The sequence below is a fragment of the Grampus griseus genome (assembly GCF_964374135.1).
Source record: "Grampus griseus genome assembly, chromosome: 1".
Taxonomy (NCBI): Eukaryota; Metazoa; Chordata; class Mammalia; order Artiodactyla; family Delphinidae; genus Grampus; species Grampus griseus.
This window is the reverse complement of record NC_139017.1, coordinates 171,036,599-171,098,390: the sequence shown is the minus strand read 5'-3', so window position 1 is coordinate 171,098,390 and position 61,792 is coordinate 171,036,599. Positions and strand designations below refer to the sequence as shown.

Below are 61,792 nucleotides of genomic sequence, written 5' to 3'. Positions count from 1 at the left end.
GCTGGATCGTGCCCCGAAGGGGGCCCCTTGGCTCCCGTTCCCACCAGCTGAGAGCTGTGTCCCTTGGAAGGAGGGGTGCAGCTCCAAGGTTTCCAGAACGAGGAAGAAAACAAGTCTCCACAGAGCACTAAGACCCGATGCCCTGCGCTTTACAGACACTCTCTGCCTTGTTTGTCCCTGTCTCCCCAGTGGCAGCCACACAGCAAGAGAGCAGGGTTTACTTGCGGAGTGAATGAATGAATGAGGTTCAGAGAAGGCAAGCGATCTGGGCAAGGTCACATAGTCAGAAGGTCGTTCAACTGAGAATTGACCCTGGCTAGTTTGAGCCCTAAACCCAGGCTGTTTCTGACACCCACCTACCATGGTGGGAGCATCACACAGGCACACATGCAGGTGCCCCTCCCCTGCTGTCAAAGTCCTGCCCACACACATCCACACACCTACACACACAACCCTCAGCTAAGAGACATCCCCTGCCATACCACTTAAGCCCATGTAAGGGGCCCTCCCCATGCCATCTCCGGCAGGTACATCAACCTCCTTCTGTGTGGGCCTCACACCCTCCTCTGTCGCCACCCACTCCTCCACGCCTGGAGAAGGCAGGACGGTGCATGCCCTCTTCTACCTCCACAGTCCTGGCACCCTCTCTGCCTCTCCGGACCCCACTAACCACATCAGCACCACAGAACATCGATGCTGGGAGGGCACCCCATAGTGTATAGATGGTCAGACCTGAGCCAAAGAGTGGGCAACATCCAGGACATGGTGCTGGAGCTGGTACCTGGGCAGAGTTGGGGGTTCGGCTGCCTTCGGGGCAATTCCAAGATTTGGGGGCCACCTCCCCTCTGTGTCACATGGTTCAGCCCCAGGAAGCAGCTGAACATGCAGACCGGAGGGGCCAGGACCTCCTCCTGCTTTGTACAGCCCCAGAACCGCTTGGTGACCAGCTGGCATCTCGGGTCCCTAGGACTCACCCTCCAAAGCAGGCTGAACCTGGAATGGGCCCCTTGTCCTGCTTCCCCACTAATACAGGGCCCACAAGGCAGGGGTGGTCAGGGAGAGTCAGGGACCCCCGGGAAGAACAGATGGCACGTGCCACACTGTGCTAGAGATGCTCCACACGAGTTTCCATTGAACTTCACAGCAACCCTGGGAGACAGACAGGGACCAGTCTCATTCCCATTTTCTAGATGGGTAAACTGAGTCCCAGAGTGTTAAGGATCTTGCCCAAGTTCCCCCATCCCTGGCATACAGTAGGCACTTGCTAAGTATTTGTTGAGTGGATGCAGTTGCAAGGGAGGGGAAGGAGACTTGTCTAAGAGCCTGAACAGAGGCAGAATTTGAACCCAGGTCTGACTCCAAAGGCTCTTGGCTTCCCTGTCTCAACTGAGCTTCCTCGGCAGCCTTGGGACCCACACACAAGGCATAGCTGACATTTACCCATTATGGGTCTCCTGTGTGACGTGGCCAGCTTTCCAAGCCTCCGTGCTCTTTCCTTTCACACTGAGAAAAAGAAAAGCAGCCCCTGACATCCAGGAGCTGGCTCGGTGCTCCGGGCTAGGCCACCGTGCAGTCCTGTTAAGCATAAGCAATTTCATAGATCACCAGCGTCAGACAAGGCCCCTCGAGGACCATGTTGGATCAAGACAGAAAACAAGACCACTCCGTAATCATGTCTGAACACAGACAAAAAGTGAATGTGGTCCAAACCACAAAAATGACCAAACACCCCAGATGAATGAGTGACGACTGCTTCTTTGCCAGTCACAGCCTGAGCTTCAATTCATCCCCCTTCCCTTCCAGATTAAAGCCATGAAGATACCCAATCACAGAATCACCCCCACTTCCTGATGCATCCAACCCAGAGCAAAGCTCTATTCCCTCAAGCCCTCCCCAAAGCTCCTAACACCAGCCCAGATCCCTTCCCAAGTCCTGCCTAACTCCCGCACACGGAGCTGTCCCTCAGTTTGGTCCCTCAGTTTCCTCCCTCGTTGCAACGAGCAGTAAAGCCAGCTTTGTTCGGGTGTGTTTCTGGTGATCTCTGGCTGGGAGGCATTGACAAAGTCTTAGAAAAACTGCACAAGACATGTTTTGCTCAGCCCGTTGTGTTGATGGCCCTAGAGCCACAGGCCAGGGACGTGTCAGCCTCTGATGAAGCATGACAGGGTGGGAGAGGAGCCCGTAATCTCCCTCTGTTCCCAGGAGGCCGACTTTCAGGCTCTGGGGCTGGAGAACAGTTAACTCCTTGGTTAATTCCCGCCATCCCAAATGTGAGCCTTGAAACCTCCCCTCCCCACGCCCCACCCTGGCAGGTGTCAGACATTTGTGCTGGGGAGGACCGGAGAAGGGAGTGAGTGCTGGGCCAGGGGCAGGAGACCTGGGTTCAGCTCTTGCCTCTGCCTCTCATTGGCCGTGTGACCTGAGCCTCCGTTTATCCATCTGGACGATAGGGTGGGGCTGGGTCTGAGTGGGATAGAGGAACCCCTCCAGGTATGATCAGTTACACAACTCCCTGCTATAACCCTTCAGTGGTCGGGACAGAGATCTCCTAGTCTCCCCTCTCAGCGCCTGGTTCCCTGAGGGTTAACCAAACTTCCCTTCCAGGCTTGAGGTCTGGGTGACCTGGGGGCAGGTGAGGGACTGGGGGTCCTATATGTCCCCAGTCACTAGAATTCTGGCTGGATAGAGAAGAGCGTTACTCATGACCGTTTCTGAGGGCTCAGGGCTTGGCCTCTGCGCCCCGTCACACCCATCCCTCCAGGTTCCCTAGATCAGGGACCACATCCAAGCCAAACAGGACGGGAGGACGGAGCCGGAGGTGCCGCAGGAAGGGCCTCGGGGCCTGTACGGAGGACTCTCTGGCAGAGGCCGTGGAGGAAGACAGTCTGTGTAGCTTCATTCAGCTCTATATCCTGCTTCTCTTGCGACAAGGGGATGTGGCCATTCCCCATTCTGCCCCAGGCAGGAGGGGAGGAAGGAGGCCGAAGCTGAGGGACTGGGGCGAGCCAAGGATGGTGACCTTTCCTGAAAGGGATCGTTTGGTGCGGAAGGTCAAGGGAGTTTGCCTTCCCGCAAGTGTGGGGCCCTCTAATCTTTGCAGCCCCGTCTTTGGGAGAGGAAGAGGGAAAAGGAGAAACCATAAAGCAGTCAGGGGTGCTGGACCTACCTCCCAGCTTCACCCTGTCTCCTCCTCCCTCGCACCTCATTCTTTTTTTTTTTTTTTTTTTTTTGCGGTACGCGGGCCTCTCACTGTTGTGGTCTGTCCCGTCGCGGAGCACAGACTCCGGACGCGCAGGCTCAGCGGCCATGGCTCACGGGCCCAGCCACTCCGCGGTATGTGGGATCTTCCCGGACCGGGGCACGAACCCGTGTCCCCTGCATCGGCAGGCGGACTCTCAACCACTGCACCACCAGGGAAGCCCTCGCACCCCATTCTGATTCACCAACTCCACTCTGCACCTTCACAGATGATCACTCTGCCTACAATGCCCTTCCCTGCCCCACTTGTATTTGCTGGGTAATTGCTACACAACCCTCAAGCTTCAGCTTAAATATTACTTCCTCTTGGAAGCCTCCCCTGGTTGAGTCTCCTTGCAATGTACTCCGTGGCTCCCTCTGCTTCTTCCTCCCAACCCTGATCCCACTGGGTTGCGAACAGCTGTTTATTACCCTCCTCGAGGGTAAAGGGCAGCCTCTGTGCTGTTCCCCGTTGAATCCCCAGGGCCTAGGATGGGCCTGGCAAACTGTGGGTACCACATAAATGTTTGATGGTAAATAAATACAGTGATGGAGATATGGACTCTGGGTACCAGGGCGGAGAGCAAGGTACCTTGATTTGGGAGAGCCTCTGGTGGCAAAATTCTGGGTAGGGCTTTGAGAGTAAGAGTGCCTGAGATGAGTAGGGAGGGGGTACATCCTGAGCACAGCCTGGGCAAAGGTAAGGAAATGCCCATGGGAAATTATGGATTTGCAGAGACTTCTGCCTCCAGTGATGGTGGGATATGTAATTTGGACCAACCCTCCTGCTGAAGACACGAGTCCCTAGATCCAATTCAGAAACATCATGTTCTTAAGACCATCGAACAATTAACAAGAATTCCCTAGTAAGAATCTAGGAGAAGGCAAAAATCCGGAGAGGAAAGCCCAGTGTGGAGATCACATTTGCCAATCTGGAAGAAAAAGCTTTGAAACTGAGCTGTGGCCTCAAGGGGGGCAGGGAAGGAGGAAGAATAAAAGGTAAGCCTAGCATTTTGTCCAAGATGGGGAGCCTGATATCCCACACCTTCTTTAACCAGAGACATCTTCAGAATAAGGGTGAACCAGAAGAAAACCAAGCCTTGAGCCCAGTCACCCGGGTGACCCATGAAACTCAAGACTTGAACTTGAATTACAGTGGCCTTAGATTAGCAGTGTCTCCAGGTGCTTGGTAGAAGCAAACAAGACACTTGTCTGGAGGGAGGTGTCATCATCTTAGGCCTCATGTTATTTTCACAAATAATTTTCAAATACAGTGAGCTGAACACAGTCAAAGATAATTAGGTACATAAGGAACAAGACACCACGAGCAAGAATCAGCACAAACAGAAGACAACAGAAATAATAATTATGTATCATGATAGAGGTGGTAACTAACACTATGGTGGTAATCGTATTGCAATATATAAATGTATCAAACCAACATCCTGTACACCTTAAACTTACACAATGTTATATGTCAAATATATTTCAATAAGTTTGAAAAAATATGACAGAAATAGACCACAATGACTTCATATATTGGAATTATCAAAAATTATGGCCTTAGAATCACAGGTTCAAGGACTTCTCTGGTGGCACAATGGTTAAGAATCCACCTGCCAGGCTTCCCTGGTGGCGCAGTGGTTGAGAGTCCACCTGCCGTTGCAGGGGACGCGGGTTCGTGCCCCGGTCCGGGAAGATCACACATGCCGCGGAGCGGCTGGGCCCATGAGCCATGGCCGGTGAGCCTGCGCGTCCAGAGCCTGTGCTCCGCAACGGGAGAGGCCACAACAGTGAGAGGCCCGCAGAGCAACTAAGCCCGTGCGCCACAACTACTGAGCCTGTTCTCTAGAGCCCGCGAGCCACAACTACTGAGGCTGCATACTGCAACTACTGAAGCCTGAGCACCTAGAGCCCGTATTCCGCAACAAGAGAAGCCACCGCAGTGAGAAGCCCGTGCACCGCAACGAAGAGGAGCCCCTGCTCACCACAACTAGAGAAAGCTTGTGCGCAGCAACGGAGACCCAATGCAGCCAAAGCTAGGGGGGAAAAAAAAAAAAGACCAAGTGTTCTGAAGCCAGACACCCCCAAAAAAAGATTTCTTACAACTCAACAGTAAAAACGACAAACAACCCAATTTAAAAATGAGCAAGGGATTTGAACAAATATTTCTCTAAAAAAGATATATGAATGGCCAATAAGTACATGAAAAGGTGTTCAATATCATTAGTCACAGGAAAATGTAAATCAAACCCACAAGTAGACACCATTCACACCCACTAAGATGGTTACAATAAAAAAGACATTAACAAGTGTTGGCAAGCGTACAGAGAAACTGGAATCCTCATACATTGCTGGTAGGAATATAAACTGGTGCAACCACTTTGGAAAAGAGTTTGGCAAATCCTCAGAAAGCTAAATGTGATCCAGCAATTCCATTCCAACAGAGATATCCAAGAGAATGAAAAACATATGTTTACATAAAACTTCGACTTGAATGTTTATAACAGCATTATTCATAATAGCCAAAAAGTGGAAACAATCCAAATGTCCATCAACAGATATGGTGTATTCATACAATGGAATATTTTTCAGCCATGTAAAGGAATGTAGTACTGAAACATTGTAAATGAACCTTGAAAACATTATGTTAAGTGAAAGAAGCCAGATACAAAACTGTGTATTCCGTTTATATGAAATGTCCAGGATAGGCTAAGTCATAGAGATAGAAAGTAGATTAGCGGTACGTAAACCGTAGCAATATGTCTTTGGATCTGTTTCCTAAAGCAAAGGGAATAAAAGCAAAAATAAACAAATGGGGCCTAATTAAACATAACAGCTTTTGCACAGCAAAGGAAACCATTGACAAAATGAAAAATTCAACCTACTGAATGGGAGAAAATATTTGCAAATGATATGACTGATAAGGGGTTAATATCCAAAATATATAAACAGCTTATACAACTCAACATCAAAAAAAGAAAAGCCTGATTTAACAAATGGGTAGAAGACCTAAATAGACATTTTTCCAAAGAGGAAATGCAGATGGCCAATAGGCACATGAAAAGATGCTCAACATTGCTAATCATCAGGGAAATGCAAATTGAAACCACAGTGAGCTATCACCTCACACCTGTCAGAATGGAGATCATCAAAAGGAGAACAGATAACAAATGTTGGCCAGGATGTGGAGAAAAGGGAACCCTTGTACACTGTTGGTTGGAATGTCGATTGGTGCAGCCACTGTGGAAAATGGTATGGAGGTTTCTCAAAAAACTAAAAATAGAACTATCAGATGATCCAGTGATTCCAATCCTAGGTAGATATCTGAAAAAAAACTAAACCACTAATTTGAAAAGATACATGCACCCCAATGTTCATAGCAGCATTATTTATAATTGCCAAGATATGGAAGCAACCTAAATGTCCATCAACAGATGAATGGATAAAGAAGATGTGGTATATATATATATATATATATATATATATATATATATATGATGGAATACTACTCAGCCATAAAAAAAGAATGAAATTTTGCCATTTGCAACAACATAGATGGACTTGGAGGGTATTATGTTAAGTGAAATAAGTCAGACAAGAAAGACAAACACTGTATGATATCACTTATATGTGGAATCTAAAAAATACAACAAACTAGTGAATATAACAAAAAAGAAACAGACCCACAGATATGGAGAACAAACTAGTGGTTACTAGTGGGGAGAGAGAAGGGAAGAGGGGCCAGATAGGAGTAGGAGATTAAGAGGTACAAACTATTATGTATAAAATAAACTACCAGGGTATATTGTACAACATAGGGAATGTAGCCAATATTGTATAATAACTGTAAATGGAGTATAACATTTAAAAAGCGTGAACCACTATATTGTACACCTATAACATATAGTGTTGTAATATAAACTATACTTCAATAAGAAAATTTTTTAAATAAGAAAAAGAAGGTAGATTAGTGGTTGCCAGGGGTGGGGGATGGGAGAGAATGGGGAAAAACTGACAGGTACAGGGTTTCATTTTGGGGTGATGAACATGTCTCGGAATTAGACAGTGTTGATGATTGCACAATCTTGTGAATATAGTAAAAGTGACTAAATTGTGTATTTTAAAAGGGTGAATTTTATAGTATGTAACTTATATCTCAATTTTTAAAAAGATCCTCAGAGATAATGTTAGCTAATAATAAGGGCTAACATCTGTGAAGCACTATGTATCAGACCTGTTCTAAGCACTTTACATGTGTTAATTCACTTATTCCTCTCAGCATTCCTGTAGGTAGGTACTGTTACTGTTCCATTTTACAGACAAAAACTCAGATGGAGAGAGGTCACTTGCCTAAGTTCATCCAAGTCAACCGGTCATTGTTCAAACAGGGAACCTGAGGCCCAGAGAGGGGCGATGACTCACCCAGGTCACACAGCAATGTAATGGCAAACTCAGAACCAGAACCCAGGGCTCCTGCATGGTTTCCTTCAGGAGGCCTTCAGAATCAGGTCTTGTTTGGGCTGGGGGTTGCCATTAGGGGTCTGTGTGCCCCTAGAGGCCCCAGGAAAGTTTTTGCAAAGGATTAAAAAAAAGAACAGCTCCTGAGGCTGGAACGCTTACCATAAGCCAGGCACTATGCTCAACGCTCTATGCCTCATCCCAGTGAAACCTCCAAAACCCCTGTTTATCTTCCCCCACATTTTTTTTTTTTTTTTTTTTTTTTGGCTGTGTTGGGTCTTCATTGCTGCGCGCGGGCTTTCTCTAGTTGCGGTGAGTGGGCTACTCTTCGTTGCAGTGCGCGGGCTTCTCATTGTGGTGGCTTCTCTTGTTGCAGAGCACAGGCTCTAGGTGCACGGGCTTCAGTAGTTGTGGCTCACGGGCTCTAGAGCGCAGGCTCTGTAGTTGTGGCGTAGGGGCTTTTTTGCTCTGCAGCATGTGGGATCTTCCCGGACAAGGGCTCGTACCCGTGTCCCCTGCATTGGCAGGAGATTCTTAACTACTGCGCCACCAGGGAAGTCCCTCTTTCCCCTTTTCACTGTTGCAAACTGGGGCCTCAGAGAGATGATGGGACTTCCCCAGGATCACACAGCTAGTAAGTGGTGAAGCCAAATATTAACTCAGCCCTTGGGATTAGCATCCATGCTCTAACCACCACACGATGAAAGGATGCATGAATGAACGAATGAATGAATGAGAATTAAGGAGTTCCCTGGCAGATCCCAGGCCCAGAGTGTCACTCGATTGTCATCACAGATGTTGGGGGAGGGGACAGGACCAGGGAAAGAAGTTTTGGGGACATGGGACGGGACCATGCAGCTGCTGGTTGAGTCAAGAGTTACCAGGGCCTGGCAGAGAGGGCCCAGCAATACGAAAAGTGGGGCGGTCAGTGGGCTCTGGACTGGGAGGGGCCTCCTGCTAGGAATCTGGGCAGCAAAAAGCTCTGGGCAGCCTTCCAAGTTCCTCTCCCCGTCCCCGACAGACCAGGGCACCCACAGCTTGCTGGTGAGAGCTTCTTCCTCTCCCTGCCGTGATGGCCCCTCTAGGTTGTAGTTCTTCATTAGGGGCTGCCAGCTGGGGCAGGGAGGGCCCCAGCGTGGAGCTGAGCACAGCCCTCAGACTCAGCCCGGGCTCAGCCCAACCTGCCCTGCCAGGGAGGCACGAGGAAGGGGGACACCTCCTGTCCAGCGCCCAGGAGTGCCTGGCTGAGTCCACAGTGACTCAGGGTAGTGGATGTGGTCCCCATGTGGTGACTACGGGGGGGGGATCCCCACGGTGTGGAGCCCGCCTGTCTGGGTCCCCAAGTCTCCTCATTGTAGGAATCTGCAAAGATGAACCTTATCTCCCTGCTGACTTGGGGTGGAAAGAGCGCCATGACCTCCTGCTTTTCAGAAGCCTCAGCTCCACTGACGGCAGCTCACTGAGTGAGCTGATTTGCTGGGGTTCAAATCCCAGCTTGGGCGTTGGCTAGCTGTGTCACTTTGGGCAAGTCACTTGATATCCCTGAGCCTTGGTTTCCCCTTCTGTGAAATGGGCATCACAATGGTGCCTACCTCATAGGACTGAGCTAAGCAAAGTTCTTAAAACGGCCCCTGGCTGTTCTAAGTGAGCTTCAATCCTTTCACCCAGTGCTCAGCAACTGGGTCCCGCTGGGAGCCAAAGTCCCCAGCCTTCAGGGAGCGCACAGCCAAGTAGAGGGTAGACAAACTATAAATAAGGATTCGAATAAATAAACAAGATCTTCAGGAATTGGGGAAAAGTGCTGGGAGGGAAATACTCAGAGGTTTATGATGGAGAGTGCAGGAGGGAACGGGGGTGTCAGGGAAAACCACTCTAAGGAGGGAATATTTAAGCAGATTCTGGAAGGATGAGAAGGCAAGCAGCTATGTGATGATCTGGGGAGAGTGAATTCCAAGCAGGGCCAACAGCACGTGCAAAGGCCCTGAGGCAGGAACTTTGGCACGCCTGGGAACAGAAGGGTGATGGGTATGCTGGACAATTCTTGGTTGTACAGGATGTCCTATAGGATGTTTAGCAGCATGCCTGGCCTCTACCACTAGACACCAGTAGCACACGCACACACACACACACACCCCAATTCTGACAAACAAAAATGTCTTCAGACATTGTCAGATGTCCTGCTGGGGCAAAATCACCACGCTTGAGAACCACTGGGTTAAGGTAAGCACAGTGAGAAGTCAGCCAGGTTGCCGGGCCCATGGTGCCTCATAAGCCACTTAAGGGGTGTTGGATGGTGGGAGAGCCAAAAAGGGATGGGGATGTGGCTGGTGAGAAGCAGACGCCTGGTCCCTGCCCCAGCCCTGCCAGGGTGTGGCCCAGACCCAGCTTTGCACAGCCTCCTGGATGACCCCCACGCTATTCCTCCATCTGAATTGCCCCTCCTGTCTCTGCCAGTCTCCCCTCTTTGCCCCCCCATCCTCTCGGGGCACACTCTGGGACCGCTCCCTGGCCTCCTCAGCCTCTAAGCTTTTGCTCCTTTAGGTAGACCACACCCTGGCATGCACAGATAAGAGGTCCTCAGAATATCGCCTTAGGCAGAAACAGAGACACAGATGTAGAGAACAAACGCATGGACACAAAGGAGGGAAGGTGGGCGCGGGGTGGTGGTGGGATGAATTGGGAGATTGGGATTGACATGTATACACTAATATGTATAAAATGGATAACTAATAAGAACATGCTGTATAAAAAATAAATAAAATAAAGTTCAAAATAAAATAAAATAAAAATCATGGTTCTTATAATCTCCCCCAAAAAAGTATTGCCTTAGGGACGGGTGATCTTAGACCCACTGACCAGAACAAAAGCAGACATAAGGGGTCCTCCCTTGGTCCCCCACTCAGGGGAGGCATGGGTGGGAAGCTGCCTAGACTACAGCCCCGTTCCCTCCAGGGGAGCCCCACCCCTCCCCCATCTCTGCTCTCTGCCTCCCTTTCTCCAATTCGCCCTCTTCCTGGGCATCTCTTGTCTCCCCTCCACCAAACCGACATCCGCCATCATCCTGTCTGTCTGTCTGCCTCCCACCCCACCTCATCCCTCTGGCTCTGTCTCTGTCCTTCCCTGTTTCTCTCCTCGCTGCCTTGGTCTCGTTCCCTCCCTCAGCACCCCCTACTCCCTGCCTCCCCCCACCCCGAGTCTGTCTCTCTCTCCCCTAGTGGCTCCAGTGGTTTGGACAAGCTCAGCTCCCTTCTGCCCAGATGACCTCACTTCCCCACCACACGCAGGCACGCACACACTCACTGTCACACACAAATACAAGCTACACACACACATGCACACACTCTGGTCCCTGGCTGGGTTTCCCTCAGAATCAGAAGGGCCCCAGCCCCAGCGCTGGTCTACCTGGCCAGGTCCGAGGGTGGTGGAGAACCATTCACGTGCCCCGCACCTGGCCTGCACCCTTCCTGGTCGCTGAACAGCAGTCCCTCAACCCCCGCCCAGCAACCTCCCTCCCATCTCCCCCTGGGGCTGCAGGGGCAGGCTCATGTTTCAGGGTCCCCCCTCCACTCCCCAGGAAGGACTAGCCAACTCCACTGTCCCCCACCCTCCCCTCTGCCTTCTACGAAGGGACCAGCCCTGGCCTGGGAGCTGGAAACCTGGGTCCAGCTGGCTTAGCCTCCAACACCTTGGGGGACCGTGAGCTCGTGCCTCAGTTTCTTCCTCTGTTGAATGGACCTTGACGTCCATCTTGCAGTACTTCTGGAAGGATCAAATGTGCTAATTCAGCCCCGTGCCTGGCGCACAGCAGGCACTCGCAGACACAGACACGAGGATTCTGGGGACAGCCGCCCGCCTGCCTGGCTCCTACCCCAGTCTAAGCCCTGGGCACCTCTGTAGTTAGCCCCCCACCAGCGGTCTGTCTCTAGGAGAACTTCCCGGCAGACTTGAGGGGTCGGAGGGAAGGGGGAGCCAGCCTCCTGCCTTCTAATTTAGATTCCTGGGTTTATGGCAGGAAGCACAGTGAGGCTGACGCTGTAATTAAGGCAATTCCTGAGGCTGCGGCAGGAGGCAGGGAGAGGAGCCCACCGCAGGGCTGGCCCCCTCTTCTCTCTACCCCTCTGCCAGAGGCCCCGGCCTCAGACCTTCAGCAGGCTCCTCGGCCTGCAGTCCCCTGCTCCTGCACTCCATTTTGCAGCCCGGGAAACCAGAGACGGGTAGCTGCATTCCAAGGGTCACACAGCACTCAGAGACACATGCCTGAGCCACCCTCGGGGGTTCCCCTCTGCCAGCTATGGTCCAGCCCAGGGTGCAGGGAGAGTCCAGACACGTGGCTTCTTTGTTCTGTCCACCCCTGGACCCCAGACCCCATCTTCCCTGAGTCCCCCTCCCCCCACATTCCTGAGGTGTCTGGGCAGAATCTGGCCAGGGCTGTGGCAGGAGGGCAGAGCCCGCCCAGGGGTCAAGACCAGGGCAGCAGCCTGGGCCTGAACACCCGCCTCCCTCCTCCCAGCTGGGCCTGCCCTAGTTGAGGCCTGGGACTGTACTGGGGTCTGCGGTGGCCTGGGAGGGGACCTGGGGACTCAGCATCTCTGACAATCCATCCCAACCGTAGGGCCCCAGGGCTGCAGCTCAAATCCTCACTCTGCTCCTCGCTGGGTAACCTTGGGCCACTCCCCTCCAAACCTCAGTGTTCTCATCTGTACAAAGGGTGCAGCCATTACCAGGGAGGCCAGTGCTCCCCCCTGCCCCTGGCTAGGCTCAGAATGAGATCCCACCAGAGTGTGTATGGCCTTCACCGGTCCCTACGCTCCCTCTAGGCCCAGCCCTCAAGGCTCTGTGGCCCTGGGCAAACCTCTTGCCCACCCTGGTCCTCTGCATCCTCCTTGGGAAAAATAAGGGGCTTGAACAGAATCAGGGGCTCAGACCCTGGGATTTCACATGTCAATACCAATTCAAAACATAAGGGCAGGCGTGGGTGGGGCTGTGACTTTTTGCTTTGCCAAGTTTGGATATTCTTAACAACATCATCAAGGGCAAAGACACAGGAAGAGCAAGGTGAGGCAGGGCGCTCACACTCCGCGGGCCCTTCTTCCTTCGTAGCCTGCTGCAGACGTCTTTGCCCCAGACTGCCTCGGATTCTGGACTGGGCTCAGGGCTCCGACCCAAGGGCTGGGCTGTTTGGTGCTCATGCACATGTATGTGTGTGTGTGTGTGTGTGTGTGTGTGTGTGTGTGTGTGTGTGCTCGTGCGAGTGTGTGTGTGTGTGTGTGTGATGGTGGGCAGGGGAGGCTGCTGCTGAGGGGCGGGAGTGCCACTCTCACACTGTAAGGGGCCAGCGCTGCCCAGAGGCTCAGGGCAGAGCCAGTGCCCAGCCTGGGCCCCATGGAGTGAACGCTAGGCCTCGGTAGTAGATATTGATGGGGCGGGGGCAGGAGGGGGTGCCGGGCATTCTTCAGGCTGGGGAGAAACAGGACTTTGTTGTCCGAAACCAAGCTACCCCTGGCCTCTTTGCACGCCCAGGCACTCTGCCAAGGATGGAGAAACCCACTTGGGAGGCGGTAGGGGTGCTGCTGAGGCCTCTCCTGGAGCTGTACCTACCCCCACCTAGGTGTCCCCGCCCCAGCCGGCAGTCGAGACCCCAGACAGGTTCCAGATGCCAGCCTGGAAGAGCTTGGCAGAGGGTTGAAACCCAAGGAGAGATGGAGGTGGGGCAGGGGTGCCAGGCCTAGGGACTCCCTGCCCCCACCTCCAGCTGAGGGTGCGGAGAGGGTGGGTTAATGATTTGGAGGAGAGTTCTCGTCCAGCCCTCAGGACAACCCCTGAGAGGGGTACAGTTTGTTCCATTCTGTGGATGTGTAAACGGAGGCTCAGTGAGGGAGAGTAAGCAAGTTAGTGGCCAACGAGGAGCTGCAAACCTGGTCCTCTGACCCCAGACCTTGAGCCTCAGGAGTCCTGCCCCCTCCTCCCTCAGGGACCCCTGAGTCCCTGTCCAAAGTGGCCAGGCCTGGGGTTGGTGCTGACCACCGCCATCCAGGGTTTCAAGGATCAGACGACCCAGCCACAGCACCAACCAGTATGGCTCTCAGTAGGCGCTAAATAAATGTTCACAGATGCTGCTGGGTGACAAGCTCTGTCCCTCTCTAGGCCTCGGTCCCCCGTCTGTGCGCAGAGGCTGCTTCCCCCAGGTCTGTCTTTCAGGGACTTCCGCCATCTGACTCCAGCTGACTCTGCTCCTTCGCCCCGCCCGGGGCCCCCTGGAGCCCCCAGGGCCTCCCGTCCTCATCTCAGGGTGACTGTCATGTCAGGCGTCCAGGAGGGGTTTCTGCCTCTAGCCTCCTCCTCACAGGTTCTGGCCCCAGAGCTGAGGGCGACCTGGGGCGGGAGGTGCAGGCCCTGGACTCTCTTTATCTCTGCTGTCCTACTTGCTGGGAGCCCAGCGAGGAGCCCTGGGGACATGGGGCCAGCGACTGGTGGTGGCAGCAGGGCCTCCAGCCCGACCTGGAGACACAGCTAGGGGAGGTAGCAGGCTCTGGCATGCACAGTCTCTTGCTGTCCCCTCCCTCTGCAGCCAGTGACTCACTTCAGACAGGGTTAAAGTACAAAGCGCCTTCCTTTGTCCCCAGCCCGTGCTTAATAGGATTGGGCAGGGGGTGGGGAGCGGGCCTCTGGTGGGGGGCACCTCCCTCTCCATGGCCACAATGAGGCCCTGTGACATCATGCTGCCCCCCGCCGTGATGTCAGAGGCCACCACAATGGACCTTCCCACACAGATGGCTGGGGATGTGGTGGGAAGGCTGTGGGACCGGGACACCTGCATCCTCCGGGACTCAGTCCTGTTCTGGAGAGTAGGCCCTGCAGGGCCAGGCAGGCAGTGGCTCTGGTCTTACAAACGGCAGGCAAAAAATTTTACAAGGGGACAACACAATCCTGAAAAAAAAAAAAGTTGAGATTTTTCTTGCCCAACCCCCTCCCCCCATGTTAAGAACCTGCTCCTTGGTGCCACCCTCGGGATCGAAATTAAATCCCTAGCAGGCCAACGAGACCATCTCAGAAGGCCAGCCACACTGGCTGTCCTTTGGCTTCTGAGATGAACCTACCACCTCATCCTTCAAGTCAGCTTAGAGGCTGCCTCTTCCAGGAAGCCTTCCCTGACCCACCACAGACTGACCAAGTTGCTCTTTCTCTGGGTCATAGCACACAGTACTGAACTTTTGAGTATTCTTGTTTCCATGAGTGTCTCTCCCCAGGCAGACTGGGGGGTGGGGGGTTCTGTGAGGGGACCACTTGGATTCTCCCACTACCCACCCTTTCCCTAGTACCAAGAACCATTCACTGATTCCTACATTAAATACGTGAGGGCAGCCCACAGGAGTCAGGTCTGGGGATCCAGGAGCCACAAAACAGGCCTGCCCTTGCCCTCATGGAACTGGCTGGCGGGCAGGAGGTGGCGTCTATGACAGACGATTATCACATCATGTGAGTCTGTAGCTGCAAAGAGTCAAAAGTGCATGAAGGGGGCTTCCCTGGTAGCGCAGTGGTTGAGAATCTGCCTGCCAATGTAGGGGACACAGGTTCGAGCCCTGGTCTGGGAAGATCCCACGTGCCGCGGAGCAGCTAGGCCCGTGAGCCACAACTAATGAGCCTGCGCGTCTGGAGCCTGTGCTCCGCGACAAGAGAGGCTGCGATAATGAGAGGCCCGCACACTGCGATGAAGAGTGGCCCCCGCTCGCCGCAACTAGAGAAAGCCCTCACACAGAAACGAAGACCCAACACAGCCAAAAATAAATAAATAAATAAATTAGTTTAAAAAAAAAAGTGCATGAAGGAGATATGGTGGGGGTCGGGGGTACCTTTAAGTTGGGTGATAGGGGATCCTCTCTGAGGCTGTGATGCATGCGTTGAAAGGTCAGAGGAAGCTGGTGGGTCATGCCAAGGGTGTGTGGGAAAGAGGTCCAGGCAGTGGGTGGCACAGAGTAGGCCCTGGAGAAAGCCTAGTCTCGTTCACTCAGAAACCCATCAGTGAATATGGGGAGGGGGAAGGGTAAGCTGGGACAAAGTGAGAGAGAGGTGTGGACATACATACACTACCAAACGTAAAATAGATAGCTAGTGGGAAGCAGCCTCATAGCACAGGGAGATCAGCTCGGTGCTCTGTGACCACCTAGAGGGGTGGGATAGGGAGGGTGGGAGGGAGGGAGACGCAAGAGGGAAGAGATATGGGAACATATGTATATGTAAAACTGATTCACTTTGTTATAAAGCAGAAACTAACTCACCATTGTAAAGCAATTATACTCCAATAAAGATGTAAAAAAAAAAAAAAAAGATTCAAAAAGAAAGAAAAGAAACCCATCAGCGGGGAGCAGGGCTCTGGGCCAACGTACCAGGTTCTGATCCTGACTCTGCCACTTGCCAGCTGCGGGGGTTTGGGCAAGCCTTTCCCTTCTGTATACCCCACGGTAGGGTGACCAAGTAAGTTATCATGGGCAAATGGGGTACACAGTCCCCCTGCCCATGGGGTAGATGATAACAGTTCCAGTTCATGGAGTTCTTGAAGAAAGGGATACGGAGGAAACTTCTGTCCCTCACTTGCTCAGAGGAGCTAGTGAGGGACAGACGGACTCACCTTGAATGTCATTCCAGCCCCGTTGTGGTCCATGAGCTGAAGCCACATGGGAGAATGGGGCTGGTTTTTCCCAAATCAGTTGGTAGCAGGAATGGTTCTGGAGGTCTCCTGGAGGATGGAGAACTTGAGTTGGGCCTGGAAGAGTGAGTGCAGTTTCCTCAAGCATAAGTAAAGGAGGGGAGTCTGTGCAGAGATGGGGGAGGACTCAGATGGGCAATTGCGAACAGGTTGGGGTGTCTGGAAGGAGCAATGGGAGAGGTGTGGAGTTTGGGGGAAGAGGTGTGTGGAGACGTCCTGGGGCTTTGGAGTGTAACTGTCTGGGCCCAGACGCTGGGACTGGTTTGCCTGGCCCCGAGGCTTGGTCCCTGGGGGAAGGACCCCTCCGCCCAGCAGGAGACCTGGTCACGCAGCTGCCTGGCTGCCAGACCAGAGTGGAAACTGCATCCGTCCATCCAGGCTGCCGAGGCTGCTGGGGAATGTGATGAGGCTGCTGAAATGGGGCCCCTGGCAGGGGGGATGCAGCCGCGGCTTCCCAGAAACCCCCGTCTGGTTCTGCCAACAGAGAATAGCTGATAAGGTTTGCATTAGAAAGCCAGACCCTGAGGGGCTGGAGTGGGGCCTGCTGCCTGGAGCTGCCTGGGGAGAGGGTGCCAGGAGTTGGGGGGGGGCAATCTGTGGTTGGGGGCAGGAGCCCCTCAGCCCAGCCTGGATGGACTTCCTCGTACCCTCCATATGACAAATGGAAAAACTGAGATGCAGCGCCCCAAGGGACACGACCAGGGTCCCACAGCAAGGTCATCAGGAGGTGACAGAGCCCCCTTCTTCTTCTAGTCAAGGGACTTCCTGCTGCCCTGCTTCCTAAGAATCCCACAAACTCCCAGATGTCACTCAGCAGCAGGCAGTGGGATGAGATAGCCCTTGTCTCATATTCTGCTCTGTCACCTCCTGGCTGTGGGGTCTTGGTCTGCTACCATAACCTCGCTGAGCCTCAGTGTCCCCATCTGTATAATGGGGACAATCCATGCCTTGCAGAGTCATTGTGGTCTTTCAATAAGACAATGTGGGTCTCGGGCTTAGCACACTGACTGGCACATAGTGGGTGCTCAGAAATGCTCAATCCCTTCTCCTTTACTGCTTGCATGCGTGGTCCTGGCCAGCCAGCGAGAGCTGAGGCCGTCTGCATAGCATGCCTCCCGGACACAACCCACACGTGGGGATATTGAATAATCTGGCTCCATATGGCTCCACTGAGCCCCCAGATCCCCAAAGCGTGGCCCCTCTCTCCTTCATTATTCGTTTATTGAGCAAATATTTATTGAGGGCCTAGTGGGTGCCAAACACTGTTCTGGGGAGGGGGCCACGAAGGCATGGCAATCACGCGCAAAGGCACAGAAGACCAGACGTGAGAATGCAAGCACTTTACACACCGCATGCATCCAACCCCTGTTCTAGCGGCATCTGTCGTGTACCAGGCCCTACCCTCAGCCCTGGGCCACAGCTAGAGGTGGGGAATGGGGCGAGGAGGAGGGGTAGAGAGCTTGCCCACTCCTCTATGATTTACTAATTAACTAGAAGACCCAAGGCCGGTGCCTGGTGATAGTTTTGACTTGCCACCCAGACTGGGAGCAGAAGAGAAAGAGGGCAACTCCCCAGCCAGCGTCCTTGCAATTGCTGCCTTTGCCTCCTTTAGGGCTTTGTTGGGCCCATCAGAGGGCTGCCAAGGCCCCTGCAGCTCAGAGCCCAGGGAGGGCAGTGGGCTGCAGGCCCACTTCCCAGCTGAGATGACTGAGGCCAGAGATGAAGGTTCTGCTTGGGGTGGGAATGAGAGCAGGGCTGGCGACATAGGGCTGCTCGTGGCGCAACAGCCAGGGGCCAGGGTGGCCTTGGAACCAGCGCAGGGCTTGTCCTGGTCAAATGAGGGAGGCTCAGGCCCCACTCACAAAGGTCTGGAGTATGGAGGGCAGGGACAAGCTCTTCTGGGGACCCTTCTCTCCCCCTCACCTGATGGACTCCCTCTTGACCTTGGCCTCAACTTGGATGGCTTCTCTTCTTGCAAGAAGCCTGCCTGAACCTTCCAGGCTCAGTCAGGTGCCCCCCTCTGGCTCCTATGATACCCAGCTCCTCTCCTTCTTGGCCTGAGTCCTGCTGTGTTGCCACTGCTGGCCCTGCCTGGCTAAGAGCTCCTTGAGGGCAGAGAAGGACCTTATTCATCCCTACCACCCCAATGCCCAGCATGGCCCAGAGCAGGAGGAAGCAGCAAACAGTCTCCATCCTCTCCCCTCCCCACTCCAATCTGGGTGCCCGGGGTGTTGGGCCCCTGTGGTATTTGGAGACCTTGGGCAGGTTATGTGGCCTCAGTTTCCGGAGGTGCCCATTATAGCAGAGAGAGGAGAAGGTCCTGTCTTGGCAGTTGAAGGTGGCAAACGGAAAACCATTTTGTCAAGACCCCAGACTGCCTGGGCTCAACTCCTGCTCCTTCTGTGCCAGAGCCAGTGGCTCTGGCGAGTTACTTAACCTCCCTGTGCCTCACTGTTCAAATCTATAAAATGGGATAATGATGGTACCTACCTCGAAGGGTTGTTGGAAAGATTAAATGAGTAAATATGGGCAAAGCACTTGGAGCAGTGGGTGGCACCTGGTAACTCCTGTGTGTTTGCTGACATCCAATCAAATTCAAGCAACATATTCCTGGGTTTGTTTGTTTGTTTTTTCACTGATGATTTTAACCTAGTTATGGTGGTGTTTGCCAGGTTTCTCTACTGTAAACATTTTTTTCTTTTTCTTTCTTTTTTTTTTTAAACCCTTTTTATACTTCCTTTCTTTGGAGGGTTTCACTAGGTCCAGTCCACACTCAGAGAAGTGGGGGACTAAGCTCCACCTCCTGGAGGGGGAAAACCTACATGAATTATTTGAAATTCTTCTGTAAGGGAGATGTGTCTAGTCTCCCCCATTTATTTATTTCTTCTATCATTATATCAGTACGGACTCATGGATATTTATTTTATACTTTGGATGATAATCTAATTCTGTTATTTGCTCCGTTGCTCATCCTGGTTTAGGTTTGGCCATTGGGATCTCTTTCGGATTGGCTCCTGTTCTGATATCCCACCATCTGTTTATTTTTTGAGCATTTCCCAGACCATTTCTCCAGACTCATCTTGCATTTTTCCCTGCCTCAGCCCTGGAATCAGTCATTTCTCTAAGGAGCTCTGATTCCTTTTATTAGAGAGTGGTGTTTAGGAACCAAGATCTGGGGGCTGGACGTGCTTATTGCTACCAGGATGTCACAGCTTCTAGACCCTTTAGAGGGGAGAACTGGGTCTGCCTTCACTTAAAAAATTAAGTTTCCCCTCTTGCCAATCGTGGGGTCTGTTGGAGGCTCCAGACGGCTGCCCACTGGCCTTTGACCCAGTCTGTAGGCCACAGGCCTGTGCAATGGCATAGGCCCTTAGTAGGCCTTACGTCCACTGTGAGAGAGTGAGCGAGGGAACACAGGCCGCCACCTCCGCAGCACGCAGAGCCACCTCTCGTGTCCACTGGTGCTCACCAGTGAGGCCATCGGGTGGCTGAGTCGCTTTGGGAATGGGACTGAGCCTGTTCTCAGGTGCCCTCACAGCCCAGACCACTGGGGGATCATGACTTGCTCCTTGCTGGACCAACAGCTTTGTCAACAGTGGTGGCAGTTGCCACAGCCCAGCAACAGAGCCACGGTGGCCACCTGGGGCACGACAGGCAAGGGTCAGGTCCCAGGAAGGCCTCACTCAGCCACCATGCCCAGCACACCCAGGTGGACCAGTGCTAACGGGAGAAAGGTCTGGTGAGCTGGTCCCTGTCCTCTCTTACCTTTCCCAACCCCAGCCCTGCCCAACACTTCAGGAAACACTGATGCTCAGTGGCCCAGGACCCAGAGCTCCCCATGGAGGCAGCTCTCCGCAGCTGTAGGGAGTCAGGGCAGAGTAGGCATCTTGAGGCCCCAAGGCAAGCTGAGCGCCCTCCCGACTTTGCCAGGATGTCTCCTGTCTCCCCATAGCTCTAGGCTGGGAGTCAAGAGGCCCGAGTTCTGGGCCTGCCTCTACCAGTGACTTCTGTTTGGGGCACTGTAATCACATCTCTTCCTATTTAAAATCTTGAGTGTCTCCCCATCGGCCTCAACTTAAAATCCGCACTCCTGGAACTGCCTTACAAGGCCCTGGAGGTCTCTTCAGCACACTACATCACGCCCTAATAACACCAAATTGCTTGTGGTTCCTCCTTACAACATCACTCGGTTTCCTACCTCCACAGTTTACTCTGCCTGCATCACCCTCTCCCAATGCTTCACTGGTTAATTCCTACTTGTCCCTGAGCTCTTAGCTCTGGATCACCTCCTCCAGGAAGGCTTCCTCCTGTGCCCCAGACCACTTCTGCTCATCTGGTCCTGTCTCTGGTCACCTGTGTGTGACACCTTCCTAAGGCCCACTGTGAACAACCTCTGGCATACCGGGCAGCAACCTGGTACAGTGGAGAAGGTTTGGGGTGTAATATCCGGGCTTTGGCTTCCCTCAAAGCCTCTGTTCCTTCCTGCTGTGTGACTTCGGGCAAGTCACTGCACATCTCTGAGTCTCAGTCGCCCCTCTGTGAGAAAAGCATCTAACTGGGATTCAAGGCCCTGCTTTCAAGTCTGGCCTCTGCCTCTAACTCACTGTGTAGCCTTGGGCAAGCCCTGTCACTGGGCCCGGCCTCAGTTTTCTTCTTCTGTAAAATGGGGCTACCCACAAAACTCGGAGTGCTGAGGCTCCAACAAGCCCAAACTTGTGAAAAGTTCTGTAAACCTCAGAGCCCTACATGGATGAAGAATCTATGTCAACAACTCCGTGGAGATGTGTGGGAGGGAGGCTGATGGGTGTTCTCACCGTTCTCCCACCGCCCCATCCCCACCCCCTAAGCCCTCCAGAAGCCTTGAGATCAAAGGTGACAGAGGCCTGTTGGCACGGAAGCCAGACTCGGCAGGGCCCGCTCCCTGGCCCTCCGCCCACCTTCCACCCACCCCATTCCCAGGGTTACATGACATGCGTGCCTTGCGTAAGAAGCTGTGTTTAAACACTCTGGGTGGGGTGAGCCCTCCCCCACGCACTGCTGACACAAAGCCACTCCGACCCCACTGTTTGAACAATCTGCAACTTTATTTCAGAGCAGAAATAAGTCATTTCCTAACAATAAATATAAAAAAAATAATAATAAATTAAGGTTCGAAGAAAAATACGCAACAGAACAAAATCATTAATACTGACAGAGTAGAAAATGTTGTCTAAAGGGGTGAGAGGCCGGATGGGCCAGCCCCCAGCCTGGGAATGTCTGACACAGGCCATTGTCTGCCCCCAGTCCTAGCCGGGCCCCTGTCACACACACATTCTCTCCACAAAGTACAAAATATATATTTAAAAAAAAAAAAACCCTCCACACAACCAAGCATCCTGTGAGGGCCCCGAGGAAGCAAGTGTTTGGCCCGTGGGGGCTGAGGATGGGGCCTGGGGGGCTGAGGAAGGCACTAGAGGGACGGGAGAACCGCTGTGGGTCTTGCCCAGCTGACTTTGCCGTTTGTCCTCTTCTCGTGAGGTACCCTGCTCCTGTGACTGCTGCAGGCTGACCGCCCCACCTCCTGAGACGGCGAAGGGGAGGTCAGTTTAGCAATGTCCCACGTGTGTGTCCAAAGGCCTTGGCGGGGCTCCTGCCCCAGGGGATGCTGGGAACACGATGGTGACCGCTAAGTGCTTGGCTGTCTGTCCTTTGTAGGTGAAGAGGCCCCCCTGCCCAAGGTCCCTGAGCATCTCCTCAGCTCAGGCCAAGGTATCGTCCAAGACCCCCCAGCAGAGCCCTCAGGGTGGCATCAGTAAAGAAGGACTAGAAATAAATAAGGTCCCTGGTGGCCCAGCATGGAGCTGGCAGGAAAGCCAGTCTGTTTCTTCAAGTATTCTTAGCTGAGGGGGTCACGAGGTCTGTCAGGGCTCAGATGGGGATCCCCACTGTGTTCACCTGGTCCTTGAGGCCCAGCAGGCTGTAGGCAATGCGCTTCTGGTGGCCGGGCAGCCGCACCCCAATCCTCTTGATGTCGCTGTGCGGGGGAAGGAGAGAGGGAGAGTGAGCGGCCTGCTCTGGAGAGGTGGGCAGCCATGGCAGGGAGGTGATGGGAGAGAGGAGGGACTGGGGAGGGGGCCCTCGGTGCCTGGGGGGCAGAGCTCGTAAGGCAGAGGTCTGATGAGTGGATGCATATCCGGAAAGCCTGCCGACAAAATTCACAAAACGATTGAAGCGCTGAACGCGAGCAGCTTTGTTTTTTTTTAAATCAAATCTGCACAAAATCTATGGTAGGTGCTGTTTTTGCCCCCATTTTGCAGACTAGAAAACTGAGGCTCAAAGAGGTGAAGTGACTTGCCCAAAGTGACCCAGGCTAAGAGGTGGAGGAGCTGAATCAAGCCAGCTGTGAACAAAGGCTTCCCTCCCCCACCCTGGGGTCTGTCCCCAGGTAAGGCTCCTCCCCAGGCAGCACTGATGCCATCACCAGATGCCAGGGACCCTCTGGGGGTGTCGCGCAAAGCTCTCTGCCCGAGGTCTCGTCACAGCCATCGCCTTATTTCACCTCCACTCCCTCCAAGTTCTCATAACGGAGGAAGGACTCAGGAGATCCTTGCTGAGGGGCCATCAGAGGTTAAAGTCCTGCTGGTCTCTAATGGGAGGGGCTTTCAGGTGACCAGATCCAGTGACTAGGTTACCCTGAGGTAGGGGTTTTCCCTTTAGGGACCTCAATTTCCTCACCTGTAAAATGGGATAACAGTGCCTAACTGGAGAGTGGGAGATCCCGGATACTGGTGGCAGAGGGGTAAGGCGGCATTAGTACCAGATAGAAAGACGCGCCCAGGAGCCCATAGCCCTTCCCTGCCCCTCCTTTCCATGCCCCTCCATCCCCTTGTAAAACCACTTACACTCCAAGAGCCCTGGAGCAGACCTTACTGCTTACTCTGGGAGTTTCCTCCTTCACCATCCTCGTCCACCAGCCCAAACCCATGAAAACACCAGGTTTTTACGGGCCCTCTCCTGGCTGTAAAGGGAGCTAACTATACGGTGCAAGCTCCTATTTGCAGTTCCAGAGACATGACTTTCAGGTGTGTGGGAGGGCGGCTCAGGGACTGAAGCAGGAAGGCCAGGAGTCAGACATCTGGGAGAACTTCCTAACCTAACACTACAGCGCCATTTCTAACCTATGCAGTTGAGGGTGTTGGAAAAGAAGCACTGTTTTCCCCATACCTGCAGGTCTAAGTGTGGCTCCCAGGTAAGTATTCGGACCAGCAGGGAAGGAGGCACTTACTGAAAAGGCAGGATCCTGGGCCCAACTCCAGACTCACTGACTTTGAAGTTCTGAAGGCAGGGCAGGGAGTCTGCATTTGATCAGATCCCAAAGACCCTGATGTATGGTTTAAGGACCAGTGGGTTATGTTAGCTATAGCAGAGCAACGGTAGGGCCTAGTGCCCCAGGCTCATCCCCTCACTCCCAGCCCCTCCCAAGGTCCAGGATAGGCCTGGTAAACAGTAGGCCCTCAAGGAGTGTCTGCCGAATGAATGAATGAATGAATGCTTTAGTGGCGACTGAGCCATTGCCCAGGCTGCCTGGGGCCCCTCTCCCAGGTTGGTGAAGTTAACCTGACAGGGCGGGAGCTGAGGGTGCTTCTGAGGTCCATCTAGGAGGAGGAGTCCTGGGCTGGGAGGCAGGAGGCCGAATTCTAGTCCTGGATTCCACCAGAGTCTCGGGTGGGTCCTGTCCTGTCTTTGGGCCACAGTTTCTTTATACGTAAAATAGGAGCTCTGATTAGATGCTTCTAAGCCACCTGCCCCAGCCCCAGTCTCTTCCAACACAAAGCCCCCCAAACCTTCCCTGCCTCGTTTCCTAACTATAAACAGGGACACACACAGGATGAGGCTCCCAGACCGGCCAATGCCTGCGGCCTCTTGCAAGTCTGTTCCTGCCCCAGCCTCAGTTCCCCACTCGGAGATCCAAGGCAGTCCCTTCCTTGGATCAACTCCCATCACAGGGGTGGGGAAGCACGTGACTGAGGCCGCCTTCTTCCTGAGCACTCGCAAGGCCAGCCCCGGCCTCAGGGAATTCAAAGGCCACAGTCTCCCCGGTGAGCACCGACTGTGCTCTGGCCCTTGGTGCAAGGAGAGTGGAGGGAGAGGTGGCCTGATCATTCATCCTCTCAGCAAACATCCCATCAGCGCCACGCCTGGCACTCGGAGACCAGAAGACCCATCCGCCAGTGTCCCCACGCCCTCTCAGGACGCCGTATGCCACAGCCTCGCACACCGGATGGGCCTTTTGCTGGACTGGGTATTTTTCTGGGGTGTGACATCCACTGCTTTCATTAGCTCCTCGAAACACATTTAGAACCACTCACTACTCCAGCTAGAAACTCAAGTGAGTCCAAAATAACACGATGCATGCTCAAGATGAGAAAAGGTGGCCACTGTGGGACCACAGGGAACCGGGCGGCCAGCCCCCTGGGAGGGGCCAAAGGAAGCAGGGAGGCAAAGGCGGGGGTAAGGGCATTGAAGCCGAAATCCAGACCCCATCCCAGAAGGGCTGAATTCTGAGAGCGGCTCAGAGCCTCGCACTGGGATCCACAGCATGTGCAGACAGAGCTTTCGGGGTGCAAAAGCACTTTGAGACCCCCCTTTCTTTCATTTAATTGAAGTAATGAAGGAGGCAGTGGTGTGAGTCACACAGGCCCCAGATCTGAGCACCAGTGGAGCTGATGGGAGGAGAAGCAGCGTGGAATGACTTCCTGCCTTTATGCAGGCCTTTTCAAAACACAGCACACACACCCTCCACCGATCCAAGACAGCCCCGTCCCTGCTCCTTCCTGCTCGTGGGAAAGGAATTGGCCGAGGAGCACCCCGGGCTATTTCGGGAAGCTTCTACGAACATGTGTTTCCTGTATGCACTTCTCCGTGCCCTCAGCTCTGCTCACCCAGGAGAGAAGCTGTACTGTCCTCAGTGGGAGCTCCTGGAGGGGCAAAGGGGGCCGTTCCAGGTTCCCAGGTTAGAGGAGGGAGCCGAGGAACCCTGGTATTTGCCCGCAGGCTATGGGTGGAAAGCAAGGGCATGGAGGAAAAGGGAAGAGCGACATGGGTTAAGCCCTCACTGCGTACCAGGCATATCATCTGTATTGCACCCATGCAATCCCCACAATGGGGAAACAGAAACCAAGGTTCAAAGATGGAACCTAATTTGACCAAAACCACCGGCTAGGGAGTGGCCAGTGTGGGCTCGAACCCAGGTGTGACTGCAGAGCCCAAGCTTTGGACCCTGCAGTTGGCTGGAAACAAAAGATATCCTGGGGCCCGTCTCTTCTCTCCACATTTCCGTGCCGCCCTCTGGTCAGCTCTGTCCCTGCCTGACTTTCATCCCAGCCTTCCCCTGGGACAGGCTGGGGCCTAGTCTGAGAGGCCTTGAGCAACAGGTCAGAAGCCCAGTTGAGCAGTTTTCAGAGGCCTTGGAGAATGTTCAGACACAGGCCCAAATCCCAGAACTGTGACCCAGAACTGTGGGACGCCTGGGTCATCCCTTCCCATGTGATTCCCAAAACCTCTCAGCCCCAAGGCTCATTCCCACCATGACTTTGGACCTTACACAAGCTGGGCTATTGGGAACTAACAGTATTTTTAGAAGCACAAAAAGCTAAGAGGGTAATGTCTTCTCCCTCCTGGGGTGGGAGGAGGTGTCCATGCCAAGTCCATGCCGGGAAGGGTCCCTGATGCTGGAGCTGGGAGGAGAGAAGAGCTCCCATAGGGCAGCCTGACAAAAGGCAGAACCCAGGGCCAGGGAAAGGGGCAACTGCCACTTCTTGCCAAGCTGGACCGCAGAGCTGAGAGTCAACCACACGGGGAGAGGTGCCTGGGATGGGCTGGCCTGGTGCCCTCTCTCCTCGGCATCAGCCAGGGAAGTCCGAGGGCTCTGCCCATTTCTTCTCAGCGTCCTGGAGAGGAACACTGCCCCTAACTGGCTGCGTGACCTCGGGCAACCTATGTAACCTCTCAGCCTCAGTTTTCCTACTTAAATAGGGAAGTAATAATAGCATCTATTCACAAGGCAAATAGGGAATTCAACCAGGTGATGGCTGTGAAGTGAAGCCTTTCTTTTCTCAGCTACAAATTGTGTGACCTGGAGTAAGCTGTGTAACCTCTCTGAGCCTCAGTTTCTCCACTAATGACCTCCATGGTCCCTGAGCTCTGGATCCTGACTGACCAGGGCTGGAATCCCCCAAATGGCCATGGACCCTGGGCTGTACTGTTTCTGACCTGCCCAGTGGGACTACTGACGGGAACCACCTGCCAAGTTATCATGAGGGCTGATTCAAAGTGCTCAGGCACAGAGCTGGCACAGCTCACGATAAATGCTATGGTTATGATCACAATTACTATTATTTTCTCACTGTGGAAAAAAGATGTAGGAAGGGGACGGAGCCACGAGTAAGTGACCAGAATTGCTGGCTGCCAGCCTGGTTCTGCCCTTCCTGCAAAGCCACCCTCCCCAAAAGAGAAGGAGAGAGAAAGAGAAGAGAGGGGAGCGTTGGGAAGGTAGAGAGAAGAGCAGATGGGTGGTGGAGCCAGAGGCAGCCTGGGGAGGCGGGAGGCGGGAGAGGGCAGGCACGGGCGGGGAGGAGCGCAGACTCACTCGTTGGTCATCTGCACCACCTTCTCGATGGCCGTGTAGCCGGCCGCCAGGAAGTGCTCAGTGTACTGCTGCATCTTGATGGATTCCAGCCACTCGGACACCGTGCGGAAGGGCACACCCTCTGAGCCACTGGTGCTGGGCAGCCGGATGGACACCCTGCAACAGGAGATACCGGCCCGCGAGTGAGGGGCTGCAGGGTCCAGCCCACGATGCTGCTCCCTAACCCCGGCAGTTCGCTCAGCTGCCCTGTGCCTCGGTTCCCTCAGCTGGACAACGGGGCAGCCACGTCAGGTGGGCTTCCGGGAGTCTGCCTGATGTGTCGGGAGCAGTCAGTGTTTATAGCTCCTGCCACCCCTCTGCTTCTACTGATGATACCACCACCGGTTACTACAAAATAACCAAATGTTAAGAGAGTCAGGTTTTCAGAGTCACGGTCCCAGCCTGGCCACTTGCCAGCACATAAGACACTTAATTGCCCTACGTCTGTTTCCTCATCTACAAAAGGGGGATGATGACAGGACCCAACTCCTAAGCTGTTTAAATGAGTTAAGACACGTTAAGCGCTGAGCACATTTACTGTGTGTGCTGATTGGTTCCGTTAGTGCCTCCTGAGCCAACCCGGTCCAGTCTGAGTAAAGCCCACGCGTAACTTCTGAGCCCCTTGCCCACCACCCCTGGCTGCCCGTTACGCTGAAGTGGCTCAGGAGTAAAACTGGGGGCCCCCTGGACTGAGGGTATGGAACCCACCGGGGGTCGAAGTCAGCCAGGGTCTTGAGGGATTCGGGGGCGCGGATGAGCTTGTCCAAGATGCTGACAATGTCGGCGAACTTGGGGCGGCGGGCGCGCTCCTGCTGCCAGCACTGCATCATGAGCTGGTAGATGGCGGAGGGGCAGTCCATGGGTGTGGGAAGCCGGAAGCCGTCATTAATGGCCTTCATCACCTGGGGGAGGGGGCGAGCAGGATGCTCAGGGGTGCCTTCACAGCCCCCAAACTCCCCCATACACAGGGGCTGCTAGAGGAGAGAAGGGGAGCCCCCGAAACAGCGGGGTTGGCCTCCTTCCTTAGGCACGACACACAACCTTCAGCGCTACACAAAGGACAGGTGCTAAGAGGATGTCTCCAGAGGAGGAAGGGTCTCCTGACTTTGTTCCCTCACAGGGTATCCTGGGCAGCAGCCATGCTGTGTGCCCTGCAGCAGCCTCCCCGCGGTCTCTGGGCACCTATACTCTCTGCTCCCTTCAGCCAGAGCACTCTTCCCCTCCGTGTTCTCACCCGGCTGCTGCTGCTTTATTGTGCCTTAGTCCTAGCTGAGACGTGACCTCCTCTGGGAAGCCTTCCAGGCCTCTAGGCTGCATGAGGCACCAGGCACTTGCACACACACACACACACACACACACACAGATACACACATGCGTGCACGCACACACTTCCCCCACACCCACTACTTCTTTCCTCGTCCTTCTGCTGAGTGTAAGCAGGGACTGGGTCTGGAGCTCAGCACAAGGCCTGACACATGGTAGGCCCTCAAGAAACATTCACGGAACGAACCAATGAAGGGGTGTACCAGATGAAGATTAGCCCCCAAAACTCTTCTCTGCCCAGCCCCTGGGATTCGAGGATGAGTAAAGGGTTTCAGTTCAGATCCGGATGGGGCTGGGCAGGGCGAGGGGGCCTACCTCGTGGTTCGACAGCTCCCAGTAGGGCCGCTCGCCGTACGTCATCACTTCCCACATGACGATGCCATAGCTCCACACGTCGCTGGCGGAGGTGAACTTGCGGTAGGAGATGGCCTCTGGAGCCGTCCAGCGGATCGGGATCTTGCCACCCTGTGGGGACCTGGCCAATCACTATTGTCCCCTAGGCCACCCCCAGGACGATCGCAGTCAGGGCCCCTCCTCCATGCTCCCCAGAGGTGTTCTTGCCACCTGAGGCCCACGCCCCAGGTGGGCAGGGGAGAGGACCCCGGAGCAGAGCGAGGGCTGCTTCACCTCACTGAGGCCCCCATCCCAGGTGACAGCCGCCCCAGCCCTTACACTGGTGGTGTAGGTGGCCTCGGGGTCGTCCTCCAGCACACGGGACAGGCCGAAGTCAGACACCTTGCAGACCAGGTTGCTGTTGACGAGGATGTTGCGGGCAGCCAGGTCGCGGTGGACGTAGTTCATGTTGGCCAGGTACTTCATGCCGGCCGCGATGCCCCGCAGCATGCCCACCAGCTGCAGCACGCTGAACTCGCCATCCTTCTCCTGCCAGAGCACAGGCCCTCAGCTGCCAGCCAGCCAGCCCCGCGCCCACCAGGGCCCCTAAGCGCCAGCCACAGATCCCGCCCCGCCCCGGCCCACATCCTTACCCGAAGGAACTTGTCCAGAGCCCCGTTCTCCATGTATTCGGCGATGATCATCATGGGCTTGTCTGCAGGGGTGAGCACAGGTGTGAGGGGATGGCCACAGGTGGAGGGAAGAGGCGCAGGCGGGGCGGGGCTGGGCACAGCTCTGAACAGAGACCCTATTAGAGGCCCCGTGGGCAGCCCCTCCCCCACCCCCCACGTGGGTCTCCCACAGCCCACTCTGAAGCCGGGCCTCACATTTGGAGACAACGCCCTCCAGGCGGATGATGTTGTGGTGGCTGAACTGGCCCATGATGCTGGCCTCGCTGAGAAAGTCCACCCGCTGCTTCTCTGTGTAGCCGGCTTTCAGCGTCTTGATGGCCACGGGGACCTCCTTCTTGACCGACACCTTCAGCGTGCCCTTGTACACCTCCCCAAACTCTCCTGCAGGCAGGCGATGTGGGAGACATCCCAGTCAGCCCGGGCGTCGGCTGCTCCCAACCCGTACCAGGTCCCTCGGCGAGCGCTTAACCTCACCTGCTCCGATCACCTTCTGCCGCGTGACACTGGACGGATGGATCTCGGTGGTGAACTTGAGCACAGCCTGGTTGGGGTCTTCGTATGTGTGTGGGTCCACGTATGTCTTCAGGGGCTTCAGTTGTTCTGGGAGGGGAAGGAAGGGCAGGGTCACAGACAGTCTGGGGAGGGGAGGGGTCCCTACGAGGGGCTGCCTTGGGGGAGGGGGAGGAGGAGTAGGCAACAGTCCGGGCACCTCAGGAGCCTCTGGCTCAGCCCTCTGAGCTGCCCAAGGATGCCCAGGGAGTGCTCTGGCTGCCCCCATCTCTACCACAGAGCCGGGGAGGCCCGTGGGGACAGCAGGCCAGGCATGGAGACGGCGCTGCATCTCACCTGACTTGGAAAAGTAAACGTCTTCCGAGGACTGGCGTGTCCGCAGGCTCTTCCTCCTGAGAGACCCCATGGGAAACCAAACACGCAGGGAGGTCAGTGACCTGCCCCAGCCGGGGAGCCTCCTGACCCTACTCTGGTCCAGGTTGCGGGCCTGGTGCGCTCAACACTCTGCTCAGTCGGGCAGAGGCATGGAAAAGGCCAGGGGAGAGGAAACGAGCAAGCCGGGCTCACTCCTTGGGATCTACACCCCGTAATGGCCCCTTAAGTGGCTGTAACGAAGGCTCTCCTCATTAGAGCTCCCCAGAGCTTCCTGCCCGCGTGTCCCGAGGAAGTGTGGACGCACTGTCATAATGACCACCATGCCCTGAGCCTCGCAGGTGCTGTGCTGAGCCCTTGACAGATCATTACATCTTTACAGCCCCCCGGGAGGCAGGGACTAGATTTCTATCAGCCCCAGTTTCCATACAGGAAGCTGAGGTTCCTGCCCCTGTGTCCCACCTAAGCCCCCAGGGCATAGGCTCCAACGAACCTGCGGTGGATGAAGAAGCCAATTCCTGCCAGCACCAGAAGCAAGACCACACCAACGGCCAAACCACCAATCACTGCCATGTTGCTAGATCCTTCCACGGCTGCCAGGGAGAGACCAGCAGGTGACAAGGGAGCCCCCCCCTTCAAATCATGGTAATACCCCCAGTTGTACTTTAGGGCCCCAAGACACCTGCCAGGTGCCTTTACTAGTGACGGTCCATGAGGATATTTATTCCCATTTCACAGATGGCAAATGAGAGGGCTTCCCCAGGGAATAGAGCAGGTAGTCTCAGGTGTGTGGGACTCTCTCCGCGATGCAGGATTTGAACTGGGCCCGCCAATGCCACAGCCCACATCCTTCCTTCTCACAACACTGCCCTGGGTACACAGCTGGTTCCCACACCCCCAGCCTTCAATTCTGCCCCCTCCCCACACTGGACTGACCCACACTGGACTGTCCTAGGCCCTGGCCGACCAGGAAGGGGACACTTCTAAGTTCTTTGCTCCATTCCCTCCGCCCACAATGTCCCAGTTGTTTCAGGACTCTGGCCTGGCCCACACCCCGGTCCCTGACTCACACAGTGTCTGGAACTCGTGCACCTTGCTGCCAGCACCCTGGCCCTCCTGCGTCAGCGCCTGCACCTGGACCAGGTAGATGGTGTCCGGAGCCAGGTCATCCAGGGTCACGGAGAAGCCTTCAGTGCGGCGCACGTTGTAGCTGTTGGAGTCCCCCTGTGGGTGTTTGGTGGGTGGAGGGACAGACAGTGAGGGCAGGGCCATCAGCTTAGCCCACCAGGGAGCAGCCCCAGCTTAGCAAGGTGACAAGCTATGTTAGCAACCTCGATGCTCACCTTACAGAGGAGGAAGCTGAGGCTCAGAGAAGTGAAGCGACTCACTCCAGGTCATAACCAGCAAATGCGTGACCCAGGACTCAAACCCGGTCTGTCTGATCCCCAAGACCTGGCTCCCCACCACCCAAGACTATCTCTTCTGGGGATTCCAGAACACTATGTCTTCTTTCCCACAAATCTCTGCTGGGCTGGCCTGGGAGAGGCAACTCTCAGGAAGACCCCAGACCCCACTTTCCTCATCTGCAGAACAGCGCTTCTTCAGATGGCTGTGTTGTGCAGTGAGCGTCTATGTGACCAGCTGGTCCTCTGTTCGAAGCCCAGCGGGGACAGCCCCACCCCTTTGAGAGTTACCTTCTTGCGGTAGGTGACCTCGTACTTCCACACGCGGCTCTGCTGCAGTGGAGGAATGCTCCAGGAGACGCTCAGCGAGGTGGTGCTGCGGTCCTCCAGCTTCACCTTGGGGGGCTCTGGGCAGGACGGTGGGGGGAGGGGAGCGGTGTGAAAAGCCACACGGGGGAAGGGGAGTAGTGGGGATGCACCCAGACGCATTCCCATCCACAGCCCAGGCTCCTTAGATCCCGACCTGGGATTCTCAACTTCCAGCTCCAGAGCACAAAGTCCCAGGCTGGGCCCCACCACAGGCCGGCACATCGGGGGTACCCTGTGAGTACTTATGAGTGCATAAATAATAAAACTAAAACAATATCTGACTCTTGCTATAACCTCTTTATGGACCAGGCACTGTTCTAAGAGCCTTATATACAAGAGTTTATTAAATCCTCTCAAAAGCCCTAGAACGCCCATTTTACAGGTGAGGAAACTGGGGCTCAGAGAGGTTAAGTAATCTGCCCACCGTCACAGAGCTTGGAAGTGATTACAGGGACTGTGTCTTTATCCACTTGCTGCTGTCTCTCTCTGAACCCAGCCGAACCCTGAGTGGCCATCCTCATGAAGCCCCACCTGGGCGGGCCCCAAGGGCACAGCTGCCACCCCTGGGCCCTCACCTGTCTGGTTGATGCTGACGCTGGCAGTGAGGAAGCTGCGGCTGGTCACCAGGTCCGAGACGCCGTTGCGGGCCTCTACGGTGAAGGTGTAGTTCATATGGGGCTCCAGGTCGCTGACTGTCACGCTGGTGCGGGTCAGCCCGTGCGGTGGCTCCGAGTAGCGCACGCTGGCCTCGCAGGGACCGCACTCGCCTGACTCGGGCCAGCACTGCTCGCAGGTGACAGTGTAGGTGATGTCCTCGCGGCCCCCGTTGTCCTGGGGGGGCGTCCAGCGCAGCTCCACTTTGGCGCCCATGCCCACAGCCGTGAGGTAGTGCGGGGCGGAGGGCGGGCCTGTGCAGAGGGCAGAGGGCAGAGCTTGGATCCAGGTAGGCCTGGACATGTCAACATCACCACGCCCAGCTCTGTCACCCCTCCCTGACCCGCTGTGAGACTCACGCGTGCAGAGCACTGAAAGTGGGTCCTGCGGGGCCCGGAAATAGCCTTCCTCACACTCGCAGGCGGTGGCCCCCTCGGAGGACGGCAGGGTGTGTTGGGGGCACTCCAGACAGGGGCTCTCGGATGCCTCGGATTTGAAGAATCCCGGCGAGCAGGCTGGCAGGCACAGGGACATACATCAGCTCAGCCTGTTCTCACCCCGAGCGACTTTTCCCTCCCTGGCCCTGGGACCCCTGGCAAGTCACTAAACCTCTATGGGCCTGTTTTGTCATTGGTAAAAGGTCTTGTGATGAGAAAATGCGTGGTAAGCACCTAGCTCGGGCCAGACACCCAGGAAGTGCCTTGCCTCCTGCTCCAAAGCTTTGCAGCCCCCTCCCCAGTGGCTCTTGCAAGAAGCACCATGCCCCTGAGCCTGGCATTCAAGGCCCACGTCTCACCTTCCAGCTTCCTAAGAATCCTATCTCACAGCTGGCTCAGCCTTGGACAGCGCCTGCTGCCCACCTGGAGAGATCCTTTAATCCGTGCGGACCAGCCTGGCAGGTCCCCACCTGGACTGAGAGCTGCCCAGGGCAGTGACTGCTTCTTCTTCGCCATTTGTGTTTGCTGACTCACAGATCAGACGGGGGCATCAGGATGCTACCTCTGCAGGTGCGCCCCCCGCCCTGGGACCCGACCGCTTTCCTGTTCCGGGGCTGGCTGACCAGGAAGCAGGAAAGGCCAGGCCCCCGGCATTTTCTCTGGACCTGCTTTCAGGGACCCAGTCATTTCCGCCACTCACAAGGGCGGCCAGAAAGCAGCTCTCCCTCCCCCGGTGGCAGGTCCTGTCCTGGCCAAGCCGGGGGAGCTCAGACACCTGACTCCAGAGGCTCCTTCCTCCCACCACCCTATCCTGCCCCTGCCTGCCCCTGCCCCAAGCCCTTTCCTGGTCCCACAGACAGGAAGCTACCCAGACACTGTGCAGGGCTGTCCAGGGATTGCGCAGCTGCTGAAGTGGCCAAGGTGGGGTGGGGTCACCCAGGGACCTCTTACCCAACCCTACAGTTATCGTTCCCGCCCTCAGCTTACTCTGGAGAGGGTCCTGAGATACCTCCAGCCTCCAGCGTCATGGTCATCAAACACTGATCCTCAACTCTGCGTGCAGCCCAGTGCATGGACCTCGAGATGAGACAAAGCCCCTGACCTCTGGGAGCTAGAGCACGTGACAATGTCCACCATACAGGGGTGGGCAGCAAAGACCTACTGCACAGCACAGGGAACTCTGCTCGATGTTATGTGGCAGCCTGGATGGGAGCGGAGTCTGGGGGAGAATGGATACACGTATACGTATGGCTGAGTCGCTTTGCTGTGCACCTGAAACTATCACAACATTGTTAACAGGCTATACTCCGATATAAAATAAAAAGTTAAAATAAATAAATAAATAAAGGGGTGGGCAAAGGGCTAAGGGGGTAGAGACAAGCTTGGCTGGAGGTTTGTGGAGTCATAGAGGAGATATTTCAGCTGGGGTTTAGAGGCTGAGTAGGAGTTCAGCAGGGCAGAAATACTGGGAGGAGGAGTTAGGGGTGAGAAACAGCAAGGCTAACACAGGAAGTATGAGTGCCTTTGTGGTCGGAAATCAGGGAAGCAGCAGGCAATGAGGCTGAGTGATCTCCAGGGACCAGATTGAGAAAGGCCTTTAATGCCAGGTCAAGGACTTTATCCTGGGGGCAGTGAGAGCCATTGAAGGTTTGATGTAGAGAATAATGGCATAGTCAGATCTACGTTATCAAGAAAAATCTGTGGACAGTCTCCCTCCTTTAGTCCTCTATGCGAGCAGAGAGAGGTGGGGAGTCAAGGGACAGGACTCAAAGGACACCCAGTTCCTAAGGTCTTGGATAGTGACTTTCCGTTAATGACTGCTTGCTGGAGGCCCCAGGGGGACCATCCCAGAAGTCTCTCTCACCTCCTCTGGCTGTCCTGCCACTTCAGAATGTCAGCACAGGCCCTGAAAGAGCTCAGGCACACGCTGTAGGGAAGGGGGCTTGTCCAGGACAGAAGGGACCTGGGACCCGACTTCCTCTGTGCAGAGCCTGGAGCCCCAGTTACAAACAGCCACCACTGATTCAGCAGCGCTGTGTGCAGTTCCTGGGCTATGCACTTGACATTCATTTAGTCCTCACAATAAGTCTGTTATACTAGGCACTGTTATCATTCATTCCACTTTGGAGGTGAGGAAACTGAAGCTCAGAGAGGAAAAAGAACTTGGCCAAGGTCAACAAGCTCCTAAGACACGAACCCAAAACCTAAACCCAGGATGCCTGACCTCGAACCTCCCTCCTTTCTCACAAACATTTCAGTTTGGAGCAAAGAGAAATCAATGTTCTGAAACAAGCCGGAAGAGAGAGGAAAGGAGGTCCGACCTGCTTCAACAGCCAGAAAATCCCCAAACTAATTTCAGAGCAGCTGGGGGGCGGGGCGAGGGGCTGTGCCCCCTCTTAACATACGTCTTCTCATACTGGGCACATTTATGTCCTATGGGGAGGAAAGCTTAGAATCAAGCCCGGGGGGTGGGTGGGGGTTTGTTGGGGCCTCCAAGCGGCCTCCTTCAAGGAAGGCCCAAAGGTCTTTCAAGCCTCCTATTGTATTTAAGAAATCCACGTGTATTTTGCAGTCCTTCTCATAACTTATCTGTTACGATACAAAAATAGCTCTCTCCTCCCCCAAATCTTCAAGTAAAAATGAGACTTCAGAAAGCTGGGCTATGTTTATCCTGGGATCTCAATTCCCCCAAATGCCCTGACTTGTCCACCCGAGGGGCTCATACTCAGGGTAAGTGCTGGCTCCAGGTGGTCCAGGCCCCGCGGAGTAGGGGTGCTCAGGGGCCCCTAGAACACTATCGCACCTTCCCGGCTCAGGCTCTCAGGCTGGGGAGGGACCACGAGCCCCCACAAGGTTTTAGCCACCTGCAAAACCCACAATGTCCCCACTCCCCACCACGTGGTTGCTCCCCAGCCCCCAGCCCTATGCCAAGAGGCGGAAGTGGGGGAAGAGGCGGGTTCCATTCTTTGGTCCCAGAGCCCGGGGGTGGCCCGTCTGCTGCCAGCAGGAAAGAGGGAATTTGGAGAGATTTCCGCTGCGGATGTGCCAGATATTACAGTGGAGAGGCAGCACCAACAAGGCATGTACTTGCCTGACGAGAATGTGGTGCCCCCTCCTCCAACCACAGAACTTCAAGGGGCCCTGCCAGAGTGTGCCCGTGCTCAGGGGCCCCAGAGTTCATGTGTCTGACACCAGCAGGCCCCTGTGTCTTCCTGACTTTGCCTGGTTGGATTTCCTGGCGTGCAGGGCAGGCAAGTGGGGACAGGGGTCACACTTTTGGTGTTCACACATTCTCAAACATACTCACATACACAAACTACCCATGGTGCCTTCGCCAACCAGCAAACTCCTATGCATCCTTCAATACCCAGCTTGAGCTCTTCTACACAGCCCTCCCAGACTGCCCAATTTCTGGTCCCCTTCTGACCATTAGGGCATCTATTACTCACTCTTATGTTTACCAAATAGAAATTGAGCGTTTCCTACGTGTCTGGCACAGTGCTGGGTGCTGGGAGACCATGGCAAGATAAACACTGTTTCTGCTCCAGGGGAATTCACAGCCTGGCTTTCATGCTCCACTGGAAATGATTTCTGCACATATTAGGATCCTCTATGAGACTGGCAGCTCGTGGGGAGCAAGAATTATCTGTGTCCCGTGTCCCAGCACAGGGTCTGGCATGCAGTAGGTGCTCAGCTAGTGTTTGCTGACTGGATGGATGAATGAATATGTGAGTAAAGACAAAACCCACGTGCTCATTAAACACGAGCTCTAGGGCCACAGAAATGAGCGGCGTTTCAGTTCCCAGGGAGACCCTGCGGGGACAGTGCACCGGGACACCACCTGCCTGGCACCGGAGGCTGACTCTGACACACCTGTGGAGAATTCCTCTGACCCCAGTCGCCTGGCAGGCCCGGGGCCACTCCGAGCAGGGGAACTAACTGGGGCATGGTGACTGCACCCAGGGCTGCACCCCAGCTTTTCCAGTTCCCGATGCCCGCCCCTCAGATGGCAGCATGGGGTGTGACTCAGGGACATACACCCTCTGGCATGACGCAAATCCAGCCCCTGGCAGAGCCCCTCCCCCAAGGCCCAACAACCTCCCGGGCTGCTGGTGGTGGCGAGGTCACAGGGTCAATCACAGGGTCAAGAGGTCGCAGTGACAATTCCCTGCAGCCAGTCACCTCCCCAAGCCATGCCCAGCTGACGACCACGTGCACCCCCTCAGTCCAAGGATGCGAAGCCTGGACTTCGTCTGGTGCCCTGATGGGCAGCAAACGGCGACCCCGTAAGTTACTGACCCTGCAAATGAGGGGAACTGATAACTCCAGACCCCGGCAGCTTCTCAGTCCCCAGCAGGCCCTGTCGCCCCCATGGAAGCAGTTGTCCCAGTGGCCCAGTTGCTGCTAGCACCTTGCCCTTTTCCCACACACCCTGGGGAATTATCTGTACGCATTCCTCCACCAAGCTGTGATAAGCACAGCCTCTGCTTCCCGCTGTCTCCCTACCACCAGCCTTTTATCTTCTGTTTGCTTTCCCTGCCTCCTTCCTTCCGTTCTGGGGACTCACTCACCTCAGCGAGGGAGGGAGGGGCCGCCCCATGGAGCTGCCAGCGTCTGAATTTGCCCCCAGTGTGAGCTGAGGGCAGGGTGAGCAGGGCACAGAGGTGGGAGCTGCCACCCCCAACCCCCCATTCAGGCCAGAGGAAACTCCACAGAAATAAGGCCCAGTGGCACTCCCCAGGGAGGGGACAAGCCCAAGAGTCACAGCGCACAGAGTTCCCTACCTGGGGATCAGCCCTGTCCCGACTGCCAACAGCCCCTGCCATGGCTCAGGGACACCCTGTCTAAGGACCACCTCAATCAGCTCCTCCCCTTCAACTCTGGACCCTGGGAGAGGCCTGGGCCACTCAGGATGCCAGCACTAGGACCCGGCTCCTTGCACACATTGTGAGGTCACCCAGTCTGCAGGTTGCCAGAGCAACCCAGGTTCTCAAAAGGAACCACGGCAGAAAGTCACAGGAGGTAGGCTCTGATCGCTAAGTCAGCAAGGCTCCAACCTACCCATTTTACAGGTGGGGAGAATGAGGCCCAGAGGGGACTCACCAAGGTCACACAGCTTGTGGGTAGAAAGATATATGCCAGGGGCACTTGGGGACAGCCCTCCCCATGCCAGGCCCCAGCTCTTTTGGTCACTGTTTCCTCTTTCTGGGCCTCAGTTTCCTCATCTGTAAAATGAGGATAAAGTCCTCAGGTTCTCTGGGTTGTTTGTGAAGACAGAAGGAAACCTCACTTGGGAAATGCTCAGCATGGGATGAGGTGTCCATGAACTGGGGGACAGAGAAGCTGCAGGAGCGAGGGGCTGGGCCCCTGGAGGGAGCAGCAGCCTCCAAGGAGGGAATTCCTGACCCTGCAGCCCCACCTCCAGCTCCGGCCTCCCAGCTGCTGGGCTGAGCCTCTGGCCAAAGCCGCTGGCCACCTGCTCACCTGGCCGGCAGTCCCCACGGCTGAGGCGCTATCTGGGGCCCCACCAGCTCAGCTGCCGATGCCAGCACAGGAAGCAGAGACAAACAGGGAGACAAAGCCTCCCCGGGGGAGATGACGGTCAGCCTGAGTGACTCCACTGTCCCCTAGGCAGGCCTGGGGAGGGAGGGCGGGGAGTGGGGGAGCTGGAGGGAAGCTGGCTCATTCCTGACATAGCTCACAAGAGCTCTCTGGGCAGTGTGCCCACCTGTCCGCACAGCACCTGGGAGGTGCCTCTCTTCCGTTGTCCATTTAACTCTTTCTTGAGCTGAGAGCTTCCTGGGGAAAGAACTCTCAGGAGAAACAAACGCTGGGAATAACCTGGACCAGGTGCTGGGTGACCTTGGCCTGCCCAGCGCCCTCTCTGGGCTTGGTTTGTCATCAATAAAAGCCACAATGGGAGAATCTGGGTCCATGGCCCCGTGGAGGGTGAGGCGGCGGGGGGTGGGGGCAGGCAGACCCTGCATCTCTCTCCATTTCTCCCTTAACATGCTCGGTAAGAGCCCCTCAACTACCTCACATCCTGCGCCAGGACCCACCATCCCGGGGCTGCCCTGAGAGTCTGTCCCAGGGCCAGGAGCTGAGTCAGGGATTCCAAAGGAACTGGTCATTTCCCACCCCGTTTCCTGACCCATCCTCCAGCTTGGACGCTGCTGCATCACCTAGATTCAATCCTGATGCAACTAAATCTTAGCTGTGTGACTCCAGGCAAGTCTCTTCACGTCTCTGAGCCTCAGTTTCCTGTCTGTTAAGTGGGGCTGATAACAGTCCCTGCCTCTCACGAAAGGTGGTACAGATTCAGCAGGAACAAGATAAAGTGCTCGCCGAGCTCATGCCTGCCCTGGAAGAGCACTTTTCTTTTCTTTCTTTTTTTTTTTGAAGAGCACTTTTCTACAGGAATTACTGTTATTATCTCCACTGGCATCCCGGTCAGGGGTGCTGGGGAAGGTCTGGAGGGATAAAGAGTAGCCGGGCTGGGGGTTCCCAACCACACAGAGGGTCCCTAAACCATGTTGAAGGGAATTTTGGGAGAGGGACCCTAAGGAGGAAAAACCAAGGCAACAGGTGGCCGGCAGTGGAGAGGGTCCCACAAGCAAAGTCAAAGATTTCGCTCCTGGAAACCAGTCCTCCCTACCCTGGGGTGGCTCAACTCTTCACAAACAAAGCCTGTGAGGCCCTGACCCCCCACTTCCTGGGGAGGGAAGCCTGCCCCCCTTCCTGGAGAGAGACACCCCTCCCCAACCTCAACTGTCCACTTATCTCTGCAGGGCCTGAATCACCAGCCTGTGGAAAGTTTTCAGCTGCCCCTCACCCCGCACCCCTGCATTCTTGTGTGAGGATGTCATGTGGGAGGAGTCTGCTCAACCCACTGGGCTCCCTCGCACCCCCCCCCAGTCATTGTCTGAAACTGGGAGTGTGCACTTGAGGTCACCTAAAGCAGGGGCCGCCTGAAGAGCAGAGGAGAGCTGGGAGGACAACAGGGTGGTGGGAAGGGCCAGAGCAGAGACTACACCACAGGCACAGAAAGGCTCTGAGGGGACATGTCATTCAGGGGTTTGCAGACTGTGTTAAGCAGGGTTCTGAGGATTTGTTTTAAGAGGCAAGTGGAGCCCATGAGAAAGGGCTTCAGGCTCCTCCAATACCTGAAACTCTTTCATGGGTTGCAGGATCCATGGCTAAAAACCAAGTATACAGTCTGCTAGTATAGTTGAACTTCTTGTCTTACGGACAAGAAGCCTGAGGCCAGAGATGAAGAGAGATTTACTGAAGGTCACTCAGTCGGTATGTATAGCTGTAGGGCCTAACCCCCCAATTTCTCAACACCCTGCTTATCTCAGCAAAGAAGCTCCCAGAGAGAGGGGATGAGCTGGCCTTCCAAAGGTCAGCCTACATTCCACAAATGCCCTGCCCCACAGCCATTTCCAGAAAAAGTCACCCATTGAAAAAATCCACGTTGCTCTAGAGCTTTCCGCTGTCACAGGTCCTGGCCGGGCCAAGCCACAGCCTCCCAGTGTGAGCTCACTAATGCCCAGGCCCTGTTCCCAGAGAGAGACTGATTTAATTGGCCCCCTCTCTGGGCTCAATCTGTCATCAGTAGAAGCCCCGATGGGAGGATCTGAGTCCATGGCCCTGGGGAGGGTCAGGTGGGGAGGGCAGATCCTGAGTATCCCCCCCACGCAGGCATTTTTCAAAAAGTTCCCCAGGTAACTGTCATGTACAGCCAGGGGATGCGAATCCTTGTTCAATTAACTCACCTCCATGTACAAAAGAGGAGCCTGAGACCCAGAGAGGTTAAGTGACCTGCCTAAAGTCACAGGGAGTTAACAGAGATGGTACTAGCTCCTGGGACTGTGCTATGTGCCCACAGTGCTGGTATATAATAGATACTCAAGATATACTTGTGGGATGAATCAAAAATAACAATCACACTTAAAAACGCTTATGTGTCAGACGCTGACCTAAGAACTTTACAAGTATTAAGTCATTTGATTATCATAACAACCCTACAAGATGGGCACTATGTTCATCTCCATTTTACAGATGAGGAAACCCGGGCACAGAGAGGTTAAGGAACTGGCTTAAAGTCACACAGCTAAATGTAAACCTGGGATTGGAACCCAGGTATTCTTTCCTAGAGTCTTCACTGGTAACCTCCATACCGTTTCTCAATGTATTCATTCTCGGTGAATGAGTGAATCCAATCATAAGGCCAGGAAGCCTCCGAGATCTTCACTAACAGAACCACTGCATGTCTGAGCAGGGACCACCTTACCAAGATCCCCACATCCCAGAGCTGAGACCAGATCCTGGACCACAGCCTCCACCCCAGTACCCCCTTTCTCTGCCACCACAGCAGCGTCACTCACCCTGGCAGGCGTCCTCCACCTTCTCGTAGCCTGCTTCGCACAGGCACTGGCCAATGAGCACTAGCCACTCGCCATCCACTGCACAGTGCATGCGGGGCTCCTCACCCCCGGGCGGCACCACAGCGTGGTCCAGGCAGGTGCCATCCACGATGGCCAGGGAGGGCGCGTCGGAGCCCGCGATGGTCTCGGGGAAGCGGGCCAGCCCCTTCAGCAGCTTGGGACACTTCTTGTAGTAGACGCGGACAGAGAGCAGTGCCACGCAGGCACCAATGTCCTGAAAGGCCAGGTAGAAGCCCTTGCGGCTGAGCGGCCCCACGGAGCGTTCCTCCACGTTCAGCTTCACGTGGCGTGCTTCGAAGTCGCTGCTGACCGTGATCTCGTCGGGCGCGATGGTGTCGATCTTGGTGAACTGGCGCTTCTGGAAGTTGGTACCATAGTCCACGTCAGACTCGGCGTAGTAGAGGTTGAAGGTTTCCTTGCAGGAGCTCGCGCCCCCAGGGAAGCTATTGCAGTCACGCACGGTGAACTTGAGCTCGATGAAGATGCGCTCGGCCTCACCGCGGTATACCCAGTTGGTGCGGAGCCAGTTGTCCTGGTCGCTGGCCACCACATTGCACACGGAGTACATGTAGATGGGCATGTCGTCCATGATGTTCTGCATGAGGTCCCACTGCACGGGGCCGACAGGTTAGTGTGGGCAGGTGCCTGGGGGAAACTGAGGCCCAGAGGCATCGCCCAGGTGGCAAAGCTGGGCATCAGGAAGCTGCTCTATGGTTCCTGCTGTCCTCATTCTACAGGGAAGGAAACTGAGGCCCAGGGAGGGGCTTCAAGTCACCGTCACACACTACAAGTGGCTGAGCTGGATCTGACCCCCTGGTGTCCCTGACCCCAGTGTTGCAGTGCTGAACCCGTATACTATACAGTGAGCTGAGGGTGGAGGCTGGGGGTCCCATGTGACCTCAGGCAGGTCACTTAAACTCTCTGAGCCTCAAAGTCCCCATTGTACAATGGGGGCAAAAACTACCTCACAGAACTGCTGTGAAGATAAATGACAGAATGTCGAGTGCAGAGCATATTGCCTGGTGTGGGTGACAGTCATACGAGGCAGCTGGTATCATTATCATTATTCTCCCTATTATTATTATCATTATAATTCACTGTGTAGACGTGTGTGAGTGGCAGGGAAGAGGTTAAGTCAGAATCAATGGATAATCCCCCATCACTCCTCAGAACATTGCTCAGCCTCCTCCAGGAAGACTTCCCAGGTTGGGCCAAGATTGGGGCAAGTGCTTCCCCCTGGCTCCCACAGTCTCTGTTACCTTAGCACCTAAGTGGTGACAACTACACCTGGCTCCCACACGAGATTCTGAGCTCCTTAGGGCAGAGACTGCATCTAGTTCATTTCTGTATCCCCAGGGCCTACCTGAAATGGAGTAGGTACTCAGGAAAGTATTTGTTGAATGAATGAGCAAATGAATGAAAAAACCAGAAGGGGCCAAGGAAAAAGACCTGGACTGCATTGTGTCACACGGGCCTCAGATGCCCTTGGGCCTCAGTTTCCCACTCTATATAATGACTGGGCTGCATTAGGTGATCTGTGCTCTCTCCCAGCTGAACATTCCAGGATCTTGGAAATCCACTAGAGGTAAACTCCAGGCCTCCTCGGAGCTAAGGTGACCAGGGACAAGTGCCTGACTCCGCAGGTCTGGCCAGCAATAGAGACTGTCCCCAGCTATCCCCCTGGAGACACCGCTCTCCCCAGCTAAGGCCCCAGAACAAATTCAACAAGGGGAAAACTGAGGCCCAGAGAGCAGCAGTATCCTCCCCAAGGCCACACAGTCGTCACAGGCAAAGCCAGGGAGAGGACCCTGGGGTCTGGCCCACCGGTCCAGGTCACAGCAGGGCAGGGCAGAGGGAGGGGAGGGAGTGAACTTGGGTGGGAAGGAGGCAAAACAAACTCAACCCCGAGCAGGAAAGGGAAACAACAGCTGGAGGAGCGGGGAGAGGGCCCGGCAGGAAGGAACCTGATCCGGTTTCCCGGGGCTGTGGGGACCTGGGAGCCCACATTCCCTGTCTCTTCCTCACCCCTCACTTCCTGGGCTGGGACCTCAAAGGCAGGGGGAGCCTTTAACCCCTTCCCACCCAAGAGGGGAATGAAGGGAGCGAGAGGGGGTCCCTTTTGACCATCAGCCTTCTGGGGCATCCAAGGGTCCTGCTCTGCTAGGGCCTTCAGCTGTCTCCCCAGCTCTTTCCACCTCTCGGGTCCTTTCCCCACCTTCCAACCCCAGCCTGCCCAGTTGGTGTGAGAAGCAGGAACCTGAGTTTGAACCCTGGCTGAGCTGTTTGATCTGGGCCAGGCCTCATCCTCCCTGGGTCTCAGCTTCCTCATGCCCACACCCGCACCCTGAAGGCTTACCCCTTTGCCATATGGGTGTGTGAGCCAGCCGAGTTCCCCTTTAGCTGCAGCAAAGTCCAACAGGACGACTGGAAGAGATGAGAGAGGGCGCTGGGTGAGCTTGGGGGTATCTTCAGGGGTCAGGCCATGGTGGAAAAGGTGAGAGTCCCCCAGGAATCCCAAGAAGCCCTGAAGGCTTCCTCAGCCCTCAGAGAGAGACCCCACCACACAGGGTCACCATGTCCAAGAGACCCGTCTCTCCAGAAACAGGGAAGCAGAGCTCCAGGCAAGGGATGGGACCTAGTCAAAGTCACAGAGCAGGTTGGGTGAGGCCTCACGTCTCCCAGCCCACGCCGCCCCCTCAGCAGCCCCCAGCTGGGCAGAGCAGGACAGAGCTTGGCCCAGCAGGGGAACAACAGCTGGGTAGAGAGCTGGGGCGAGCAGGGCTATTAAGTGACACCACGCTGCCCCATCTGCTTCCTGAAACAGGGCCCCTCCGCAGCACTTCACATGCACGTGGGCCTTGGAGGCACTCTTGTCCGCTCCTGCCACGTCCCCTCCATACACACACAGCACAAAACACCCTCAGCCCCACCCAGGCCACGTAGCACATGCCTATGCAGCACACGTATGTACACACATGTCTCATGGCCCTCCAAGAGGAGAGAGCTGTTCACAGGTGGGAACAGCTCCAGGGAGGGGAGCAGGATTGGTGGGGGGGTCTGGAAACCGATCTTCCCACCACAAAAGCCACAGAGCAGGCAGGATAAAGCCCTGAACCCACAGGGGCTTTTAGGAGGGACCCAAAGATACACACAGCTGGCGAGGTCCCCTCCCTGGGAAAATCGCTCCCGCTGCCCCCGTCGCTCACACCCTGGCCACTGCCCTGCCGGGGTGCCTAGGGGACCAGGGATGGAAACCATTAAAGAGGACTTCCAGGCCCAGAGGGACCAGGTGCCAGGACCACACTATCCCCAGGGAGGCATCTGGAGACCGAGGGAAGGACACATTGCCAGGGGTTTCCCTAGATCCAGCCCCACCCCCGCTTGGGCACCTCCCACTGGTCCACCCCGGGTTCTGCCAGGCTCAGGGGCTACAGCCAAGACCCAAGACCCCAGTATGGCCCCCTCCTCCATTTCCAAGTAAGGTCCAGGTAGCTGCCAATAGAAGCTACCCTCCCTGGTGGATAACGAGATTGGAGAAACTGAGGCATGGACCCTATACAAGGTCCCTGGATTCCAAGAGTAAAGCCCTAAGGTGGGGGGGGGGGGTAAGGGACCAAGTGCTTACTTCCTTTGGAGTCTGGAGCATGAGGAATATGGCCTCAGAAGGTGCATTCCTCAAGGCCTAGGCCTGGAAGAATGACTCTAAGGGTGCAATCCCAGGCAGGCGGAGATGGGCCTGATTTAGAGAGATGGGGAGGGAGGGGGAGAGGGGCCTGAGGAGAGTCTGAGAAACCCTTTCCTGAGGACAGACTGCCCTGCTCGCCTGGGCTGGAGGCCCCCAGGCCTAGGGATGAAGCACTGCCACCTGACCGCTGCTGACCCGGGCCACGTCTCTCTAGGAAGGGCCTCACAGCCCAGACAGGGAGAGGAAATCCGACGTGGCAGCGGCCCCAAGGCTGAGGGGACAGGGGAGGGTGGCTGGGGGGTGGGTAGGGCAGGGATTTGTTCGGACATGCCCAAGGCTCAGGCTTGGAAAACTCACTAACCCCACTAGCAAATGGAATGTCCTGGCTACACAGGAAGGAATCTGGGGGCTCCAGCTGGGTGTGTAGGGCGGACAAAGGTGAGTGTCCCTCAAGGTCCTGCATACCCCCCTTCCTTAGAGGCGTGGGAAGCTGCAGTCTGCGCCCCTGGGGAAGGGGGCTCATGGCTCCTAGGCTCTGAAGGGTTAACCTGGCACGGAGGGACCCCCACCACCCCTGCCAGAGCTCGCTCCCCTTCCAGACCCAGGCCTGGCTCTAGAAATATCACAGGGCTCATCAGAGAAGAAAAGAAGCCTTCACACAGGAAGGAGCCCCCTCCCAGGGAAATTCCCTAGAACCAATCACCAGGAACAGGCGCCCAGCCCCGGTCCCTCCACCCTGCTGCACGGGTGCGGCCTCTCCCTGAGCGGCCTCCAGGGTCTGAGGCTCCTGGAAGGGGCAGGGGCCAACAGCCCCTCGGCTGGCCCCCGAAGGCTTCACTGAGAAGCCTGGGCTAAGCAGGGCTCATCCAGGAGCCCCCCCGTCCCTCCTCCCACCCCCAGGAAAACCTCCTTCTCAGTCTGAAGTTCCATCATAAATGTCATCCTTCTGGGTCCATATTGTTTTAGGGCTCTTTACTCAAAGGCAGTGCGACCACCCACTCCCCTAGTGTCACCTCCCTGCTCCCCCCATCCCTCCTGAACCCAGACCAGCTAATTGCTAAAGAAGCAGGGAGGCGGGGGACTGGGGGGCGGGGAGGGGGAAGAATGAAGAAGAAAAAGGGAAGGGGACAGAGAGCACATTGGGCTCTTAGGGAATCCAGAAGCCAAGGACTTTCCAGGCCTTCTGAGCGTTCTCCAGCCCACCTCCCAGCTGCACCTCAAGTCAACAAGCCCTGCAGCCCTGCCCAGCTATTCTCCCTTCTCAGAAAAACCCAGCACACACCCGGGTGCGGGGGCCCTGGGCTCCGGCAGCCCAAAAAGCCACATACATGCTCACACCTAACCCTCCCTATACAGAGGGCCCTAGTGAGGGAGGGCTTGGGCCTCCCTGTTTCCCCATTTGTAAAAGGAGGACAGACTCAGTGGCTGTTGAGAATTTAACAGGCTCCATCTGGGTCTCCCAAGGCAGCCTGGCTCCTCCACTCACGGGGAAGGAGAAGGGAAGCGAAGAGCAGCTTCACTTGAAGGGTTGAAGGGACTCGTGTCTCTGCACCCCCAACGCAGCCCCAGGCAGATCCAGCCAGAATCCCGGCAGCTGGGCCATCACTCCCCCACCCCCCCACTACGGGCACACCTCCTTAGGGAGTCCTTCACAGGGACTCTTGAAGCCTAGGGAAGAATGTTCCCCTGTCCTTTTCCTCCCCCCGTTCCATGGGGGGGCACTAGTCTTCTAGGCTGGGGAGGGCTCGGCAGAGGGGCACAAGAACAAGGCTGCAGCACAAGCATCGCCCAGTAGCATCCCTCCTGCCTAGTCCCCCCACCCCCCATGGGCAGCCTTCAAGAAAGGCCTGTAGTGAATCCAGCTGTCTCTCCCCTTCTCTCCAACCGCAATCCCCCGGGAAGGGGGAGGACAAAAAGCTGAGGGGGGGCGGGTATTGAGGATCACAGAAATCCCTGCCACCCACTCCTCCAGCACATTGGGACAAGAGACCCTGAGTGATTCAGGGACGGGGACAGGATGCCACCCCCGCCTCCACCCTCCAAGAGTTCCAGCTCTGGCCTCTTTGCCACCGAACTTGGAACAGCAAAACCTCCAACCCCAGTTTGGGAGGCGGAAAAGGAAGGCAAGGCTCAAGGAAACTTCTCACCGGGCCAGGGCTTCCTCCGCACTTCCCCCTGGTGGAGCCTGCGGAAACCTCCCTCGGCCCCGGCGAGCGGGCAAAACTCGTTCTCAGTCGGAAACTGAAACCGGCCTCGGCTGGATGGACAGGAAGGTCCTCGGCCAAGGGCAAGAGCCCCCATCCTCTCTGCGACCCTAGCCGAGGGGCAACGTCCCCATCCACCACCCGCCCCGCCCAGGGCAAAGTCCGCGGCCCCTCGCGCAGTGCGGCAGCGGGAGCGCTGGGGCGGGGGTGGGTGATGCAGTCCCTCACCCCCGGGCGCTCGGACTCTCTGGTGACCCTGGGGTGACGGCTCCACACCTTGGGCGGCCGCGCCCCCACCTGCCGCATTTCCTCGTTCTGAGTCACCCCTTGCTCAGAACGCTTGACTTTGGGACTTCCTGTCCGCTCTCGCGGCCCGAGCCTTGCCCCCCGAGCCTGGGAGTGCGGGGAGGGAAGGAGGGAAGGCTGTGCGTGGGCAGATTGGCCCGAAGCTCCCCGCAAGCTCTCCTCCCCGACTGGAGGCATAAGGCGGCGTGGAGAAAATCTCAGGGAGCTGGGGCTTCTGCAGGGGTCTGTCTCCTCGCCTGTCGAAGAGACCCCTCCCCAAAATGAGGGGCCTCCACAGAAACGCCTTCTCCACAAAATCGGCGCAAGCAGGTTAGCGAATTCACCGTGAAGCTGAGCCGGCGGAAAGGCCCCCAGGTAGCCCATTCTCCAAGGGACCCCGAGCCCCCGCCGGGACGCGTTCCTGAAACCGCCACCCTGGCTGCAACCGTGTGGCCGCCCTGAGTCCCCCTTTTCTTTCTTTCTTTCTTTTTTAAAATTCTTATTGGAGTATAGTTGCTTTACAATGTGTTAGTTTCTGCTGTACAGCAAAGTGAATCGGTTATAGGTTCATATATACCCTCTTTTTTATATTTCCTTCCATTTAGGTCATCACAGAACATTGAGTAGAGTTCCGGGCCCCCTTCTCTGCGGCCTCTGAACCCCGCGCGCCCAGGCCCCAACCTCTTAGTCCCCGGAGCCCCTATAACCCCGGGTGGGGGAGTCCCAAATTCGTCCCGATCGCAGCCAGCAAGTCCTCCCGACCTCAGCACTCCGGGACTGGGCGGCGCCAGGTCAGTTTCCAAAGTTGCGCGCGTCCAGGCGCGCCTGGCTCTGGGAGGAGCGGGGGTCCGGGGGTCTGGCCGCCGCGGCTGGGTCGGGCCGGGTGGCCGTCGGAGCGCACACTCACCTTCCTTGCCCTGCGCCGCGGCAGCCGCGGCCAGCAGGCAGCCCCACAGCAGGGCGAGGCAGGCGCGGGGTGCCAGACGCTCCATGTCGCGCTCCTTGCTCTCAGCCCGGTTCTCCGTGCCCGGCTCCCGCACGCCCGCGCGCAGGCCTCGATGTCCGGCTCCCTCCTGCCGCCTGCGCTTAACTTCTGCCCCGAGTGCTTAATGGAAGTTGAGTGAGAACCGGCTCCTGTTCATTCATGTCCCGCGCTGACGTCAGCGAAGCCACGCCCTCAGGAATGTCTTTAAAGGGGCCGGGCTGGCACCCAGCGAGAAGGGAGGGGAAGTCCCGAGGGGGTTGGAGGGGCTCTTTGGGCCCGCTGGACTCGCTGGCGCCCCCCAGGTCCTTCCAAGTTTGAGCGCCTCCAAGCGCCAGTGCAACCAGGGCTAGTCCTCGAGGATCTCTGAGCCGGGAATCCTCGGCCCAGACGTGGGGATGGTTTTGCGCTGAGCCATCCCCCACTCTCACCCTTTGCCCTCTGGGACCGAGCTCAACGTTGGCCCGGTGGCCTGAACTGAAATGGCCTGGAGGGTCAAGAAGCAGTTGCCTGCTTAGCAGCTTGCCTGGAAAGAGAGCTCCAAAATAGACCCAGATGCCCCTCTTCCTGGGATTTCTAAACCGTGCACCAAACCGTCGGCGGTCAGGGGGAGCTTCTCTGCTCAGGGGCCTCTAAGAATACAGTAATCTGAGAGCAACCTCATCTAAAAATGAGCCAGACATGCATGATCTCCTTTAATTCTCATCTGGGAGGTAGATGTCATTATCCCCATTTTACAGACGAGTAAACCGAGGCTCCAACAGCTTAAACAATATGCGCAAAGGTTGCACAGCTCAAAGGTAGTAGAGCCAGGATTTGAATCTGGGTAGTCTCTGCTTTAACCACTGCCCATATTGGGAAAGGTTGGGCAAGAGGCTGCTGGGTAGAGCACCCCTATGCCCCAACCCTGGCATGGTAGAATCAGTTGGTCTGTTTTGACACTTTGGAGGACAGGACACCTGCTTCCCACCTGCCCCTTCAAGGGGCCTCTCCCCAACGGTTCCTCAGACATGAGCTCATCTCCCCTCCTGACAGAAGTGGCTGGTGCTAGTGAAACAAACGGGAAATGTCCTCTCTCCTGCCTGCCTGGCCACCCACGGTTGCCTGTTGCCCAATCGCCATTTGGCCAGTCCAGTCCAGAAGGAGCAGCTGTAGCAAGCCTGGCTTCCTGGGAGGCTACAACCCCCTCTGCCCACCTCCTTCTCTTTCACCCCATCCTCTTCTTGACTCTCCTGGACCTGCTCACCAGACAGCCACACTGACTTACTCTGGTACCTAGGTCCTCCCTGCCAGATGTGGACATCTTGGCCCCTCAGCCTTGGCGCCAGCCCTTGGGAAGCGGGTCCAGACATCTCCCTTGGAAGGGGGTGGGAGGGTTAATTACAGGTGTTGGGATAGTATAATTAAAGGCTTTGACCAAGATGATGGGAGGAGAGCCTTGGTCTTCTGAGTGTGTGAGTGTGCAAGTGTCCATGAGATTGAGTGTGTGGACATGTGTGTGTGTGTGTGAGCATGTGTGGACATGAGAGGATCTGTGTGTGACTGTGAGTGTGCCGTACTTGGCAGTGGTCAAGACTGTAGGCTGTAGAGTCAGCCTATGAGTTTTTGGACATTTCACTTCTTGGAGGCTCGGTTTGCTCATCTGGAAGACGTATAAACCTACTTCAGAGGGTTACTGTGAAGATCAAATACGATCATGCATGTTAACTGCAGAAGCCAGGATGACGGAGCGCGCTTGTTAAGCCTCAGCTGTTATTATGGTCACACGTGGTGCGGCCAGAGGAAGCAGCATCTGTAGCGGGTGGGGCGGGCGGTGTGCACAGGGTGCTGCGCATGGCCGGTGAGGGGTGTGTGTGTGTGTGTGTGTGTGTGTGTAGTACATGGTATGGATAAGTGTTTTGCATTTTGTGTTGAACCCTCTGGGCTATGGACATTGTGTGGTGAGCGTAAGATTTCCTGTATGTTGTATGTAAGACTTTGTACATGTGTGTTACATACCATTGCAGGCTCTGAATGTTGGGCGCGTCACTAGAAGACGCGATCCAAGAGGGCAGGGATGTTTGTGGAAAACAGACAGCATCTGACACATAGTGGGTATTCAGCAAACCTTTGCTGAATGTATGAACTGATGAGTGAATGAAGGTGTTGGCAAGTTCGACATCATGTGAAAGTCGTTGTGTGGCATGTGTGGGTTTGCATGTGTGGGTTTGCATGTGTGGCCCCGCACATATGCAAACCCACATGCTGGGGTGCAGGCAGGCCCTGTTGGCTGTGGGCTGAGTGCCTGCAGGATGTGCCCAGCTGTGGGCTGAGAGCCCAGAGCTAAGTGTGGCTCATCTATGACACAGGACATGAGCAGAGGCGTGTGGGAAGCGTGGTGTGTGAGGGCAGCAGGGCGTGGAGTGGTGGGGGCAGCTCCTTGGTCTTTAGTCACTCACCTGGTGACAACGCCCTTCCCTCTCTTCCTGTCTCACCCCGAGTCCCTCCCGCTCTGGGTGACTGGATGCTGAGAAGGAAAGTTCTTCGGTGAGTCAGTGCGTCTTATACAGCGGCACAGAAAAGTGGTATTTATAGTGACATAATAAACCCTACTGGGGATGGAATTACCCCATAAAGGCCCCAAAGAGCCCTCGGGGCCTGAGCAGCAAGTAAGCCTTCTGGTACGGGCAGGTGGAGCCTGAGAGTGTGTGTGTGTGTGTGTGTGTGTGTGTGTGTGTGTGTGTGTGTGTGTGTGTGTGTGTGTGTGTGTGTGTGTGGTTGCACGGACCTCACCTCCTAATCCCCACCTCCAGCCCACCAGCCTGCTCAGGTGCCCACCCTTTGCTAGGACTTGGCTAGGGGCTGGTGGCAACCAGATGACAAAGATAAACACTGAAACAGTAGTTTCACCCAGGAGGTGAGCACTGTTACTGTGCCCTGTTGCAGAGCATCAGACTTGCTTGTAAAAGCTGGAAAACAACTAGCGTTCTAGCCCAGGCAGCCTGAATGCGGCACACCCCCTCCCAGGTACCTCTTTCCACTGCCTCTCAAAACACTGAATTCCACAGAACCCAAAGCGCCGCCCCAGCCCAGATGCCTGGACTTATGCCCTGCTGGAGTCTTCAAGGCCAGTCCAATGAGTACCTCCGCAGTGAGGTCCCCAGGGATCAGGCCCTCCCTTGAGCCTCTGGAGCCCCTGTACCACATGCCCTCCAGGACCCTGGCCTCAGCCAGCTCAACTCTTTCTTGTCTTCGGAGCCTCTGAACTGTCTCTCGACTAGACTGTAAGCTCCCTGCGGCAAGGAACAAATCCAACACCCCTTTGCAATCCTGGCATCAGCTAGAACGGTGCCCCGTACAAGGACTCACTCAAGAGGTGCTCACAATTGATGGTGACCCTCTAAATCAGTTCTCTCCATTCTTTCAATTCATTTTTTCGAAGGCCTACTATGCGCCAAGCCACCTTTACCTATGCAAACTCATCTCATCCTCCCAGAAGCCCCGGAAGGGTTAATATGGTCCCCATTTTTGCAGGTGAAGAAAGTGAGACTCAGAGAGAACTTGCTTGCCTAGAGTCATATAGCCAGGACATGGCAGAGGTAGAACTAAAAAGTTAAGTGTGTTTCAGTCCAGAGCCCGGTCTAGCTGTGTTTCTTTGAACACACCATGTGTTTTCATGCCTGCATCCCGTTGTCCAAGCTATACCCTCTCCCTGGATGCCCTTTCCACCTCAGCAACTCCTATTCCTTCTTCAAGGCTTACCTTGGAGCAACACAGAAGAGACACTGGAGCCCCCAAATGGAGGCGGGCACCTGGCCTACAGCATGTGCCGAGAGAGATCTGGTGGGTGAATGAATGAATGAATGAGTGATGGGTCCAGTAGACCTGGACTCTGCCATTTAACCACCTGTGTGGCCTTGGGCAAGCCTTATCATCTCAACTGCCACGTCTGTAAAATGGGCATGATAATAATGGTTTCCACCCTCCAGGACTGCTGCTGGGATTAAACGAGATTATATGTTAAACCCTTAGCACCATGTCTGGCACAGGGTGAGTGAGCGTTACATTTTAGCTACTGTTACCTTTACAATCCAAAGTCACTTCGAAAAGCCAGCTGGGCACTCCTAGGCAAAAAAATCATCTCACCCTGGAACAGACCTCAGCTCTCACACTGTGTTATAATTACTTCCTCACCTTCCCTCCCCTTTAAGCAGGGGGCTCCTTGAGGGATAGAAGCCCAGTTTTATTCCATCCTGCCATGCCCCATGGAGACTGGCATACAGTAGGTGCTCAGTAAATGTACCTAGTACCACGCAGGTTCTAGGACTCCATCTTTCTCAAAGGAACACACTCCCCAGTTGCAACCACACAGTGGGACTTGAAGTTCAGCTTTTCAGGCAAGGTTTTTGGAGTGAACTTGCCTGAGCAGAAGTGTTACTGAGCTCCCCTTCCCCAGTGAGACGGTCAGGGAAGGGGAACTTAAATGTGGGCTCCCTCATTTGGACAGGGGCAGTGTGGGAGGAAGGCCTCCCATAATTGTAGGGCTTCCCCCATCCCCAGAGTTGGGTCAGAGGCTGTGCCGCTTCCTTTGGGACTTGCTCAAGCTTCCTGGGATCCTTTGAAGTGGGTTCCCTGAAAATCCTGCCTGTGGGGCCTGGATAAGGGACAGAGCCTCTGGGTGGGGTGGGGCCTCAGTTGGGAGGAGGGGCGGGAGTGAGGTGTGTCCCTGATCAGTGTCGCTTGGGTGCCCATCTTCTGCCTGCTTTGCACCTGGATTCAGAGCCCCCTTCCTCCTGTGCTTGGCTCCCGGACGACACCCCCCATTCCTCTTGGCCTTCTCTTCCCCATCTGGCCACATCCTCTTCCCCTTCCAAACTGAGCTTAGACCCCCCTACCCCCCACCCCAGAAGCCTTCTCTGATCCCCGGACCACTGGCCTTTCACCCTTCTCTGAGTGCCAGTCCTTAACCAGGTGTTTAAAAAAATCAAAGTAGGGACTTGGGTTAAGACTCCACGCTCCCAATGCAGGGGGCCCGGGGACCTGGGTTCGATCCCTGGTCAGGGAACTAGATCCTACGTGCCGCAACTAAGAGCCCGCACATGGCAACGAAGATCCCGCGTGCTGCAAACTAAGACCCGGTGCAGCCAAATAAATAAACAAATAAATATTAAGAAAAATAAACTATTAAAAAATCTAAGTAAAAGCAGAGCCCATTTGTTGAGCCCCGATTATGTGCCAGGCCCTGACCTGAGAGCTTTGTAGCACCACCTCATATATACACACAAGCACCCCGAGAAGCAGGGATTCTACCCCCATTCTACAGAGAACACTGAGTTTCATAGAAGTCAGAGTCACTTGCTCAAGGTCAGGAGCCTGAGGGGTCAAAGCCCTTGCTGGGACCACCTCGCCTCCCCTGACCGAGTCATAGCAAGGCCACTGAAAGGGAGTCTTAGGAGATCAAGTCCAATCTCTGTATTTTACAAAGGAGGAAACTGAGGCCACAGAGGGGGAAAGAACTTGCTGGAGGTCACAGAGACTGCGTGAAGACTACAGAACTGGCCTTCTGAGTCCTAGCTCAGTGTAATCGCTTCTCTCTTTTTCTGGCGGGGGTGGGGGGGGGCGGCGCAAGAGGCATGTGGGATCTTAGTTCCCCAACCTGGGACGGAGCCCGTGTCCCCTGCAGTGGAAGCGCGGAGTCCTAACCACTGGACCACCAGGGAAGTCCCACTAATCACTTCCCTTGACCTTCAAAGGCTATCAGCTGCAGAGAAGGTGCCTCAGCAAGACCTTTGGCATCAGTGAATTTGGATACAGGAATAGGGCAGCCCTGCCTCAGGGCTTTTGCACCTACTTCTCCCTCTGCCTGGATCACTCCCTCCCCCCACTCAGTTTTCAGGGCCGGCTCCCTCACCTCCTTTAGCTGACCACTCTATTTAAAATTAAACAGCAACACGGGGCCCCACCCCTGGACTCCCTACTTCCCTTCCTTGCTGTTTTTCTCCATCTCACTTACCACCCACTGCCATGCTCTACATATTATTGTTTATTTGACTATTGTCTGTCCCCCTCCCCCACCCACCTCCATTAGTGTGTCAGCTCCCAGAGGGCCGGGCTGCTGCCTGCCTTCTTCATGGTGTACCTGCCCCGGCAGCCCGGCCTGGAGCTTTGTGGAATGAAGGAGCCCACAGTGTGGCAGCTTCACAGCACAGTGTGATCTGGGCTAGCTGTTTCTGTTCTCTTTCCCTCACTTTCCTCGTGGGTACCTTGGGGGGGAAACAGTGGCTCCCCCACTTAAAGAAGATGGCCCAGGCTACCACCTGGAGCTCAGCCACACCCAGAGGCCCAGGACGCATTCCAGAGACAGGACTAATGGGGGGTTCCTGCTACTGCAGAAGGTGGGGTGTGTGACCAGGGGCCCCAGTGGATTTACCTGAGTTCCAGGATCCTCTGCTGTGGCCCTGGGGTGCTCAGACCTGCCAGGTGCTGTTCCTACATTATCTTATTTCACCCTCACAACAGCTCCTGTGAGCGGCATGTTCCCCATTTCACAGACAAGGAAATTGAGGCTTAGACTTAGACAGATGAAGTGACCTGCTCAAGTCACAAAGGCAGGATCCGAATCCAAGCCCGTCGGGCTCCGTGGCCCCCAGTGCTAACCAAGGGTCCGGAGGTCACTCCTGTCCCTGCTCCCTGCTCTGTGTTCTGAGGGTCCCCCTGCCAACCAGAGTCCCCTGTGCAGATGTGGCGAGGCAGATCTGGCCGTGGCTGGCAAGGGGCTGAGGGTACACTTCTGGCTTTCCACAGCCACCATCTCCTGTGAGGAGCATCACCTCTCGAGATTCTGTTTTCTCCTTGGTCAACTGGAGATAAAAATAATACAATACCCACCTTGTGGGGGAGCCGTGAAAGTATAAACAACTCTCTCAGCACAATGCCTGGCACGTGGCAAGTCCTCCGCAAATGTCAGCAGTGATCATTTTTATTGCTGACACTGTATTTGGGGGCCCAGGTGCACAGTACCTGCCAGGCACCACCCGCCTGCCTGAGTCCTGTCTGTTTGGCCTCAGGCCTGGTGGAGGCTCAGAGGAGGAAGGGAGGAAGGGTAGGAAAGCTGCTCTGTTTGCTTTCTGAAAACCTCCTAGTCTGACCCCAAGCCCCTTTCCGCCCTGACACCACTGACAAGCACACAAGGCTTCATTCACCAGGAACCCTGCCCTAGGTCCCCTTCCCACCATGCCCTGGATAAACCCAGCAGGACCCTACTAGCCCCTGAGGGAAGGGCAGGGACCTCACACTCCAGGCCTCTATTCTCATGCCCATCACCAGGCCTGTGTGCTCACAAGTCTACACACACACTGAGAAGTACTGTGAACACAGCCATGGCCCCAATACTGCATATGTCTGAACACACACACACGTCCAGGCACGCATGTCTAGGGGACTCGGTAGGGACAACCTTGGGACAAGACAGGAGCTCCTAACCCACCCCACCCTTGCCCCTGCTTCCTGTCCTGTCTCCCTCCATCTGTCTAGCCGTCTCCATCAACCAGTCCCAGCAGGGCCTTGGTCACTCCTCAGCTATCTTCCCCATCCATCTACCCATCCATCCACGAGTCCATCTGTCTGTCCACCTGTCTGTAGCCAGCCCAGCAGTGAGCATCCATCCTCACCCAGTCCTAGGCATCATCTCTGGAACAACCTCCCCAGCAAGACCCTGTCCCCTCGCTCAGCAGGGTCTCTCATCACTCGTCCACCCCCCACCCACCCCTCCCCCACTCCTCATCTGTCTCCCTCATCTGTCAGTCTGTCTGTCCCTCTATCCATCCTTACTTCCTCCCTTCATTCCCCAATGGGCCCAGCCCCTCACAGCCCTCTCTGTGTCCCATCCATCACTTCCCAGACAGCCCTTCCCAGCCAGGTAGTCACCTCCTGGCAGCTCCTGTGTGTCTATCTTTCCACCAGCCCATCCATCCATCCATCTGTCTGCCATCCCATCCATCATGCCCCAGCCAGTTGTCCAAACTTGCCACCACTCACATATTCCCTGGTTGGACCCCCTGAGGTGCTCCCAGCAAGCCCTAGGTAGGGTGTGTGTGTGTGTGTACGGACACACACATGCTCACATCAGTAGATAGCTCTGTGACCTCTGACATGCATTGTGTCGAATCCTGTGCTGAGCACGAGGGGACCAGAGACTTGGACACAGCCCTGCCTTGAGAAGCGTGTGTGTGTGTGTGTGTGTGTGTGTGTGTGTGGAGTGTGTGTGGAAACTGGGAACCTTGGTGGGGACCTGGGGGGAGGGCTATTTTACTGTGTATTCTTCCTGTTGCAGTTGACAATTTCACCATATGCATCAGTGACCTATTCAAAAATAAGTACATAATATGAAAAAAAATCCAACCTCTATTCTTATCTCTTGATTCCTTAAGAGGTACCTGACCAGTGCCCCCAAGATTGGGGGCCCAGGTACCCACCATCCCTGGCGTCCCAGACTGGGGCCACCCATCCATCTCCATCCGAGGGCACTCCCCTTCCTCTCCAGCTTCCGAGAGACAGAGACGCGCTGAGACAGAGGTGGAAGCTGCGGGAGAGCCCGGAAAAGCCCGGAAGGAGCCCGGGCCACGTGGAGAGGAGAGAGCCGGAGAGGAGGCCGGAGAGAGGGGAAGGCTGAGCGAGACAATAGCCGGGGGCCGAGGGGGGCGGGGGTTGGACTCCGGTTCCCTGAGGGGCCGGCGCCCACCTGCCCGGGAGCGAGGCAGTGAATTAAGGGGCCCGGGGCAGGGAGCTGGGGTGGGGCGGGGGGCGGTGCGGCCCAGCATCCCCCACCCCCGCGCCCGTCTCGCACCCCGCCCGCCCGGGCTGCCAGCCCCGCAGGTGCAGCCTTTGAGGGTTGCCGCGTGCGCTTTACTGCCGGCCCGAGCCCATTCCCCGCTGCGAGGAACCGCCTCTGCGCCTCGTAAAGGGGTCGGGGGCCCGGGAGGGGCGGCCCCCGTCGCCATGGAAACAAGGGCGGCCCTGGGGACGGCGACAGGGGACGGGGCATCCGGGCCCACGCGCTCCGGTGCGGTGCGAGCTTTGCTTGTTCTTGCCTTCGAGTCCCAGGCGCTCCTCCTCCCCAAGCCTCATCACCCCAGCCTTTAAAAGTAGCCTAGGGCCTCACTGGTGCTTCACAACGATAATAATTAGTAATAAATCACAGCGAGATTCGCTGAGTTTTTATCTCTGTGCCAGGCACTAGGTTAGAGCTGCACATCCGTTTCCTTTTGTCCTCACACCAGCCCTGTGCCTGAGGCAAAGGAGAAAACTAAGGCTGGCAGAGGGCTGCTCCGGGTCTCACCGCTGGAAAACTCCCTCCTGGTTCTGGCCTCAGTTTCCCCATCTGTAAAAAGGGAAGGTGGGATGGGGTTCAGCAGCTGACCAGCCAAGGGCAGGAACTAGATCACAGGCTTGTCTGGGGGGGTGGGTCTGGAGGGCTGCCTGGAAAATCTTGACTTCGAAGGTCTTTAGCGGGCACGCAGGCTCCGGTTTGTCCCGGTGCCTATGAGACACACCCACTCTCCACACGTGCCCCACGTGAGTCGTGCCCCACGTGAGTCCCGCCCCACGTGAGTCCCGCCCCACGTGAGTCCCGCCCCTGTGATCCTGAGTGGGTCTCTCCAGGCCAAGCCCCTGGAGATTCGACAGAGGTTCGAAGGAACCCCCCAGCTTCGACATTCCGAAGAGACTTAGGTCATCATGAGGGTGACTTGGTATACTGCCTCCCCCTTTCTGACTGGGTGTTGGGGGGAGGGAGGGTAGAGGGGGGGTTCCTGCCTCTCCCATTAGACCAAGTGCTCCTAAGGTCCAGTACGCCTCTGCCACTTCCCCAGGTCTGTGGCCACGAGAAATGTGCAGACCCCAGTGGCTGAGTTGGTTGACTATGTCTGTCCATGGCCAAGCACGTCCCAGGGGTCTGTCCCAGCCCCTCCCCGTGCCCTGAGATCTGGGCTCCACAGGACTGGGTTCCTGGTGAGGGAAGTGCAGGCTCCACCATGGAAACAGACAGCCGCATCCGAGACCCCCAGACCCTTCCCCAGCACAGGCTTGGAAGGGGAGAAAGGGGCCCAGGGGCCGCCTCCCAGGTAGTAATCACCCCAGAATTATCATCCCCTCTGCTTCATGCCCAGCACGTAACCAACAGTGAGCCGGTTATTTTCACGCCCATTTTATGAGTGGGTAAACTGAGTTCAAAGAGGGACAATCACTTGACTAAGATCACCCCCTGAAAAGTGGCACCCCTACTCTTTCCCCTCACACCCTGCTGCCTCTGTGTTTGTCTCCCAGCACACCTCATACTGACTTGGAACTGACCGTTGACACGTCATCCGTCATCCGCAGTATTGGGTGAGCACCTTGAGGGAAGGAAGGGAACAAGGTTTGGTTTGGTTTTGCTTTGTTTTAAATCTGAGGCCCCAGTGCCCAGCTCAAAGCCTGGAACATAACAGGCTTGTGGATCACACCTGATCATATCTGTTCTCTTCCACATGCCACGTAGGTGCTGCTGCCCCAAGTCAACCCAACCAGGGTTTATTGAGCATCTGCTGTATCCTGGGCACTTTACACATGTCACACTTGGTATAGATCATCTCATGGCATGCACCTCCCGCCCCGTGGTCTCTCAATGACTATTTGCACTTCCCCACTTTGCAGACGAGGAAGCCAAGTTTCGGGGCAGTTGACATTTGAAGCCAGATCTATGTGTCTCTCACACACAACCTCCCCCTGGCCAAATGGGCATTAACCCAGGAGAGAGAGCAGGGGGCACTGAGCCTGGGCACCCTGCCTGGGGCATGGCTGACTTAGGGGTCCACCCCAGAGACAGAATGCTGCTGGTGGGGGGTGAGGGTTCCCTCTGCGGTCCTGGAGACCCTGCCGCAGTCCCCCAACTGCATGTACTTGTGCGTGCACTTGTGTGAAGGTTCACAAGCAAGGGTGTGTGGGCACATTGCATGTGAGTTGGGGGGGTTCTGAGCAGGGCCGTGTGGGCTCACGTGGGTGCCCACGTGAGTGTGTAAGGACGCGTATGTGCCCACGTCTGCGTGTCCCAGAGTAAGGGAACGGGTGGGGGAGGGAGGTGCCAGGCATGTGAGCTGTTACGATCCGCATTTCACAGCTGAAGAAACTGAGGCTCAGGGAGGTGAAAGGACTTGCTCAAAATCATACAACTAGCATGTCTGGCTGCGTGTGCGCACAGATGTGCGTGTCTGTGCCCGGGTGTGTGTGTGCCCGCGTGCGGTGGGCAGGGTGGGGTGGGATGAGGAGGGAGGGCTGCCTGCAGCTCCATCCCTGTAACAGAGCCTCCCTGTCTCGCCGGGGCCTAGAGGAGCAGTGGTAATAACTGTTTTGCACAGCGGATCCACCTCATGTCACAGCCCGAACCTGTGCCCCGGGGCCAGTCTGGCAGAAACCCCCCCCCCTTCCCCAGCCTGGGCCTGACCTCAGGCTGATCCCTGGTGCGGGTGGGGGTGTCTCTGGGCCCTGCCCTGTCTTCCTCGCCTCCAAATTGGCCTGACCAGGCCCAGCAGGTGAAGGGGTTGGACTCCAAGCAGGCCTGCTGGTTCGCAGCCGTGCCCGCCTGCCTCCCTCTGCCCTCAGACTGTGAATCCCCCAGGGGAAGGGCACAATAGGTCCTCCAGCAGTTGACGGGATGCTTTTCCAGGAACGGCCTGTGTGCCCTCTCCCGAGACGAGGAGCTCCCTGAGGGCAGGGGCTGTGTCTCTTTCATTGGAGGAGAGATATTCCCAGGGCAGGGGCCAAGCCTTCCCCCATCAGACAGGGACCCCCCAGCCCAGCCCATCAGCTCAGGGCGCACATGTCAGAGGAGGCCCCACAGACACGGCCTCTTTCAGCCCTGGGCCCCCAAATCATTGCCATCTGTTTGAGTCCCCTCCCCCCAAGCCTGAGAGGGGAGGCAGGGCAGGGGGCAGCAGGTCCTCAGACCCAGGTTGAGGCCTCGGGCAGTGGGGCATAAACTGGCAGGCAGGCTGGGAATCAGACCCACTGCCCCTCTCCCACCCCACCACGTCTCCTGCCCCCACCCCGGCTCCCACGGACTTTGACCACCCCTTCCTTCTCTTATCAAACACCACCAAAACCAGCCATCGAAACTCCTGGCCTCCTGACCCCGCCCCCCACGTGCCCCACCGTCTGTCCCATCCTGTCTCCCATTGCCCACAACCCGCCGGTTCCGTTCCAAGGGAGACCCGGCGGGGAGCAGAGCTGGCACCGTGAGGCCAACGTCCGAGACGCTTCTACGTCCCGGCCCTTCTTGGCCCAGGCTCCTCCCACCACCACTCTTGTTTCTCCTGGGTGCGCCCCCCTCTGCCCTCTGGGTGCCAGTGGGGGGTGGAGGGGGTGAGGGTGGTGCCCAGGGGCATTGCCCATAAAGATAAAGGGAATCTGAAGGCAGGCACCGCCAGGAGATCAAAGGCTGGCCTGGAGGGTGAGGCCAGCCAGCGGAAGTGACTTGTCCCTAATCAAGAGCAGATAGCACTGAGGAGGACGTGGCGGGCCCCCGCTTTCCCTTCCCCATCAGGGCTTGGAGAGACCCTCGCTGATCCCAGCAGAGACGGGAAACTGAGGCCCCAGCGCGGGAGGGGCTGGTCCAGGAGCACGAGGCCAGGCCTGGGGGAACAGGGGGTCCCTCCCGACCACCCTGCACGGTGAGCAAGGCTCTGAGCCACAGCCCTGGCCCTGCCCTTTGCTCACTAAGGACCCGGCTGCCCCTCAGTTTCCCCATATGAAACATGGAGGATCAGGATAGTGAGTCACTTTTATTAGAGGAGATAAGAGGCCTGGCAAAGCAGCCAGCATGGCGCCCGGCATATGGAAGGCGACACTGAAAGCCCAGATGCCCCCACTCGGGTCTGAAGTCCTCGCTCTGGGCCCTGAGCTCCACTGACTCAACTCCTTTGCAGGGAGCCTCTTGGCTCCCCACGCAGGACTCAGCCCGACTTCCGCCACTAAGGCATCTCCCCCCACCCCCCTCCCCCTGCAAGGGAAGCAGAGCT

The 61,792-nt window shown here is 56.0% G+C and overlaps 1 protein-coding gene across 1 annotated transcript; it reads right to left on the bottom strand.

Moving 5' to 3' along the window:
• Positions 1-21,514: 21,514 nt before the first annotated feature.
• Positions 21,515-48,929, bottom strand: EPHA2 (EPH receptor A2). Its single transcript, XM_082675208.1, has 17 exons — positions 48,690-48,929; positions 43,965-44,032; positions 41,549-42,218; positions 33,084-33,239; positions 32,646-32,978; positions 31,993-32,108; positions 31,369-31,522; positions 30,792-30,891; positions 30,263-30,318; positions 29,891-30,016; positions 29,612-29,797; positions 29,378-29,439; positions 29,064-29,273; positions 28,707-28,856; positions 27,777-27,970; positions 27,030-27,185; positions 21,515-22,415 (listed from the first exon to the last, which is right to left on the bottom strand). The coding sequence occupies exons 1-17, from the start codon at positions 48,772-48,774 to the stop codon at positions 22,310-22,312; spliced, it is 2,928 nt and encodes a 975-aa protein (XP_082531334.1). The 5' UTR covers positions 48,775-48,929; the 3' UTR covers positions 21,515-22,309.
• Between the last annotated feature and the right edge of the window lie 12,863 nt (positions 48,930-61,792).

Excerpts from the sequence above, each read along its gene's own strand:
- EPHA2 (XM_082675208.1), bottom strand. The coding sequence starts at position 48,774 with ATGGAGCGTCTGGCACCCCGCGCCTGCCTCGCCCTGCTGTGGGGCTGC. Across the intron at positions 30,319-30,791 it reads GGCTTCTTCATCCACCGCAG|GAGGAAGAGCCTGCGGACAC; the intron begins GTTCGTTGGAGC and ends GGGGTCTCTCAG. Across the intron at positions 28,857-29,063 it reads AGGCCACCTACACCACCAGT|GGTGGCAAGATCCCGATCCG; the intron begins GTAAGGGCTGGG and ends AGGTCCCCACAG.